The 72089-nt window shown below is 27.3% G+C and overlaps 1 protein-coding gene and 1 long non-coding RNA gene across 2 annotated transcripts in view; one reads left to right on the top strand and one right to left on the bottom strand.

Moving 5' to 3' along the window:
• Positions 1-17112: 17112 nt before the first annotated feature.
• Positions 17113-42602, bottom strand: LOC142318130 (uncharacterized). Its single transcript, XR_012754828.1, has 3 exons — positions 42466-42602; positions 18926-19128; positions 17113-17452 (listed from the first exon to the last, which is right to left on the bottom strand). It is a non-coding gene; the product is annotated as an uncharacterized LOC142318130 (long non-coding RNA).
• A 14432-nt stretch (positions 42603-57034) lies between these two features.
• LOC142319482 (uncharacterized) overlaps positions 57035-72089 on the top strand; it is a 439670-nt gene continuing 424615 nt past the window's right edge. The window contains exon 1 of the mRNA XM_075356813.1: positions 57035-57167. Coding sequence (XP_075212928.1) covers positions 57125-57167 — 43 coding nt within the window. The 5' untranslated portion in view covers positions 57035-57124. The remainder of the gene's footprint in view (positions 57168-72089) is intronic.

The following is a 72089-nucleotide window of genomic DNA, read 5'->3' as shown; positions in this document are numbered from 1 at the left end:
CACCGTAAGGTATTACTTCAGAGGATGAATTAGGAAGATATGTATGAATGTAAATGAAGTGTAGTCTTGTAGAGTCTAGTTGAGCATTTCTGAGACGTGTGGTTAATAAACCCAACCGCCAAATAACACCGGTATCTATGATTAGTATTCCAATCCGTATTAAAATATTTCCCTTTACTAGGATTTAAATCTTAGAACTCCCAACTTCGAAATCAGCTGATTTGCGATGACGAGTTTCCCAATAGACCGACCCGATGGGTTAATTGATACCACCTAAAACCTATTTTTTTAAATTCATTATAAGTAATTTATTCTAAAATGATAAATGTTTATTTTCTAACTGATGTCAAATAATTAAAAACATTTTATTAATAAAATTATTTTTTATTGATTTCAAAACAAATAAAAAATATCAATAAATTATCTAGAAAAGTTGATGAATTTGGAACATTATAGTAAGAAACCTGGTTGATATACGATATTTTTTTAAATATGTTAACTAAAATAAATTATTTCTCTAAAAAAAATTAAATACTAGAAACAAGTTGTATCTTTTAATTTTAATTAAATATAATTTTATAATGGCCTATTCTCAACGTACGTAAAAAAATAATAATCAGTATGTTGATTGATTATTTTTATTTTTCAGTTAAATAAAATTATATTTATCTTAATGTTACAAGTCCTAAGTACAAAAAAATGTAATCCAAACATACAGTCTATTTTTATGTAATTACGCTGATCTCCTTCCTGTAATACAATTTATTTTTTTTGCTATCAATATACACGCGCAGTTTTTTTGTTATCTGTTTACACGAGAAGCGAAACAAATAATGTATAATTGCGTTATCTTATCTCATTATAGAAGTCTCAATAGTGAAAGACTATATGTTATCTCATCAGGGTCGCAGGTCGCAGTCACATTAATTCTTTTTTGTGGTCGTCATATTTTGACAACTTTATATAATATAAAAATATCTTTCGTTAAATTTATTTAAATTAGTCTTGGAATTTTTAATTAATATAATTTATTTTTAATATGGGGCGTATTGAAATAAAAATAAAATAAATTGAAAAATTTTATTCTCTTTTAGTAAATTATTATTAACGTTTTGTATTATCATACGGTTTTAATTAACGGTACTGTATAATGGTTTATCGGTTTGAGAGTGATTAGGACTGGCTGCCAATATAAGAATAGTCCATAAAGGCTCTCTTTTTTGGTTTAGCCTCCGGACCACTGTAAGGTAATACTTCAGAGGATGATATGTATGAATGTATGTAAATGAAGTTCTAGTCTTGTATATTCTCAGGTCGACTTCCTGAGATGTGTGGTTAATTGAAACCCAACCACCAAGGAACCTTTGTGACGATCTAGTTCCGGTATCCATGATCTAGTATTCAAATGCGTATAAAAGTAACCGGCTTTACTAGGATTTGAACCTTAGAACTCTTGACTTCGAAATCAGCTGATTTGCGATGACAAGTTAACCACTAGACCTGCCCGGTGGGCTTATAAAAGCTACGGTAAGGAAATATTAAAAAACAATAATTTTTTTTTTACGTGAGCTGAAAGTTTACTCCTTTCCAAATGCTGTGTTTTATGTACCAGCCATTGCACTGTAGTAGTATGTCGTCTTATATTTATATACAAATATGTTAGGTTATTAGTAATTGGACGATATCATCTGGTTAGATAGTATAACAGACCCCTTTCACCCGTCCCACACTTGCCAGCCAACAGTTCGGTTGACGAAGACAGGTGCAAACTTTCAGCTCATTTAATATAATATTTAAAATTTTATTCGTGTTAACCAAATTAGTTTATAATCTTTTATTTTAATCTATAGAAACATAACAGTTAATTTAGCCTTTTGGTTTACAAAATACCTTTAAATCAGTACAAGAAATATTAAACACAAATATTAATATATGATATGAAAAATGATATTGTAAATAGAATTATAATGAAGAATACCAATAAATCCACTTAATAAAGGCAGTTATACTTTAGGATAGAGTTGATGGGTTCACTGGAGATCACTTATTTAAAATTTTTCTGTTCTTAAGCATTAACCAGATAAATGAATGAACTGGAAAGGATATTGTAGAAAATACGACTTCATTGAATTAATGTAATGGAAAAAAGCTGATATAGATGTTGCAGAAATTTTATCAGCATTTGAACACATATTTAAAGTTTATCTCTTTCATCATTAATAAATATAAAGAATTATTTTTTAAATAGAAATCTAATTATTTATTTTATCTTTATTTTTTTTCCTAGTTAAAAACAAATAATTGTAGTAATAATTTTCTTTTAAAACAGCAAAACGTTTAACGTTTTAAAAATTCGTACTAATTTAACGATATGGTAAAAACACTTTTTATTGTTACAAATAAAAAAAATGTACCAGATAATTTCTAAAATGAAAATATGTCAGGCAGCTAAAAAGAAAAAAATTATCCTCATTGTAAACGGATGATATGATAATTTCTTATTTATATATTAAAAAAAAAATCAACTCGATTTGTTTCAAAAATATACATTTATAAAATATATATTTTTAGAGGGAGAAAAAATTTAAAAAAAAAAAAAAAAAAAAATTACACTATGATTAAAATTGGTAAATTTAAGGTAAATTTATTTATCAAATAATAAGTCTTATTATTATTATTTGTTTACTGACTTATTATTTGTTTGGTAACTAAATTTAAGTTATAAGTAAAAATCTTATTCATAGTCCCTCGTAACTTTTCGAGAATTATACGTAGTAATCCCATCTCCACAACGTCAACTGATTTTTATTTAAATTGAAAGTAGTCCTATTAAATAAATTACATAATTTTATCTCCTACATTAAATTTCATGATTTTTAGATAAGATCGCAAGGTATTTATACAGAAGTACAGAATTTTATAACTAAACATTTAATGTAGTTGAACTGGATTCAAAAAATTTGAGGAAAATAAAACCTGGTGAGTTTTTTTATCATTAACAATATTTATTTTTCCATAATTCATTTAGCTGAAAGATGTAAAATAAAAAAGAATGTAATATCATTTAATGTATAAAATCCGATCAAAAAAAAAAAACGAAAGTTTAGAAGGTGAAATTTCAATCATTATCGGTATTTAAATCCGAAATCTTCCAAATGAAATCCGAAGAACTAACACAATCATCTTTGAAATTGGAAATTTGTAGTAGAATTACCCAAAAAAAATTTAAGATATACTAATAATTATTCACAATATCGCTTTGTTGTTTGATGATATTACCAGAATTGTCCATTTATAATTGTGATAAATTATTATTGAACATTTATTACGTAATTAATGAAGTTGATTGATAATTATAATTTTCTCGGTAGAATACAGGCACATTGAGGTTAGAGCTGTGTTAAAAAATCAAAACTCAAGAAATAGCTAAAAATGTTCAGGATTTTGAAGCATTTCATTGTAAGCATTTTATACTAACAACAAAAGTTTTTGTTGTTGTTAGTATGCTAAATTCATGAATGTTATTTAGTTACTATCGTTAAAGACATTTAACAAAATCATGTCTAATGAAACATAAACCATGCAACATTTTCGCGCTGTTATATACAGTATAAATTTACATTTTCTATACGGTTTCACTAATACTACCTTAAAACTTTAATTTTCTAAAAAATTATGCACTGATTTTTTTCTAAATTATAATAAAAGTATAAAGTGTTCTGATTGTATTTAGCATAAATAAGCTTTTTATTAATCAGTACACCGATTAAGTTGCGGTTCCGTTGCAGATATTTTAAATCAGATTTGTAGGTTTACAAAGGATAATATAATTCAAAATAAATATCTTGGTTGTTTTTTTAAAAGAATACAAAACACATAAATGTTGAAACAAATTATTATCATGTTTAACATGTTCTAAATAATATTGATACAAACTTCCAAATTTTTTTGTTCATTTTTATGACCTCATCAATAAGTTTCATTAATGTGAAATGCTTCTCACGAAAAAAAGAAAGAATAATTTATTCATGGTGACAACTCAATAAATAAGATTTAATCAGTGTTTATATCTTATCTAATTTTAAAATAAATTGCGGCATAAATTAGCATTAGTTCTTCATAAAAATATATAATGTATTTAATTTTATTTAAAAGAAAAAAGAAATATATACACATAATTTTTTTTTTTTAATTTATTTATTTATTTTTTTAGAAAGTGTGCGATTTAAAATCAATTTATAAGATTGTTTGAGCTGCTATAAAACTTGGTTCTGGTACTTAAATAAGCGTGATTTCCTGTTATATTACCTATTTTTTGTTATAAAAACCCATTATTAAAAGAAGCTGGTTTTTAGATTTTTGTAAGCCATAACTTTGATTTTTTAAACGAAATTTCCCTTCAACGTTATTCAAGAATGTTATATGATCTTTTTGTAGATAATTAAGCTAAACTAAAAAAAATAAATCATTAAATTTTTTCAACATTTTTATACTATTTTGTTAAACGTTGATAGAATTTTGAAAAAAAGGTAAACAAAATAGAGAAACGTTAATTTGAATAAATAAATTCGTTAATGGAATAAATTTTATTCCGCATAGTTTTATATATGCCATTTTTGTGTATATTTATTAATTAATTCGTAGATATGTAATTACGTGAGTTTATAAGAAAATATTTGTTTGATTAATACGTAAATAAAAAAAAGGTATCAAATATAATACAAATAATAGGCTTTTAAACTGGTTAGCTTAATTATTTGTTAAAATTTTATTAAGTAAACAGCGATTTAATGTTATAATTTTTAGACATATTTTACTTAATTCTCTTTCCCTCTAATTCTAGTTGTATCTGTTAGAAGATATCTGACTTTTTATGAACACATATTATAGAATTAGATATAAGAAAACATAACAAGGCTAGACACAGTTATTCGTCTTTAATCACAAACCGGATAAAATTAATTTTGTAATGATTTTTAAATTCATGTCATAATGCTTACATCGTCTTTCTGGGGATCATCTTCAGTGACTGGTGTTTTATTTTTATAATTTGCTGTCAGCTGATATTAATGAAAGTTAATAAAAAATATTTACAACAAAATATAGATTTCTTAAATACAAATTGAAGAAAAAAAACTATTTCTATTAGGATCATCAGTTACTGTAGATGACCACAAAGTAACTGAAAATTAAAAAAAAAATATTACGTTAAATAAATAAAATACGTTTGTATCTAACATTAGAAATTAAGTATTGTTTTTACTGTTGATCAACATGTTCAGAAATATTTGTAGGTTTAAAAGATTTTAGTTTATTAATAAAAAATAAACATTTTTTATTAATTATTTTTTTAAGTTTTTTTTACAATTTCTGATAAAATTGATACGTTATTACTATGGTTTTTACCTTCGAGACCATCGTTACGTATTAATTCAGAGGAAGAAATGAATGAAAATTCTTGTAGCGTGTGAAAATGCCATGCCTGACCGTGATTCGAACCCGGGACCTCTAGATGAAAGGCCGAGAGGCTAGCACTCGCGCCATGGAGGCCGGCAATATTATTTCTTATATAATAATATCGTAATTAAAAGAAAGTTCTATCAATCCAGCTGTTGGTCTAGTGGCAAAACAGTCTCGTAAATCAGCTGATTTCGAAGTCAACGTTCTCAGGTTCAAATCCTAATAAAAGTAGTTGTTTTTATTCGGCTTTGAATAATAGATCGCATGTACAGATGTATTTTGGTAGATGGGTTTCAATTAACCATACGTCTTAGGAATAGTCGGCCTGAGTTTGTTCAAGAGTACACATTTACGGGTACAGTTACATTACACTGATAAGTCGCTAATCACTTTAATTGTTGATGTAAATATAAATAAACGTTTAAAAAAAGTTCTTTACTTTCCATAATAGCAAATAAAACTTTATGTAAAAAAAAATAAAAGAAAAAATGTAAACCTTTTTTTCTTGAGAAACTTTTGGTCCTTTAAGGTGACCAGCCGCACCCTGATTTATAAGTTCACTGGTTTCCATTTCATCTGCTTAACGTTTACCTCCAGTACATTCTAGCCACTGCTTTCCTCAACCAACTTTTTCTTTTCCGTAAAATTACCCGCCCATCTTTTAAGCTGCCTACCCCTCTTCCTATAAGGCTTTTATGTTTATGCTGTTTTTTATAGGTGTCTACTCTGCAGCGATCCTTTTCCAACGGTCCTTCTTCATTCTGGCCAAATGACCAGCCCATTTCCACTTTATTCTACAACAATTACCTGCAACGTTCTGTAACTTGATAAATTGTCTAATAGTTTGAATTTGAACCCTGTCTAACTTCTTTACGTTCAAAATAGTGCTTTCCATATTTTTTTGCCAAACTTGTATTTTTCGTTTTAAGCTTTTGTTATAGACCATGTTTGACAGCCTTATGTTAAAACCGGCAAGATACATTAAACATTAGGTCTTTCCATTTAATGTCTATCTTTGCTTTCATGAACTTTTTAATGATCAGTATTTACGACCATGAAAGGGCAATTCGCTTCTGAATTTTTTTTTTTTGTAATCTAGCTTGATAAAATATTGTTTGCCCTAGATAGGTAAATTTTTCGACTACTTCAATATTTGGATGGTCTTTCTTGATATCAATTGCTAAAATCTTATTGTTTTCATAATTTAACTGCAGATTAACCCCCCTTACTAATCTTTTCTAAGTTATTTAATATATGAATAAGGCACTTTACCGATGTTGCTATTAGGACAACATCATGTGCAAACTTCAGGTTATTCAAATATTTTCCATTAATATTTATGCCTACATCATCCCATTTAAATTTTTTAAAAACCATTTCAATTACCATCACAAAGAGGGTTGGGGAGAGTAGGTTCCCAAAGTAATTGCTTATAATATCACTTTTAATAAAAGCCGTTTTTCTCTTCTACATTTTCTTGACTAAATTATTGTTTTTAATTTCCATACAGATTGAGGCCAAAGATAGAAAAATGCTACTATGAGTAAGGCAATCAAAAGCTTTGCTAAACTCTACGAATGCTAAGTAATGTTTTAATCCATACTCTTTCGATTTTTGAATTAACTGATTTATCGTGTGAAATTGGTCTATAGTCGAAAAATTTCTTCCTAAATTCTGCTTGTTCCACTGTTAAATTTACTTCCATCTTTTTCACATTATTCAGAATTCTTTTAATTCATTTACGTAACGTTGGACTGATATAGGCCGGTAATTTTCTATTTTATTTGTATTCTTTTTTTTATGTTCTCATCTTTTTTCATTTTGAATAAATAAATTTTCAAACATTTCATGAATATTAAATGCATTTCAAATTATAATTTAAAGTAATAACGGAAAAGTAAAATTTAATTAGCAAAAGTATTTTACTGGTTATTTTTTAATCGTGGAAAATAAAAGTTTTTCTTGCTAAAAAACATCAATATAAAAATTGTATTTTTGTTGGAAATATTAATTAGAACATGAATTGAAATGAAAGTACTGACAACCATGTTGGAGAACGGCTCAAGTATTCATTTTTCCCTTTTTGTTGTATTTGATATTGATAATTTGTATTTCTTAATTTCATAAGAAATTTTACATAAAAAGATGAAAATATTCAAAATTTTTCTAATTGTTTTCCCATTTTTTTTTTTAACCAGCAAGTCTGGAGAGCTGCTTCAATCCTCTACTTCAAATTATATAGATCGCATATAGCGGAAGCATATACTCAAGATACTTTATGAAACTTCAAAGGAAAAAGGCTCATGGGGGTCAGAATATCGGGTGATCTTGGACCGTAAACAAGCTCTGTCATCGGGTCTTTGCCCCATAACAGCGGTTGAGAAAAAAGTCATTCAACCGATCCCGTACAGAGTTGTGCCGGTGAGAAGATGCAGCATCTTGTTGCCGAATAAAATGTTACAGTTGAAGAAAGAGCCACGTACGCAGCATAACGAAATAAGCAACTCGTTAAGCGTTGAAAAAGAACGGCCTGTAAAATTCCTGTTGGTATATCACACAGAAAGCATTTAATTTTGGAAAGTCCCTTTTGTATTGTAAGAATTCATGGGGATTTTCTGACGTCTAGGACATTATATGTGTTAAATTTTCCACTAATGTCTATTCATCATTAAAATAACACGATTAAGAAAGTTGTCATCTTCAGGTTGCAACATTTCCATTACGAAATGTTGTTGGATTCAAACCCTGTAACAGTTGTAAACGGCAAATATTTCCTTAAAACACTCCACACTGGCATTGCTAGTTCGTGGTTGGCCCATAAAACTTTTTAGGACTACACAGGAAAGGCTCCTTAATACGTTCCAAATTTTCTTCAAATAACCTCGGTCATCCAGTACTCTTCTCTTTACACAGACATCCGGGCGTTTCAAATTGATTATGTAATCGACAAATGTTATAATCATGCGGAAGATCACAATTAAACTTTTTACAGAACGCATGTTGAACCGGTAACTACAGATTCACATTTAACAAATCGCAAAACACAGTAGACTTCTTTCTGTTTAAGAATCGCTATATTTGTTAGTGGCGATGTCAAGCGGAAAGATAAGGGAAAAATGTACGCCCATACTCACAACTAAAAATGTCCATTATTTTTTTTGTGCACTCAGTATATCGACTAATTTTAAATACCTGTCAAAAAAATTAATTTAAATTAAAAAATTATTGTTTGACATTATTTAAAAGTAAAATATAAAAATCTTTCTGTAGAAAATCTGTGTAAAAATTTAGTTTTATTTCACTCCAAAGAAATATTAATTAAATTTCTATTATATGTACCTGCAACAATAAGCTGTTATATATTTTATTACGTAATTGTGACAAACATGTAAATATAAAAATCTTCAGAATATATTCTTTTACCTAAGAGTAATCTTGAGATAACCGCGTCCTTTATTCATGTTGGACAAGTGACCAAGTATGTTATAGCTGTGCTACAGTCTATGGTTACGAAGATACGATGTCATTTTAATAAGAATACAATAAAAAAATAGTGTTGACTGTCAAAACCAGTGATCTCAAAACGTTAGCTTTAAAATATTTGACAACTTTCCATAGAAAAAGCAAGTGATAAGCAAGTTCGTTATCCTGACTTCACCTGTTCTTTATACACTTTTTTAACGGGTGGTAATTCAAATGGAGTAATTAATTTATAAAATCCCATTTTTATGTTTGGGTATTTATTGATTAATTGGAATACAGGCTGTTAGAAAGATTAATGTAAAATAAATGAACACAATATGAAAGATTCAACTTTTTTTATAATTTGGTTTATGTATAGTCTGCCTAAATTGTATTTTAGCCTCTTTTTCAAGTTTTTAGGTTTTTAGTAACAGTAATCGGCTGATAAGAGGCTAAATCGTTGAAAAAAATTCACAAAAGTTCCCAGAAATAACATGCATTCAGTTCCAGGCTCACGTGAAAAAAATGAGGAGTGAAGTGATTTCCGTTACCTTTTTCATTTAGCATTAAATACTGCAATTTATACCCACCGATATGCGTGAGACTTTTAGGCGTAAATTAAGCAAAATAATTATTCTGTTTACCGCAGGAATTGGATATGCCGATAAAATCATTACTTTTAGAAAAAATAGCTTTGACTGCTACCTCAGTTACTATATGAATCACAGTAATATAAAAAATTAGAATAGATAATAAAAAATAAATTTATGTAACCTTTCTGTTTAGAAAAATATGTGTTGTTGAATAATGTATTTACTGAATAAGAAAGTAGTGAATAGAAAATACGTTAATCTCACTTCAAAAACAATAAAAATCTGATGTGGACACTACATGATTTCCAATTACGCCTATTAAATTACATATACACATTTTTAAAAGTACATAAAATTTTGTTTACAAATTACTTCTGATTTTTTTCATATCTTTTTTTTATTGTTATTTTTGAATAATTATTTATCGTAAAAACATTTTTACAATCACGGGTTAATAATTATTAATAAACCAATATATTTAAATTAAAAAAAAACTTAAAAAAAAGAACTGGAGTTGAAGTCTGATTGGAACCGATGTGCCTTCCCTTGTAAGATCTAAATATTTCATCAGTTAGAATTTTATTTGGCTATAACTCTGGAACTAATGAAAATAAATACAAATTATGATATATAATTGAAAAGCTCTCGATGAGAGGGCTTATTACATAGTTAAGGAAAAGTCCAAAATTCATTTTTTTTTGGTTTTGGTTCAGTCGATTGGAATCAAAAGTGAAGGTGCAAAACTAGATGTTACAACATCCCTAAATGCAAAATTTCAATTTACTACGGCTAATCGTTTTTGAATTATGTGAGATACATACGTACATACGTACATACATACATCAATACATACGTACGTACAGAAGTCACGCCGAAACTAGCCAGATTGGATATTTCCGTTGAAATCTAAAAACCGAAATAATTTTCGATCTTACTACTTTCTTTACTTCGCACAAGGAAGTAAAAATGTGAATATTTTTTTCATGACGAATATTTAGTGCTATGTATATTATTAGTGCTATCTAATATTATTAGTGCTATGTATATTATTAGTGCTATCTAATATTATTAGTGCTATGTATATTATTAGTGAGTGCTATGTAATTATTTTAGACGACTTGAAATAAATCTCTGGTCACTATTGACAGTAACATAGATCTTTTTAAGAATAGCAATCATTACTAGAAAAAATGAGGAATGAAGTGGTTTTTGTTACAAATATATACGGTATTTTTGTTACAAAGACATACTTGATTACATATCATCATGGTAAGCTCATCGAAATGACAATATTATTATATTTAAGCCTTTCATTGGTGATATTAACCCTATAATTGACACTTTCATTGTGTTTATCTCAGCATATGAACATCATTATTTTTAGAGAGATTAACTTTAATCACTCAGAAAATTACAAACAGCAATGTAACAGTGACTTCTTTTATTCCTTAGTTACTTTAAAAGCGTTGAAGGGGTACCATATAATATAAAGTATAAAATTAGTGTAATCCTTTTTCCTTGGAAAAAACGCGTTATTTTCATTATATATAACATTTTCTTTACTTTATAATACTTATGTAGACCATTACTAAAGACGAAGAATTATTTTCTTCAAGAAAAAGCATAAGAATATATATGATTTGTAAAATATATAACAGGATTTAACACAGGGGTAGGATGCTGACAGGTCAACTGTTCGGGTTTATAAAAATAAAAAGAAGCCGTACTTAATTTTTTTTTTTTTTTTAAATGTCAACATGTTTATTTTATTCCTTTCACTTAAAATACTAAATGCTAAATACAAAAAATAAAGAAGAAAATTAATTGGAAGTTCCAAATAAAATTGATTTGTGTTGATGTTATACCAAGAAAAAATCTGAATTTGATTAGATTTTTAAATATGCATAACTTAGATAAATCAGTAAAAAAAAATAACCAACATACTTCTTAAATATTTATAAACTTTTTATTAAATAATTTCGTATAATACAACAAAAAAAAAAAAATCTTATAATTAATATTTCAATGATTTATTCTCTTTTTTTCTGATAATTATAAACTTTTCTAAATTCAAATCTAAACAAGTAAAGTCGTCTAAATAAAATAATTGACATAAAACTGTTAATTTAGGTCAAAATAAAAATTCAACTCTACAATGGATATGAAGAATCTATTTAAAAGTATAAAAAATGCCAACCAAATCAAAGTGACATAAATAATCAGGAATAGTATTGATTTTAGATTGAAGCTGCATCTACGCTTTTATAAATTCAATAAAATACAATAGTACGAATTGTTTCGCAGCTATTAATCAGGAATATTACATTTATATTAGATGCCATAACTTACCTGACATATATAACATAATATTTGGTACAAACTTGCCTGCAGATGACCTGACACCTACTGCGTTCCCCTATGGGTAGTCAAGATGCTCACGTTGAAAACATTTGGGGAAAGCCTGTAATAATTATTCTTTTATTTTGTTTGTGATTCGTTACTATTACTCAAAGTTAAGAGATATGAAATAGTTTGAAAAACCGTTGATATTTTTTATCCCTACATATAAAGATACCCATCTCCAGTCTAAATAAAAAAAATTGTTTGTGTTATTTATTAGCACAAGGTTATTTTTATCGCCTACCAAAATTAAATTTAATGGAACATTAAATTTCAATTTATCAGTGTTTATAGGAAATAATTTTTTGATATATTCACGGAGAATTCAAAGCTACAATATAGATTTTAAAGGACCAAATGTAAGTTTATATAATTTGAAAGATAAAAAAATCGCTATAAAATTTTTTTAGGAGTCTTTGTCGTAGTATTTTTAGGCTTTATTTTATATAATTCACTGGATAAACAATAATAAAATTATAATATTTTCAAAAAATTAGTCCAGTCTCACAAAAATATTTATTTACAATTATTGTACGAATTTTAATAAAAAAAACACAGAAAAAATCCATCCCAAAAATATAAATCACGCAGTCACATTTAAAAATTCTCATAAAGTGTACTTTTTCATTTTAAAATTTTGATAAAAATTTTGATCTTCATATTTTTTATTTAAGATAATCATCATACTTTTCCTCTGTTCTATAATTTTAAATTACCAGGACATTAAAAATGAAAGAAAAGAAAATGTTAATACTTTTGATTAAAATATTTTATCTCCTTTTCTTGTTCTCTTGGTAAAAAAAATTAAAAAAATCAATTTTGTGATTTAAAGCCTTTATAATAATACTGTTTTACGAGTTAAAATCAAAACAAAATTTCAAACATGTTTCTAATATTGCAACTAACTTTCTGTTTCATATGAATTTCATAATGATATTATATCGATATTGATGTAGTATCCCTGGCCAGTTATGTATCATTTTGATGGACAAATTGATATAAGCATATTTTATTTCTTCCTATTTAATTGGTTTGTTATAAATTTCTTCTCAACTGTTTCGTCTTACATTAAAAATACATTGTCTAGTTAAAAAATGTAATCCTATTTATTTCCAAAAGTTCCTTTTCGGGTAATCGATAAAGCTAAAAGTTATTATTATTGTATATAAAATATACGATATATATATTGTATTTTATTAAAAAATCCTGAGAAAATTTTGTGTCATCGTTTATATTTACGGGACGATTTATGTCAAATATAAATATTACAGGACGGATTTTAATGAATCACATGTTTTGGCATCCTTGTTGCTTTAATAATATTATTAAAAAAATATCTTATCCTTTATTTAAGAGGGAACAGACGAAAATTAATTACAATACAATTAATTTTTAATTATTAAGATATCTCTTTAGAAGAACTCAGGGTGTTTAATAACATATTCTATTAAGGGTAGATTAGAATTAATTAAGGGTATATGAAGGGTTAATACTCCTAACCGATATACATATCGCACTCCACTTGTTTATAAGATTGCCTATTTAGCGCCCATCCTAATGTGCCCGATTAATTCGTGGAAGTACTGTTTCTATTATTATATAAACAAAAGGATTTATTTCTAATGTTTGTTAATGTCATAGAAGTATATTTAGTTAATTAGATAACTAATTTCAAAAAAACAGTGTACTGTACACTATATTTTTGTATAAGGTTTACAAACAAAATACATGTAGTAATTAAATCTGCTTAAAGGGGAAAATAAAATTGCCACTTACAATAAAATATAAATGTAAAAAATGTGTGATAAATAAATCCGACTGTTTAAAATGTAGTGAGATCGAACAACGTGATATTTGCAAATACTTGGGCATTGTGTTAGATAGTGGTCTAACCTGGAAGAATCATATTGCGCTATTAAAGCAAAAACTTTTAAGCTATCTAGGATATTTTATTTTTTAAACAAACTACCCCCAAAAATAACCACGAGAAAACTTTATTTTGCTATTGTGCATAGTCGACTAGACTACGGCATCAGCTGTTGGGGAGGAACTTATGTTACAAATTTAGATTCCATAATCAAAATCCAAAAAAGATTCGTTAGAATGATAAGTAATAAAAGAACTACGGATCATTCTTTTCCAATATTTAGGGAATTGTCTATATTACCGCTACGTTATTTATATGTTTATAAAGAAATGAAAATTTTCTTTATCAGAAGTGGTCATAGAGATAGTATGATAACCGAGTACGAACTTAGAAGTAAAAGGAATGTAAATGTCCCCAGAGCAAATAAAACGAGTTATATGAAGTTCTTTTCAAGTACTGCTCCTTGATTGTATAACATATTTCCTAATCTCATAAAGACCAGTAGGAACCTAAACACTTTCTTAAAGCTACTAAGACGATAGCTAATTAATATTGATGACGCTGAAAATATGTTATTTGTAATTACATATATAATTAATTATAATGCTTTATACTATTGGTCTTAACATAGTAATAGATTTTTTACATATATAACTTAAAGGGTAGCACTGGATGAGAGGTTTATTAGTAAACATAAATATTTGACGACGATTGTTCTTCTCTATACTTAACTGCAGAAAAGATAAGTTTCCACCAGAGTAAATCATGAATTGAACCAAAACTAATCCTCCTATATAAGATAAAACTGTTAATTTTTTCCCTTACTCTAACTAAAAATATTAATAGAAAAGGGATGGTGCCACAAAACGGGCAAGACCCTTGTGGACACCTAATCTTTCATATTTTACAAATAATATAAATTAAGTATAATTAAGTTAAGTAATAAATATTAAATTGTATTATAAAACAATGTTAAATTAAGTATGATTAGTTAAGTAATATTATAATTAGTATTAGGATTACTCATTAATTATTATTTCTGTAAAAGTGAAAGAAATAAAAGAAATTAAAAAAAATTAAGCAATATTAAAAAAAAATAAAAAAAGTTAACTGAAAATAAATAAAAAATAATTAATTATATTAAAAAAATTTTCAAATTGGACAATTATGTCATACCTTCTTTGGCTTGATGATATTGCCACATAAGCTTGAAGCTTGTACGTTGGGTATGGAAATGAAATTTTGTAGCGTATGAAAAATGCCGTCCCTGACCGATATTCGAACCTGGGACTGAAAAACATCACTTTATTTAGATTATTTAAGAAAATCTAACTTCAAACCTATTAAAAATTAAGAGTAAACGTTTATAGTTTTAAAATGAAAATGTAGATAGATAATCATCTACGTCTGTTTTAGTTATTACCTGATTATTCTTTTTTTTTAGGTTGTATAAATTGGGCGTTTCATTCAATTCAATAAATTTAATGAGATTTTTTATCGCATTCCAATATATGAATTTTAAAGTAGTTGGTTTTTTAAGTCTTTAGCCATAGGACTAATTTGATGTTCCGAATCATTCTATTCTGTTATTTTGCGAATCTGTTAACCTTAAAGAATTTAATGCATGCTAAATTATCAGCAGCAGTTATTTCTTTCATAGATTTCAATCTTTGACTTCCGTTAAGTTTTACCCTTCATATATCGATCTATTATTAAATTAACTAAACCTGGACATCTTAACATATGACCCATGAACCTAATTCTTGTTCGTCTCTTTTACAAGATCCTTCCCCTAATTTCTATTCTCTCCTACTCATCTTACAACATCTTTGTTTTGATATATCAGACGAATTTATTTTTATAATATTCTCGTACCACCAAATTTCGAAGGTCTCTTTTGAAACGTTTTTCTACGTTTCTTGTTGTCTTTTTTTCTTTCTAATTGATATTTTATGATATTAAACTTCCTTGCCTCATAATTTTCTTGCTTGTTCCAGTCTGGTTTGGATGTGAAATTTTCTTTGTTAATCTTTTTTAACCGACTTCAAAAAAGGAGGTTATAATTCAACCTGTATATTTCTTTTTTACCCTACTTTTTTATGTTTGTTCTAGCATAAATTTTTCCTATTAATCCGATTCAAATAAATCTTGTTGCAATCGACAGTGCTGCTTTTTGGGATATTATCATGATGTTGAAAAAGATTGTTAGACAAAAAAGAAAATCGGCTAAAAATTGACAAAAAACTGTTTTTACTGTCCGGTGGGTAAGTAGGGACAGTGGGATTCCTGATATATATGTATGCTTCACAATATATGATTTTATATGGTGTTTAGGGCAGGAGTTTCTGCACAAGATATGTAGCACCGTTAATAAAATCACCAAAAATCTAGATAACTCGTCTTAAAACTTTCATACACAGTATGGATTATAAATAATATTCAGCATCGGTACGGACATTGAGAATCTTATAATTCTATATACGTCCATCACATTACGTGGTCTTGATGTCATTTTTCTTTTTTTTAAATTATTATTAGTATTAAATTCCTACGTAATAAAATTATGTTTTATCTTAAAATTCAAAATTCACTATCCTTCTTTCTAAGAGATTGCATTAACTTAATTTTATTTATTTTTAAACTGAATTTTTTTAAAATTAATATTATTCAATATATTTTTTTAAACTGATCATTGGTTTCTGCCAAAAGGAACCACGTCACCAACGGATTTTAACAATTTTCTTTTCTTTCGATAATTACCACCAATAACTGAATGTGTTCATGGTAGCCAAGAGTAAAATTACGGGATGGATATTAAAGAAGTGGATAAAAATGAAAATTCGGGAATATAAACTCACAGAATGGCTTAATAATGCAAATTAGGTGATTACGTAGCTATATAGACAACTAAAATCAACCTGAAAGATAAATCAGAAAAGATTCCTCTAGAAGCTGTAATTTTTAAATTAAAGAAAAAATTATTTATTTTTAACTACAGCAGTTAAGGTACGTACTCATATGTCGTATGCATTGATTGGCCAGTACTACTTGCATTAAGAATGAAATAGTTAAAATGTAGATTAACGGTGTTAAATCTTCTAAAATGTAAAATCTTCTGTAAAGTCTAAATTCTTCTATAAAATCTGTAAAATCTTCTTCTGCTAAAATCTTCTAAAATAACATTTTAGAAGTTTTTAACTTCTGTGTGATATATTCTAAAATAACATTTTAGAAGATTTAACACCTTTAAACAGTCTTTCAAAATATATATCACAATTTATTTTTACTAATAAAGTAGAAGAGTATCCGATATTTGGTCCATTTTTTAAATATTTCTTTTCATTGATATTCTTACCAAAACGTTTTTATTTTTTACACTTTTTTCTCAATTCATATTTATAGTTAACACTTTTGACGGATCAAATAAAGAATAATGAAGAATTTAATGTGTATAAACGTATATACACATATAGAATTTGTTTTCTCAAAACTAAACAAAATTATCAGATATTAGATTTTATGCCATTATAGAAATTTATTTGTTAGAAATGAATTTTTTAAAGAAAAATTTTAAATAAAAACTAAAGAAGATATGAATAAAAAAATAAACAATTTTCATTCTAACGTTTTTGAAATTTTGGATTAAAATCTCCTTCCATGCTTTTCCTTTCTGCAAAAAAAAATAAAAAATACTTTTTAATTTAATCATTGGGAAGTCATTTTAGTGGAGGCTTTCATAGAATAAAAAATTAAATAGATAAAACTATAATAATAAGAAAATTTCTAAGAATTTTTAATAAAAATATTTTGTGAGTAACTGAAAAAAACTGTTATCCGAAGAAAATCCTGATAATTCCTCTTTCGTAATTATAACACACACTGGTATTTAAAGAACTTTGAAGACTACTTACGAAAATATTCAGTAATTTACCAAGTCCGTTTGTAAAGAAAAAGAGAGAACGTAGTTTCCTAATTACATTACGTTCTGTACTGAAAATACATAGCAAAATCCAAGTCATTATAAAAGCGTAACATGAAAGTAATTGAAGTTTGTAGTCGTGCCATAAATAGCCGCCGTATTCATTATTATTACTTACATCGTCACAAATTACCCAAATAATAAGATTTGCTGATTGATTAATATTTAATTATCTTCTTTTTTTAAATACAGTATTTAGTTTTAATTTAAATATTATTTAAATTTGATGGATTTTTCCAATCCGACCCTTGACATCGGTAATACCTGTGATATTTTTCTATAAATATGATGATCATACACCAACATTATTAAGTTATGTAAATTTTTGTCAACAATAAATATCTTAACGGCCTAAATATAACACAATATTTGATAATCAAAATATGTAATTTGTAAGCCATGCTTTGCTGACCTAGGCATCTTAAGTTTTTTCATAGAGAGACCAAGTTACGTAATAATAATAATAGTTGAGTTCTGATTTCAGTTCATTGACTGATGTCAACACGCGCTGCTCTCCCACCACACTACTGTCAATTAATACTTCATCTCTTATCAATAGACTGGTCCATTTATTATCAGTATTATAGTGTGACATCTTGGCTTATCGCTTACTTTTTTAAATCATGTGAACTAACTAGATCTAATATTTTAGCTTATGATATAGTAAATTGTTACCAATATTAGCATAATATTACTGTTTTAAATTTAAGAAATATTTTAAGAATGTGTAATGAAATGAGAAAAAATTCTGATCTTTAGACGTTTTAAAAAGTTTTTAAATATTTTTATTTCTAATTTTCGTCAAGTTATAGAAATGATTATCTTAAAATATTGTAAAATTTTTTCGTACTTCCATACGTTAATTTTATGAACTGCTTTCGCATCAGTATTTTCTCTAACTGTTGAACTAATTTAATTTAATTTAATTTAATTTCCAGCAAAGTGCCTGACGGCGAGATTGAACTAGAGGTTTTTCATATCAATAACAGCCAAATGCTAAAATAAATCCTAATACAAAATTTTCCGTCATAGACAAGCCTAAAATTTTTGGAAAATATATTTTTGTATTTAAATTCTTGGAGAAGATAGGCGCAGTTATTCACAATAATTTTTTTAACAGTTAGTCTAATTGTACAGCCATCTGAGAGGATATAAGATCCTTACCTGGATTGTTTCACAAACCATCAGATTATACCAAAAATTCACTTAGTCTACAGGATTCGATCTCTTCAGCACGGTTCTAGTAGGAATCATCTTTAGTTTCCAAAATGGGAAAGATGAAATCAGGGATAAAGAAGACAGATAGTAAGGAATATCCTCCTTTTAGCATTGTTTTGAAAAATCGAACTGTGAATAAATCCTTTTACCTACTTGTCAAAAAAAACATAACCATAGAAGATAATTTAAAGTCTCCTCCGAACAATAAATGTCTAACCCATCAAACAGTCCGTCTGCATTACTATTCTTTTTATATGTATATTTTGTTCCGGCTACTAGTAACAAGCATATTTCTGAATTTTTTGTGAATTACTGAAGTTTTTATTTTAACTAAAAACCATGCTTGTTTCTACCAAAAGTATTTTTACTACTTTTAAAATTTTATGAATGAAGAAATTTCTCTATATACGTAAAAAATATATAATTTACTTAAAAGCCATTATATTTTGTCTGGCAAACAGATATGCATAGTGATATGCATATCACTAAAAGCAAGAAAAGTACTAAAAAAACATAATTATAAGTTAAAAGCTTTTTATATTATTTTTTTATAACAATTCTGAAAGTATTGAGTATGTATTCGTTTAATTATTATTCGAATTTCAATTTTACCATTAATAATTATTAAATATTCATTTAATGATTATTGGTTGAGTATCCTAGCTCATAGAATATTGTTCGTTGTATTAGATACTAAGTCAAGGTATAATGTATAAGTCAAGGTATTATGGTTTACAACACATTTGTTAAGGGTAATGAAATTTATGTATTTGGTACGGTTCTTATTTAAACAATTTTAGAAAAATTATTACTAAATTTAAAATTTGGATCGCTTGAAAGAAAAGTTAATTTCATGTGGATTTTATGCATTTTTAAAACACCCTTTTAGTGTGCTTTAGAAATTTTTTTTGTTATTTCAAAACCATATTGATTCCAAAAAAATCAAAGAATATCAAATATTTACATAAATACGTTTATGCAAATATATAAAACATTAATGTTTTTCTTTTTTATTGTAGACAGGACGACAAAATTTTTCAAACAAATTTATGGGCGATAACGATATTTTCTATTTGTTATTTATAAAAAAACTGTCGGAAAAAATTAAAAATAAATTCATGTAACGTGTAAGATTATGTCTGGACCTATCCCAATTAATACATACTATTTCTCATATGTCAATATTAAATATACTTTTTTCTAACGCTATTTAATCTCTTATAATACTTATTTAATAATAAATGACATATTTTTTATATAAACATCAGTTCCTTGCGTTGTGTTCAGTAATAATTTATCAATTTGTATTTAAGAAATGTAAATATTTGATAATGATAATTATTTGGTATTAAATTCCTTATAAAAAAATTAGGCCACTTTAGTAAAATGCATTCAATCAGTTTTTAATAAAAAAACATTATTATGTAATACATATTTACTTTTTATTCATTAAAATATTATAAAAAAATAAATATCAGATTAGGCTGTAGTAAATTTTATTTGAACCTTTTAAAAATTAACTAAAATTTTTGTATTTAATAATTATTTTAAAAAAAACTTTTTTCATATTAAAAAAACAAAATATAAATAAATATCTTATTTGTAAAAATCACCATTTATTAATTAATTAATTTAATAATAATGACAATGACAATAATAATAATAATAAAGTGATATTCAAAAATAGTTACTATAATGGATGATAATGAATTATGAAAAAACCATGTCTGCCCTCGGTTCTAATCTGGAACCACCGGATGAAATTATACATGACTTAATAATAATTATTTTTTTAAGACTAGAATTATAAAAACAAACTTTTCTAACAAAATTCAACGTTTCAAACAATATTGGCATTATTTTGAAGATGGTAGATGGAAAGTGGTAGAATTACTTTAATGGAAGAATTTTGGATTTTTTTAATATTTTTGTAATAATTTTTATATTCTAATATTTAATAAAAATAAGAATAGAATGCACGAAACAAAGACGAGAAGAACATTCATCCAAATTAAAAACATATACCTTAAGTTGAAACTATTTATCGTGGTCCTACCACTTCGATTAAAAAAAAATCCCTTTCGGCACGCCAGAAGGCAGAGGTAGATTTCACCTGTGCTAAGTAGGGGACAAAAAAGATTTCCACCGTAAATTTAAGAAAAACTTCAAATTTACTTAATACTACAATGGTTGCATGTGAAAACCTTTACACATGTTTAGCATACGACTAGCCCCTTCTTACAATTCCAGCAACATTTTGGTCATCCCTTGCCGTAAGAGTTGGTCATATCAAAAACTGTTTCAGATGAACGTTTTAGGTGATGGTTAGAGGACTAACGACCACTTTAAACCGATTCGATACTGTGCCTATTAAGAGAGGTATGAGTCTTTTTTTGTCTTCGAAACCCCATTTTTTCAACCCCCTTGGCCAATGGCTGATGATATAAACAAAAATTACTTATATAAACAAAATTACTTAGATAAGTTTAAGGTCTTGTAGAAAGAATAGTAGTAACTTTAAACGAATTCGATTTTTTCTTAATAAAAAAGTTAGAGCGATACTTGATTTTTTCGAAAAAGCCCCCACATTTCAACCCCCATGGTCCGATTTTTGCCGTTAACAAACTCGACCGAGATTTTCTGACAAGTTATTATTAAGGAAAAATTTGAAAGTTATTGGCGCAAAATTACTGCAGTTAAAGTGTCCACAAAAAAAAATGAAATAAACGTTTGAGCTGACGGTGGTTTTGGGGTCTGAGGGATGTGAAACGCGAAGATATGTCAAAATTTTCCGAAAGTCGAATGATGGTACCCATTAGAGTAGATAATTTTCTTATGACATCTACCTAAAAAAGCTAACGACACAGTTACAGGATTTTCCCTTCACGTTCCCTTAGTATAAAATAAAAGAAAAAATAATTAAAAAAATAAACTATCTCGTAAGAAATACTCTGAGAGATTCTATGTGTACAATCCAGCAAAGAATAAATAAAATTAGACCAACCAGCAATTATAATAAAAAAAAAACCTCAGATCGGTTTTTTCTGATGCACCGCTTATACAAACAACTTAATTAAAAATATTTATCATTTTACTTAAGTACAATATTTTTTGATTATTTAATTCAATGACTCTAATTAAAGCGTGCGCGCATATTGTATTTCATTCGCGCGGGTGTGATGGTACTAGCGGCCACTTTAAATAAATTTTTACACTTTAAATATTATTCATTTATTTATTTTTCCCGCTCACCACCTGTGACGTCACAACATAGCGGTTGACTACAGCAGTAGTCAGGCCGCTAAGAGGGATGTGGATGTGTGTAAGGATGAGTAGCGGGGTTAAGACCCCCACTTTGATGGGGAACATTTTAGATCCAACGATATGCTAATAGAAAAAACTGCAACGAAAAAAATCCACTGTACTGCCTTCTAAAACGTTTCAAAATTATTACTATTTTTTGGAGTGGGAGGGTGCAATTTAGCAAAATAATCTTTATACTAAAAATGTTTTTTACAGTTGTTCAAAAAAATATTGTGACAAATTCAACGAAAATCACTCCTTGTACTGCCTCCTATAACTCTTAAAAATTAAAACCATTTTTAGGGATGGGGGTGAAATTATTTTACAAAAGTTGTTTATTAATATTCACAAAATTATAACAAAAAATATAACCTTAATTGTGCAAAATTTGGAGATGAATTCATTTTCCCCCTTGCATTCCCACCGCCCTGACCTTTTGAATTGAAAATTTAATAGCATCAATGCCCCTACTATAGGAAAGAAATATTATAGCCAAATTTGGTGAAAATCGGTCAAATAGTTCTGTCAGATGAATATAGAAGGCGATTTTCATGCCAACATACATACGTACATACTTACGTACTTTTTGTCGGAAATTTCAATGCCATTTTTCAGTTTTCTGGGGGTCCTTAGAGGGCAATTTGTCAAGATTCAGTGAAAATCGGATATGCCCAATTTTGACCGATCACTATTCTTTCCCTTCTATATAGCTATAGCTTCGCTGTAGCTGCTATATGGACGAGAAAGTAAAAATCTACATATTAATAGCTTTTAGCTACCCTTTAAGCATTTTCCATATTAGAATGATACATAAAATACAAAGGTGCCTCACTCAGTAAAAGACTATTAACTTATGAAAGTTGAATTTTTATACTTAACGCTCGGTAATTATTTTGGCTAAATTAAAATTCTTTTACATTATTATTCTTTTTTTAAAATATTTTCTGTTATGTAGTCTTTTATCATTTTTATATATTATTAACTTGTAAAAAAATCAGAAAACTAATCTAAGTAGAAAACGAAAAATAGTGTATTAAAAAAAAACGAAAAGAGAACATGAGGCAAATATGTAAATTGTATCCTTTATTTTTATTTTTCGTACAAAAGAAACAATGAAAAGAAAGTAAAAAAAAAAAATTTTTTTTTAGTGGTTGGACTTTTTTTTAGTGGATGTTAACAGTTCAGTTCATTAACTTAGATTAACACTCCAAACACAAAATACTGATATTCAGTAACTGATACTGATATTCAGTTACGATATTATCATTTTGGTAAAGATTATGAATGAATTTGAAGACTTATAATGTAATAAGATTAATACTTAAATAAGTTATACGGAGTATAGATTTAGGAAACACAATAAAAAAATCTACAATATTTTATTTAGGTTCTAGAAATGCAAAGTATATTGGATATAAGAATGAAACAAAAACTGGTTTGTCAGCTTGATTAACAAGCCAAATATAAATTAAAATTATTAAAAATATTACACGAAAAATAAACAAAGGTAATAAATAAGAATCAGAAAAACAAAGAATTAGAGGTTTTTCATATATGTACTTGAATGTTAAAGGGAAAAATTATGTAGATTATGAAATGAAGACATTTAAAACGAGTTGAAAACAGGAAATATCTGCGTCAGCTTTTTGTAGAAAATGAATAAGATGGGTGAATATGTTAAATATATTAGTTAATTTGGCATTAAAGGAAAATACACACGGTAAAAAAAAAAAGAAGAAAATATGTTAAAGGTAATTAAGTAGACATAGAATAAAACGAAACAAAGACGTGCATTAAACCAGTCAAACGACTGAAGACAAAAAAATATCATATTGGATGTTTTTGTATATAAATTCGTGTTTTTTTTTTGTATTTTATATAAATTAATTTCAGCTTTTTTTTAAGTAGAACGTCGATCTCTTTGAAACAAAAAACGCCACAATTTCTCACCTAGTATTACTCATCGGTGTAATAATTTAAGATTGTGTTAAAACAAATATTTAAATAAATGATTCTTTATTTTCAAGTAGTAAAAAATATTAAAATTGGTAAATGTTTAATGAATCTTGGTGCAGTTAACAATTTTGGTGCAGTATGTGAAACATTTTTTAGGCTTACTTAGGTAAAAGTATACAGTTATAAAGTATTTTTTTACCAGGATAAATAAATAATAATGCCACATTTATTATTATTTATTTCTTACATCAGAGATCAAACTATTTTAATAATTAATTTATTTGTAAATTGATAAGAATAAAAATTATAACTTGTAAACTATTATTGGTATGAATAAATAATAATTATAATTTTATAAAGTAACAAACAAAAAATATCAGCGACACAACTTGCATAATTAGGTTTGCGTTTTCTGGTTTTTCTTATGTCAGATTTGTAATATTATCTCCATACAGACGCGCGTCAAAAAGAGGCCAAAGGTTAAACTACAGGGTGAGTAGAATTGGAATTACATCATTAAATAAAAATAATAATAATTATATATATATATATATATATATATATACATATATATACATTTATCTGAGAAGAGGAAAATTCAACTTAAACCTTAATTTAAAATGATGTAATCATTCGAATAACTCCAGTTTTTATACAACTCCTTACTCAATTTTTATGGGGTTAATAATAAAAAATACATATTTTTTATCAAATTAATATTTACGTATAATTAATTAGAGAAATATCAGGTAAATAAAAATAAATAATTCAGTAAAAAAAATTTTCTTAATAAATAAAATGTTTATTATAAGAAAGCACCTAACTCAATCCAGTGTCTTATTAAAAATAATAGCTTCGATCACTGTAAATAAACCAAATTTATAAGAAATACTGAAATTTTTTTTTGTAAAAAATTTATTTTGCTAATTTTCAATCCTTGTGGAAATTTGAAATCATTGAAAAGAAAAAAAGCAGTATTTAATTACGAATGATTCATTCTTATTTAAAAAAAAAAACTGGCAACAGTTATTTCTGATGCATAGCTTATACACACATACACACGCAACTTAATCTAAAATATTTATAATTTATTTAATATTATATTTTTTAGTTTATTTATTTCAATGATTCTACCTAAAGCGCACACGCATACCGTATTTAATTCGAGTGGGTGAGGCGATACTATCGGCGACGTTCGGAACTAACTAAGCTAATGTAATTTCACAACTTACATATAACAAATTTCGCTTTTTCGGTCAGCAGGTTGATGTGACCATGAGGCTTAACGCACTAGCTACCGAGACAACCGGGCGATCGAGTTGGAGACCCAGCCAGACCACCGGGTCACTTTTTTACTCTTTAAATATTATTCATTTATTTAATTCTATCGCTCACCTGTGACGTCACAACATAGCAGACGACTACAATAGCATTTTTTGGGGTAGAGGTGCGAATTTGCAAAATTGATATTTTTTTTATAAATATTGTTATTTTTTAATATTTAACAATTTATTAAAAAAATATGACTTTTAATTAGTCGAAATCTTGAGATACAGGGGAGTATCCTTGCTCTACAGTCTCACCCACTTGATCTTTAAAGTTGTATATTTAATGTCATCAATGCCCGATATACAGAAGTAATCTCATTATATTTGGTCAAAATCTGTCAGTAGTTCTGGAAAAAACGTGTGAGATGCCGAACACTCACACATACATACGAACATTAACATCTGCAAAATTTCTATACGGTTTTTGGGATTTAGGGTTCTTAGGTGTTAAAAACTCAAGATCCGGTGAAAACCGCATAATCCCATATTAGACCGATCATAATACTTTCCCTTCTATAACTATAGCTCTGCTACAGCACTTTCTAGACGGGAAAGAAATATATATATATATATATATATATATATATATATATATATATATTAACAAACAAAATGTAATTGATATTTTCTCCGTTATTTATATCCTCGAGAAGATTTCGTTTATATTTAGGCGATAGATCGGTAGTAATAAATTGTCATTTTCCGCTCTTTTTATGAAACAACAGATTTTGAGAGAAATTTTAAAAGGCTTACGGTTAATTTATATAGAAATCTTAAGCTATGTATTGCAATGCTCTTCTGTGATAAGATTTACTAAATTTTTTTTGACACTCATTTTTAGCAAACTGAGTGAGGTTACTTTTCTCTTTTTCTATTTTTTGCAGTATTTTTTCTATTCTTCACCAGTGAATTTTAGTTATAACGATTTTTCACAGCCTTACACGTTTGCTCTCTTAAATCAGCCGATTACAGAGATTACAGTTATTAAAATTTACGGTTCAACTATAATATGCATTTATACTATATAAATATTATATATGCAACTATAATATGCATCAGGTCATAAAATATTGTTTGGCCGTAAAAATAAATCTTCTACCTTCGTATGGTTGTGTTCAATAATCCATTACTGCATCGATTCAACATGTGGCATGAGATTTATTATGCGTGTGCAAAACGTATAATGGCTGAATAGAAGGGTATAAAACAACCCGGAAAGAAAAGAAAATTAAGTTGACACATAGTGAACCGTTTCAACGGATGATTTACATGTAAATCTTAGCTTTCCATGTAAATCCAACCAATAAAAATTCATCAGGTTGTTTTTGATGAGAATGTTCGTGTAATTTTTACGGTATTTAAAAAAATAATTAATTAATATGAGCATAATGTTCATTTTAAAGTAATACAAAGACCCAAAATCCATACTCGTTTAACCAGATCGACTTCAAAAGTATTAGTAACAGTTCTATACTAATTTATCCTTGCTTTTTTTTCGTATCTCCCGTTGGTATTTAATCGTTAGAATATACAGCTGAACTATTGTTTACATGCAAAATTATTTATCACTTATCAAATCCTTTGGGGAAAAAAAAGTAGTTTAGATCAATGAATTTATAAACTGTAAGATAAATGAAGTTGGACAAAGGAAAGATGGGTTAAAATAAAACAGATCATAAATACTGTAATGCTTTAAATATGACAGTAATGGTGTTCACTAAGGAGATGTGATGGCTTCTCATCGATTAAAAAAAATTTTTTTAAATACAAGCGGAAAGAAAACACAGTTTAGAAATAGAATGCTTACTTTTCATTGAAGATTTAGTCTTTGTAGCAGACGATCTAGAATCATTCCAAAAACGAACTGAAATCTGTAATAAAATCTCTATTTAACAGTTCTATTTTTAACAAAAAAAAAAATAAGTGACTTATTGTAGAACCACAAAAAACTTTTAAAAATAGAAATAGGAGAAATAGAGAAAATCAATCAATTTATAACAATTGAGACCTTCATACTGACATAACGGATAACGCTGACATTATTTTACCTTTTGACGATCAATTGTTATATTTATAATTTTTGTTTTTAAAATTAAAGTTAGTATAATTAATCATATATGAAGTAAATAATTATAATTATAACACAGGAATGTTCCTGAGGAGGGATTACTAATCCGAAAGCGCTCGAGCATACTATTAAGATGTTGGTAAGTGTAAACTATTATATAAATTAATTATATATCAGTAACAACGAGCCATGATTAATAAAAATAAAATTAAAATCAATTAATTCTAATACCTTAGTGAAATAATCGAACAAAAAATACTAGAAAAGAATGCTCTTATAATAACAATAATAAAACTAAATGTAGCCTATTTATTCATTTAAAAATTTTATAACAATAAAAAATTATCCAGAAATTAAAAATTAAGGCACAATAATACCGTCTTAGATCGAAAGGCTTACATTCTTCTGAATGATTATTTCTCAATAATTGAATATTCAGTTGAAAAAATAGAGAATTTTGTACGAAGAAAAATTCTTGCGGAAAATCTTTCCTTAAAAAAACCGAAGAAGGCCGGAAAATTCAACTCGATGAAAAACTATATTAACAGACTGAAAATTTATCTGTACCAATGAAAAGGAAAATACTCAAATTTTATTGCTACTTTTAGAGTATGAGTAATAATAATAACAATAAAAAATTAACAAAGAATAAATTCGACCACTTTGCAAATAATAAAATGGAACTATAATGATTTTCCAGAAACCCCTAACAATTTTTTCAAAATTTCACAACCGAAGAAGGTATTAAAAACAGAGAAAAATGATAAAAAATGAAAGGATTCCGTAACAAATCTCCTCCCAAAAAAGGAGGAGCAAATTGGATACAAGAAAGAAGAGAAAAACATTTAGGAAGAATGAATAAACACTGTGGAAAACATTAAGAGAAAAAAGAAACAAGATAAAAGACCGAAGATATTGTTAGGTAAGTCATTGTTACCTATATTGTACGTCATTGTTAGGTACTTATTTATAAATCAGTGTTATCTTTTTATGAAATTAAATACATAAATTAAGATTTAAGGTTTAAAGTTTAAAAGGGTTTTCAAACTCTAATTAGAAATAATTAGAAAAAAAATTATATTGCTTTACTTTTATAAGTCGTCGAGATATTTATGAACTATTCTTGTTTTAAAGCATAAATACAAAGTTATTCGTTCTTATCTTAGTAATCATAAATCATTATTCAGATAAGCAAATCCTATAATAACTTTACTCCTGTTTTCCTTCGAAAAACCACGTAGGGAATTAAAATAAATATGGTATTTTGTATTAAAAATGTTAACCCCAATATCCAGTTTATCTAGGACAGCGTAAAATGTATTCGTATTTTATTATAAACAATTTAACTAACTATCCTAATCTATTTGAATAAATTATCGTAAATTTGATCTATCCTTTTCTTACTTATGAATTAAATTATTTATGAATTTTTATTTTATAAAAATAGAATTTGCAATAAATAAATTTATTTAATCGGAAATATGTTATTATTTAATATAATTAACTATTTGTGTTTCTTTTAGATAATCATTTATTAATTAAAGTACTAAAGAAATAGATTGTGTGACAAAATGGAGGATTATAAATAATTCATAAATCTCATTAAAGCATACTTTATTAGAAGTATAAATACACCACCAGCCTTGACCGATCAAATCAAATCCTATACGTACTCGTTTGCATAATTTACACGATCACACCTTACTGTAGAACAATGACCATAATTTTCTAGAGAATTATTTTCATCATATAAACATACCAATTAGCTGTCGAAATAAATTACTATCAATTTAACTTTAAAAGAAAATTTCAATTTTAAATTTTGTTTCGGTCAAAATTATTGCCTGAAATAATGATTTTCAGTTTCATTTCCCAGTTTTATTTTAAATTATTTGGTTCCTTTTAATATGAAGAAGTGTGTGTACCACTTTTAATCAATTTCTTGAATAAAAAAACATAAGGAAGCAACAAATTTACTCCTCGATTTGTACTCCAAGAATTTTAGTATGGTTTAATTTCACAGAGAGAGCAGAAAGCAGGGCTAAATGTTTCGTGAACTGAAACTCACCAACGATCCGTATTCTGATATACGTTTATATGAACTGAACTGGTTTTCTTGTTTTTTTTTTCTATAGAATGACCTCCCAAAAGATTGCCGTGCAATTTGGAATTACTCTATATAAATATATATATTAGGTTTTAATATTTAAAAATTTTCAAAAGTATTATGCGCTTATCCCTTTTTATAATATTTTAATACTACTAATTATTGGGATCTGCTTTGATTTTTTTTTTGTTATAAATTATGCTATTTGAAAGAACATTAAGATGATTGCTACAATTATCTACTGAAATTTTAGGTACTACTAATAGTTGTCTTTAATTTCAGTCAATAAATGAATCAACTAACAAAAAAAAAATTAATTTAAAAAATGTCAGAATATAAAAAAAGTCTCTTGTTTTGTTAATTTCTAAGTGTTCTGACTATTTATTCATAAAAACCATTGCCGTTCACAATGTTTAGAACTCCTTTGTTTTCGCCATATGAATTCAAAACATTTTTTTTCTGGGTCGCTTTTTGGTTATATATAAGTAAGAGATTGAATTGTAATGTTTGATTTTAATTGTAAATTTTTAACAGTTGACAATTAATAAAATAAATATTTTTATCACATTATTATTTAGTATTATTGAACAAAGGATAAAACTGGGATCGTCAGTGCATTCAGACGACGGTTACAGTTCTCGCTTTTGATATGTCCATAACAAAGAACTTTATAAAAGAAAGAAATATTCACGAGGGACTCAGTGTTAACACGTGAGATCGATGTGGGATACATAAGCTACATTCTACCGACCGACGCCGACGCCTGCGCTGACGCCTGGCGCCGCCGACTATCTCACTACTACCAGGGTTACCTCAGGTCAAGAAAGTCCCGGCTCAGAATGTTTCTTGTTCCTTGTTTGTCAATAAAACTCTCGCCCAAACTCCTAAACTATTATACTGCAAACTTATCCATCGACTACTACAAGACTGCCCTTATTCATTCCTTGGCCCTGCGTTTCTTACAGCCTTTATCTGCAATATCCTTTTTATAGATAACGAATGGTTTGAAACATGAGCCCTGATACCAAACGAGACGGAAATTATTTATTATTATTGTTATTATATATAAACTAATATAACTATTTCGTGAAAAGAAATCGTTTCGGGTAAATTTTAAACGATAAAATCTTGTTTCCATGGTAATAGGAAGTGTATTGAACACAATCTTAACAAGAAAAAATGTACGTTTTATATCCCTACAATTTGTTTCCATCCTATCAGATTTACTCCTTTCTACATTTTTTTTTCAGGAGAGATTTGGTTTTATTGGTTAGCGATATTGAAACGATCACATTTTTAACTGTAGTAAACTTGTAACGTCTAATTAATATTAATTTAAATTTATGATTTATTATAACTATTGATCATCAGATTATTTAATGACTTACTCATATTGAGCTCTATTAAAGCTTTGTTTTTCTCATTAAGTTTTCTTGTTCCAACTTTAAACTTATTTTTCTTTCATCTGCTTAAATTGACAGACATTTTGTAAATATTTATACGTGTTTTTCATCTAATTTCTTTTAAAATATTTTAATAAAAGCTTCATTTTTTTAAATGTTAATTCTGTGTTTTTTTTTATTTTTAATAAATATATATATATATATATACATACTTTTAATTTCTAATGATTGTATAATATTCAGCTTGATTAAACTGAAAACGTGATCTTTATATGTAAGCAAGATGATTTTCCAATATTAATTTTTATTAAAAAAGAGAATTGACAACAAATTTGTAATACTTTTTGGCATTAGTTATTTATTCTTGTGTAGTAGAAAAATAGTGATGTATTGAAAAACAAAAAAGTTTTAAAAAGTTCAGAATCGTAATTTTTAAACTTTGATTGGCTTTCTTACCCGCAATATTCCCCAATATTATATTATTATTGGGGCAATATTGCCCCAAAATATTTTTTCTGAGTCACTTGCACTAGTCCTATGTCTAGGAAGACAAAAAAATTTGGTTAAAAAAAAACAAAAAGTAAAGATAGTTTTTTCGATTTTTTCACGAGGGAAGTTTGGGCACATTTTTGTTTAAAAATGGTAAGATAAGAAATGCATGCATGTACTGAGCATAATATGAACTGAGGTTATGTTTTCAAAATTTCGATAAAATTGAATCCAAAAAAATGCTTACCTCACGGTTTTTTATAAATTATAAATATTTTACATCCATGTATTATATGTGTTGTGGAAACCTTTATGAACATCAAAATAGAAATTCAGTGATTTGTAAAATTTATATAATTAAAGTACTTTTTAGATTTTAATACTTCTTAAATAAATAAATTAATAGAGGAAATATTCATTACCTTATTATAATTTATTAACGTTCAAATCCGTTTGATAAAATTTTTAAGCTTGATAAATAAATTAAAATATTATTTTAGATACGGAGTATGAATGATAAAATCTTCTTTATTAGATCTTTAATATTAAACTGTAGTTTAATCATTTTATGTTAACATTATGAGTATGATCTCCAGTAAAAAAAGAGAATAAAAAAAGCTTTTCCATATCAGACAAAAGCATAGTTTAATTTTTATTTTTTCAGAATAGCTTGGTACCAATATATTCTTTAAATTCATGTACAATTTAGAAGTATTTTTCAGTTTCAGATCAACCACACTTAACCATTAACTAATACCATTAACTGATGCAATATTTTCAAGGTATAACTTCATTAATTTTGCATATTCATTCATTCTTTTATATTAAATATTAACATATTCAGTTAAAATTAACTGACGATTATTTTTAACTGAATTTTAATGAAGAATCTGCAAAATCCCCTATAATTACCGTTGCTGATTGACGGTAACATCATCTAATCAATAAGTTACGTATGTATAAAAAATTATATCTTCTGCTCCACAAAACTGATTTATTTCAATTCGTATTCGATGACTCGGTTACGGACGGCTAAAGATATAAATTTATATTCAGTCTATGTAAAAACTATCGATAATGGTATAATGGTTAGATTATTAAATTATTTATATTTTCACAGCATTTATTTTATTTATAATATCGATTGTACGCTTAATATATGTCTCGTCACTCTTTTTGCGAAATCATTTGTAATAACAAATGACAGCAATCTCCTATCAATGATGATGCCTTTTATTTAGTAGATATTTAACAAAATTTTTTTATTAAGGTAAATAGATTAATTTCATCTAAGATTATTAAAAAAAAAAAAAAAAACATTTATAGATTTATTATTTTGGTATGCATATAAATCTATTTATTATACGTATAAATATTTCAAATAAACGTAAAATATAAATACTATTCATGTAAATTTAATTAATCCCAATTCTTTAAGTAAAAGTAAATTAAAAATTTTGTAGTCGATTATATTTTTATGATAATTTACAAACAAAATCCATATTTTAATGATTTTATTTCACTGAAAATTTAAATAGAAATTGACATATAATCTTAACTAACGTCATCTTCTGATCTTTTCCGATGAATCTGAAACTTAAAATCTCATTTCATAACAATGGTAACAAATAAATAGTGAACTCCTTACTGTCCATAAATACTTCGTTATCTATTTTTCTTAACTTAAAAAATTTCATTTCATTAGTAAAATTAACAAAAAAAAAATATATATTTATATATAAAAATAATCCCTAATAATTTTTTTTTTAATCGTTAACTTTGGACATGCTTTAATATGAACATAGCTTCAAGAAGATTCAGTTACTTATTCATCCCGGCACTTTCTCCGCCATCTTCGTACGGCTGATCTTCACCGCATATCACGCCTATTTGGTCGTTGCATATTTCCCACGATTTTATCTGAGGAAAACACACCGAATTCTCTCGGGCATTATTAAATGCATATTAATTAATCTTTTCTTACTGTTTCCATTCGATTTTGGATCAACGGTACATAGTTATTGGGCAATTTAAAAAAAGAAATAACTCTTTCTGTTAGGGGAGGTTAAAAATAAATATGTGAAAATAATAATAATAAAATCTTTGTGCAGAACTGCGCAAGAAGACCGACCTTTCATATTTTATTTTGTATAATATGTTTTGTACAATTATTTTCTATAATTTTTTTTTGTGCAAGAAATATACAAAACGTAAATTAAATTAGAAAATTAAAAGAAGTATAATTTTTTATTTGTTTAATATTAAAATAAATTTTCTGTTTATAAGAAAATTAAATTATTATAATTATAATTTGATGAAATAAATAAAAATAACGAGAAGGCCCTACACACAAGTATCAAGTTTAAATTCACTCACTACTGTGACACTGCATAAGCGCGTGTGAAAAATACACCAATATATAGTCAACATAACCTCAATTTGAGGTTATGTTATTTGTTGTTGACCTTAAATTGAGGGTAACTAAAAAAAAACTGAACCAATGTTCATAAAATTTTCACATGCACAACTTTAGATACACTATGACAGCATATCTAAATTTCAATGAAACTGATAATTAGTTCTTGAGATTTTCAAGGTACAAAACTATACGTGAATGGTATTTTGGCAATTGTCATATCTTAAAACGTAAAGAAAATCCAATTTTCCCCTCCCCTCCCAAAATCACATCGTGCGACGGAAAAATAATACCTTACGTTTCTTCGAAAATTCAATAAAAAATTGGTTTTATTACTTTGATCCCTTGATATTTTTTTAAACAAAACTACGACTAAATTCTTCATGCCAGATTGAGTAATATACACTAATTCTTACAAGTAGTAAAGTCCAGTCAATGCGGGAAAAAAGAAAATTAGAAAACAAGAAAACAATTAAGATTAAAGAAAACATTAAAACAATTTTTCTTTTCTAAACAAAGATTAGAAAAGAAAACAAGAAAATTAGTAGAGTTTAGTGAAGTACATGGAGTTGCAGATTAGGGTAAATATAACTTGTTTATATGCAACTGGGCAACATTTTCGCAAAATGGACAAAATGGCGGCTGTTCAAAGGTGGTGAAAATTGGTTTTTCAATTTTGTAGGCCAAGATGAACTTCCTAGGCGAGAAAGGTTTTAATAAAAGTTGTAAGCGTTTGCAGTACCGATAATTTCAGCTCTTAAACATTGAATTTTGTTAATTCGTTTCTGCAAAAAGTCCGAAAAATGGCCGTTTTTGCAAAGCCAATATATTTTGCAAAATAAAATTTTTACTACTTGTATTTTTATTGTTTTAAAAGTTAGAAGAGTGTGGTAAGTACATAAAAGCAGACTATATCTGAAATAATATGTAACAATCGATACCGCGATAGATAATTACTATTTTTTCGAGCTGTTTATTTGAGCCCAGCTTAAAAAAATGGTCTTGATCCGTCCAAAATTCGCAAAGAAAGAGCGATTTTTTCGCAATCCGCCGATTTGAAGTTACGAATTCAACTTTATTCGCGCGCGAGTGCCGCGAACCGCTCCCCCCAACACGACTATCGTGCAAGCCCGCTCTATTTTTTGATCATTTTTTCGATGAAAAAATCATAATTTGAAAGTACAAGTCTTGAAGAACATGTTGCACTTGAAATGGACACGAAAACTTTCTTAAAAGCCAAAATAATTTCAGTAGAATGAAGAAATTTTTATAAAAAAAAATTACAATATTTCAGTAACGAATAAACCAATTTTCTTGTGTTACCACTCATTAAATTTAAAACGTTAAATAACTAACGTTTAAAACAATAAAAATAGTAAAAAAATATTTTTTCAATAAATATTAGCTTTGCCAATAAAAAAACAATATATAGGCTTTGCTTTTTTTCCAATAAAAAACAGCCATTTTTAATGGTTTTCGGATTTTTTGCAATAACTAATTAACGAAATTTAACGGTTAAGGACTTAAATTATAGGTAATGTAAATGTCTACAACTTCTATTTAGAGCTTTTTGCCTAGGAAGTGTTACCTTAGCCTAAAAAAGTGATAAAACCGATTTTCACCATGTTTTAACGGCCGCTATTTTGTCCAGTCGCATATAAACAAATTATACTTACCCTAATCTACAACCACCTTGTAGTTCCCTGAACTCTACTAATTTTCTAACAAACAAATTTCTATTGACTGGACTAGTAGTATGACTTGCTTTACAAGGAATGATAAACAAGAGCAGTTGCAAATAAAATATTATAACATAGCAGTTGTAGTTTTCTTTACAGAAAATATTTATCGTCAGTTCACAATTTTCTTTCAGCAACAGTTATATTTAAATAATTGTTTTTTTAATTCTATTTTGTTACGTCATTTATTCTGCAAAACTAACGTTAAATATTCTAGAAAGAAAATAAGATCTTAGATATTAGTTGTTATTTAATTAAGTCGGATATGTTTAAAATCGGATTTAATTAATTATCCGGATTTTAATTTAATAATTTAGGAATCTCAATGCTAGATAAAGTTCCATGTAAAAATTTTCCGTATTAAAATTATTGTTTATTACCAGTGAATTCTTCACTTTTATGCGCTATTAATTTTATCGTTGCGAATTTAAATTAATTTTATAAATATATATCTTTGTAACTCTGGTTTTCATTAAATCGTTTGATTTAAATAAATCATTTATTTAATAAATTTTATATATAAAATAAATTACAATGATAATTAATTACTGTAAATAAATTAAATACATAATAATAAATAAGTAATAAAATAATGATTTTATAAAAGCAGAGTATTACAATACTACCGTATTTTAATATACGTAGCTTTTACTGTGGCTAAAACCGCAACTAAAATTTCAATCAACTGCTATTTGTTTTAGCAAACCATTGAACTCCGTAACAAAATTCATAACTGAATGAGTTAAATTAATTTGTATGTGCTGTATTTCGATTCTTGTCTTTTTTTTATTGCAGTTTTATTTTCCATAAAATGTTTATAGTTAGCGTCAATATTACTAAAATTATAAGCGATTAGAACATTTTTATTTTTCACCGTTACTTTTTTCCGATATTATATTGCATTTAAATTAAGGGTTATATGACCAATTAGTACGTAAGCTATGGTAAATGTTATCTGCGTAACTTTCTTTTTTTGCTTTATGATTTCGCCAGATAAACTTAAAGACTGTTTGAGTGATATTGAAATGGAATTTTTGTAGCGTATGTAAAGTGCAGTACATGATCGGGTTTCGAATCCGGATGAAAGGCCGTGACGCTACCATTCTGCCATGGAGATCTGCTAATTATACTTCATCTACTCCGATTGACCTTATTCCGATTTTCTGCTCATTCCTAAGGTCATGTCATAAGACATGACCGTTACTAATAGTAATAATTAATACCTAATTATTAAATTATATTGTTAATTTGGTTACTTAAAAATTAAAATATTCTGCTTTAGTTAAATCGATTTTAATATCATTTCACGGAACATATGTGTAACAAAAATGATAACAAAATTGATTACAGATTCCCATATTCCGTGATGGATTGTTGAAGAGCTTTGTCTTTCATTTTGGGAGGCTTCGCTTTTGGATTCCATTCAATATTTCCCAGTAATTTAAATAAAAATTAAATTTCCAAACCATACTTCTATACATTAAATAATAATTCCTAAAACCATTAAAGAAAAGAACAGTTTCTGTTAAACATTGAAATCATATACGTTCTTATGTGAAGTGTGAGTGTGTGTGTGTGTGCTTTAAATTCTGCTTTAAATTTTAAAGCAGATGTTTTGGATGTAGAATATTATGCAATTAATTATACTATTATTATAACCGTTTTAGACAACTTCATTGTATGCTTTTGTTACAAAACGAAATATCATTAAATTTGTTTTTTTTTGGAGGGGGGTTTTAATTACCATATTTCATGTTTATTAATAAATTTATTTTAACAATTCCTTTAATACTATTGTTTTTTCCGTGTAGATATGATTTTTGTGTAAAATTACATGTCCACTTTACATTTTTATCTGCATAATTAACAAGAATTAATTAATTAAATTAATTTTAGAGGACAATTAACATGAAAAAATATTAAGTTTATTTAACCGTTAAAAAAAAGGTGGAGGTTCAAAATTACTTATACAAAAAATTGTAAAAAATTTCCTTTTTTTTTCTTTTTGATAATTTACAAAAAAAAGTTTTTTTTAAATGAAAAATTATATGTTCACATTGGCAATATAAAAATATTTTTGCCTTTAATCTCGTGGGTTTCATTTATAATATTTAAATTTTATAAAATAGTTGACTGACATGGTGATATTCTGAAAATTTAAAGAAAATTAATTGAAAAAATTGATTTAAAAGAGAATAGATATTTCAGCATTCCAAGAAATCTTAACTTATATTCGGGATAGTTATTGAACATAGTTTATTATTTGCATAATTATGCAAAACATGCAGAAAAAAGTAATTATGTTATTTTTTGTATCATTTTTAATAATTATGTTAATTTACAAAAAAACTAGAAACAAAAAAAAAGGAAACAAGTATTTATAATAAATTATTTTATTATATTGTATATTATACTGTTCTTCTCCCGCACATCTCATTATATACCGATTAATAACATCTCAAGAAAGTAACAAATAAAGGGTTTCTAGTGGTAATTTGTGTCTAATTGGACAAGAGCGAGTATTTAATAAAATAATTATAGTTGCATAATTTTCTAATTTTTAATATTTTTTTCTTAATTTGGGTATTATCTATTAAATTTTAAACTAAAAATGTTTTTTAGTTAATTATAATCAGAAAAATCTTAGGATTATCATTAATTAGCTAATTATCATAAGCTGGTGCGTTTGAACGTTTCATCTGGAATTTACCAGATGTCAAGCTTTACATTTTTTATACATAATCAAAGCATATTCTTATGAACAAACCATTTAGCGTACGCATTAAATTAATAAATAAATAAAAAAATTGCAACTAATGCGGTAGTTTAGGGATCATTTAAATCTGTCTTAAACCAGTCGAGTAACAAAAAGATACTCATCGTCAAAAAAAACTTATTTGTCTAAATAAGATCTTTTACACATGTTAACATATGCATTTGCATTATTGTTCCTTTCTAAACCTTATGATTTTGCAAATCATTTTAAAATAAGATTTTTATGAATTCTTTGAAATCTTATTATATGGTATTTCATTTATATACATATATATATATGTATATATATATATGAATATATATATATATATATATATATATATATATATATATATATATATATATATATATATATACATAATTTGTATTTTATTATAATATTTTCTGATAAAATTTATCTTACGTAAGGTCATTTACCAAAGTCTTCTGACGTCATTGGGTGTAATAATTTTTATTAAATCATATGTTCATTCATCAATAGGCCTATAATAACACGTCCGTGGTTTGCTAATAATAAATCATTTTTATCTTTTGTTGACTTGTTCACTTTATACTCATATTAAAATTGATAATAAAATTTTTTATTAAAATTATTTTTCTTAGAATGAGTAAACTTTATATAAATTATGCAAACATACAATCGTTCATACACATACATATAATAAGATACAATATTTATTTTGCATGTTTACATAAAAAAAAAAAAAACGCGTAAAATAAAAAAAAATATATATATTAAAAGCAAAGGTATTTATAGATAATTATATCATTATTTATATCTGTACCTATAAACCAACTTGTCCTGACTGACTGACTGATTCAAGGCCTAGCAAAAACTACTGAAAATAAATTGATGAAAATTTGTATACATGTTCTTCTTACTGTGTAAGTGTACACGGAGAAAGGATTTTTTGAAATCCCGAGTTTAAATGGTTAAAGTGGATTTTTTATTTTCTTTGAAACCCGGCTATTTTTTTTAATTTCTCGGTAATAAATGAAGATATCACCTTGATTTTAGGTGTGTGTAATCTTCATAAAAATATTTAAAAACGAATTTATAGATTTTTTTTGAAATTCGTTCTTAAAAGGGGTGAAGAAAGATAAGGGGTGAGTAATGTTTGCAAATTTTTCCATTTACGACTGTATTACAAATTTAATAGATTAAGAGTAGCAAATACTCTTTAAATAAATAAGTAAAAACCATTTTCATGTTTTTTGAATTTCGAATCGTGTACGGAGCGGCGGCTGAAGCAACACAACCACTGTTACTGTATGTGCGACACGACTGGCTGCACCCGTCTCCGGTTACTTGAGTAAAAAACATAAAATAAAAGTAATTTAAAAATTTTTTTAAATGAGAAACAAAGTAAGGTCACCTCCAAGTGGTGTTTGTCGGGTAACGGTCACCACCAGGCAAAGTACATTTTACCTACTTCGTACTGGAAACCAAAACTAATATTTTTAACTTGAAAGCCGACTATTTGGTGTAATACCCAGATGAGATCTACGACGAGTAATACCCATAAAAGTGATCTAAGAATGTTCTGAAGAGATTAAAATACACCGATATTTTTTGTAAATTGGACTGCTTTAATTTTTGTTTATCGTTATTATTCTCACAAGCATGAGTTTAACGAACACAGCGAGGTCTAAGGGGCTGGACAGATGCAGTAAAACATAAAAGAGAAAAAAATTGACCGCGACTGGAAATGCAAGTAACCATACTTCGTTTGGCGGGGGAAGCTAGGACGCGAGGGGTTCTGGTATATATATATATATATATATATATATATATATATACACACACACACATGAGTATATATGTAAACATTAAATTACGTATAAAAATGTGATAGAAATGAGTAGTCAAACCCTTAATATCCACTTAATTTTATAACCCAATTTTGATAATTCTCTTTTTTTGATCAGAAGGAGGTGGCTTATTATTCTCGTGTGAAAAGTCAAATTATATCTGTAATACAATTTAAGCTTACTTTCTTATCTAAGTATTACCTTCGGTTTCATATCATAAAAATTCAACAGTTCTGAAAATAGTTAAAAATAGTAACATCTACATCTTCGATTATATTTAAAATCAAACTAAAAATGTTTTATCGGCTGGTATTTATTTAACAAATGTTTTTTTTATTTTGCTTTAAAAATACAGAATAAACTTTTAATTAAGTCAATATATTTTTTTTAATAATTTTTTTTAATCATATTTATAGTAAAATTTATTCTTAAGATATCTCTAGTTCTGTTAAATAAATTCGACCATAAGAGTGTACTTTTATAATTTCTTCGGGTGATAATATTTTCATTACATTTTAGAAAATAGAAAGTTAAAAATCTGTCTATAAACGTGTATTTATCATTTATTGTAAATAGTTGATGATTGCAAACAATTTTTATAATTTTTCTTTGGTAATTTTAGTATTTTTCTATGATTAAGTCACTATGAATGTATTCTAATAAGGTAAGTTAATAGAGAAGATAAAAATAAAACACAATTCGAAACAACTTTATTTGGAAATATTTAATTTAATAAATTTCAAATGGGGAACTACTTTAGTGAAATTGCTTTTCCGTTTACTTCATGAGGATATAAAAATTATTCTTAATAAGAATTTACAAAAGACTTCATAAGAAATAATTTTTAAACTTTGAATAAAGCACTGCCCCTCCAAAATGTCAAATGTTTATTTTTTTTCGCCGGTCGTTATAGTATGAGAAATCCGAAACTAATAAAAGAGTGATGTCTCAAATTTTTCCCAACCAAAAATATTATTTTTGACAAATTAAATAAATTGACAAATAAATTTTGTAAAAATTTATTTGTCAATTTTTCTTTCTGTGAACTACTATTTTGTATTTCCGGAAAAAAGATTTTCAGAGAAATATTTACAGGGACTTGTGTTTATGTTTTTGTCTATGAGGCGATGATTCTATTAAAGGTCTTACAAAATCGGAGAAACAATTTGGGAGATATAAAGGGAAGGTAGGTACATCTAAATAGGATTAGACTTTTAAAATTTATGTGTGTGAGTTCTTTAGGTTTATAAAATATAAAACCACATAATAAATACAATTATTAGATATTACTCATTTTAAAAAAAATTATGAAACAACCCACCATTACAGATTTAATTTTATACACTTTTCCTAACTTTCAAATGATTATAAAAAATAAAACATTTTTAAAATGTTTCTCAAAATCCTGCATTATCAGGATATAGTAGTTCACTAATCAATTTTTATGAGTAGAGGTTTAGAGGTTAATGAACTAGGCCTCTAAAAATAGAAGTGAATTTTTAAAAACCTTTTGTCATTTCAGTCTATATAATTAAAACTTTTATTCAATTTTTTTTTCTAAATAAATTGTTATCAAGATAACAAATTTCTTCAATTACCCGAAAATACATATTTCCTTAGATGTTTAAAAAATATTCTATGGTACGTTGAATAAAGTTATTTTATACAGATTTGAATCTGTATTATTTTTTTATAAAGTTTTACTAATTTAATAAAACATATTTTATTCTGGAGTTGCGTATGAACTAATCAATAAATAGAAAATTAATAACGTCATCATTTTTAACATTATTATTAGAGAAAAATTAAATTTTTTATTATAAAGAAGAATTAAATTTTATACTAAAAATAAATAAGATTACTCTATCAACGTCAAAGCAATCAAAATTAAGGACAATTATTTTTTGAAATACCGTAGTTTAATTTTTAAACCGATATTTTCATTTGATAATATATGAAAATGAAAATTGTTTGACCGGTAACTCAGTGGTATTATTTTCATTATTATTTGTGTATTATTTTTAAAGATATATGGATATAATTAAACAAAAAATGACAAGTTTTGAAAATAATTTAAAAACTTTACTTACCTATATATAAAAGAAAATCATGATAACGATTAATAAGTTATTTATTTTTAAACGTTCATTAACATTAATGAAAGATAGTATTAATAGTAATAGTACTTATTAGAAAACACCGCTAATAATCACCAATCTATAATGTACTGGGCATAACATTAATAAAATATGTTATTTGTGAAAATAGCATAAAAAGTAACTAATAATATAACATAAAAACAAAGATAACCTTTTGGTCTATTTTATATATATACTAGTAATTTTTTAAACCATAAAACCGTCCGGTTTTTTTATGTTTCTGTTATTGTAATATTTTATGAAAAGATTAATTTAATCCTCTCTTCCGTATCTAAAAATAGAAGAAAAAAAAACAAGAAATAATTATATAATTTTCTACTGGAAATACATTGCTATTTGACCTTATAACAATAAATTAACAAAACATTTTATCTTAACCCTTTTTTTCCGTATAAAGAAAATAAATTTTCTTCATTCATTTGAATTTACAAATCATATCCGCTGATAAAAAATAGTAACTTACATTCATAAAATACATTCGATATATATCGTCTGTTTATTTATATTTTCAGCCTTTTTCTAATATTCTCGATAAGATAAAGTGCTAAGATTTTTCTAGGACCCCTTAATTACGTATACGTTCCATTATAGTAAAAAACCTTTAATATTCATCTTTATTTCCTTTATAGTTTGAAATATTATTTTCTATTTTGTAATAAAACATTCAAGGTTAAAAAATGAATTAAAGATTTATTTAGAAAATGCAAAAAAATATTGATATGATTTCATGTACTTACCCCTACTAATATTCTATTATACTATAAAATTGATTTTAAATTGTCCATTGCATTTTTACACCTAATTTCCGATTTATGAAAACTTGGAATGCAAGATTCATCTCTCAACCCTTAAACGGATGAGAATTCCATTTGCTTCCTGATAGACTTTAGATGACCAAAAAGGGGAGAAGGAAAAATAAATAAAATTTTATTATATATATTTTAGTAGATAAAAATACTAAATTTAATCTGTAAAGTATTACTGAGAAAATGTTTTACAAACATTGATTGTATTGTGTAATAAGAAGAATAAGGAAGTATGATGTTACGCCATGAGCATCCGAATTGTTAGATTTGACTCTTTATACAGTTATCAAATAGGAGACTGAGTCCTTTGACAGTTCTAAATATAGAGCCCCCTCTATCAAATCACGATTTTACCAATTAATGACAAATAGTTTTCCATATTCTTAATATTAATGTGAATGGTTTAAAAAAAAAATCGACATTAAACCCATCAAGAAGGAAATAATTCACGAAAGGAAAAGGTCTGGATGCAGATAAAAGAGCAATGGACCGATAGAGGAACCTCAAAATCTGGGAAAAAATCGACAATAAGGAATACTTTTAGGCTCTTTCCAGATGAATTCCTGGGAGACTGATGTATATTTATCCAAAAAATGGAGTAGACATTACTAACAAAGATTTTGACGTAGACGGTTTTAATATATGTTGTAACAAATAAAGTTTCCTCTACATAATAAAAAAAAGGATGTAAAATAAGACTTAATTTACCTCAAAATCTTGAGCCGTTTATTGCAACCATTTTTGCAAACGACATAATTGTACCTATATCTGACGATAATTATTTAAAAGAAATTGGAAATTTCACGTCAAAAAATTATTCACTGCATGGATAGTGACCATCTAACTCTAAACTTGGAAAAAACCGTTTCATTGTGCTTCTTAGGTAGACGTAACATGGGTGATTCCGTGGATAGAATTCCCATTAATGATAGTATTTTGTAGAAAGCAACATTTCTCGAAGTTTTGTCAGATTACAAGTTCTAGTGGGAAGATTAAATTTATTTCGTTTGTAATAAAATCGTCTTACTGTTTTGCTTTGAAGCGCCTTAATATAACGCTACGCATTTCATCATTATTAAATAATTATTACGCTTATGTGTATTCCCCTCTAACGTAGAATGTTGTCTCTTAGAGCTTTCTCAAAAAAATCAAACGAGTTTTTAAGATACAAAAATGATCACCCAAAAACCGGATGGAAATTTTCCGGCTGTTCGTACGTACGTGTATGTGTTTGTTGTCGCTGTCTAAATACCTTATATCTCCAAAACTATAGAACCGATTTTAATCAAATTTGGTCAGATTACTTTTACATATAAAGCATTGACGCCATTAAATTATCAACTTAAAAGGTCAAAGGTGTGAGGCTGTAGAGCAAGGCCACTCTCAGTTTCTCGAGATTTTGTCTAATTAACGTCTTATTTTCCTTAATCATATTTGATAACAATTAAAAACTAATAATAATTACAAAAAACTATTTTTGCAAAATCGCACCTCCAACTTAAAAAATGCTCTAAATAAACTAGCTAAGCGGGTATACTGCCCCAATAGTACCCTCTCACACCACAAGAAGCGCTAGTGTAACACTGATGTACAGTTGTAGTCAACTCCTATGTTTTGACGTTTCAGGTGAGCTGTAGAATTAAATAAATGAATAATATTTAGTGTAAAAAAGTGGTGATAATGCGGCCGCTAGTACCGCCATACCCGCGCAAATGAAATACGGTATGCGCTCGCTTCAGTTAGAATCATTGAATTAAATAAATAAAAAAGGATTAAATGTAAGTAAAATTATAAATATTTTAAATTAAGTTGTTTGTGTAAGCTTACATTAGAAAAGAGGGCGTGACGGGAATGTCCTACTACTGTTATCAGCTTTTTTTTTTTCTCACCACAGTACTTACAAGAAAGTTCCTCACTATGTTTCTATTGCCAATTTCAATAAATTACCAAACCATTTGAAACTTTTTCTCACCAGTTTGTTTAAAATATAATTAAAGTTTTTATTTGACGGAAAAAATATTATTCTGTTGACGAATTTTTAAATAATGTGAATTAAAGCAAACTGATTTATCTGGATCTCCTTTAGTATGTACATAAATATATACTCAAAGTAATTTTCAATAGTGGTTTTTGAGTTGTGAAATTATTTATGTTTAATGTGTATACCTTAAAATTATTTCATATTTAGTATTTAAGTAATCAATATGGATTTTAAATAAATCTATTTTTTTATCTTAATTCCATTATTTGTTTTACATTTATTTGATCTACAGAGTGTATAAAGTTTATTCCCATCAAAATAAAGATTAATTTATTAAAATCAAGATTTTCTTAAGAAAAACGGTCTCTCATTCCTTGAATTGCGTGGTTGAAAGTTACGGAAATTTTTATGTTATAGATTTTTTGTTCTTTAACAGTAACAGTAAAGAGAAAAAATTCAATGATAATATTTCATTGCTAATGTCCACATCACATTCATCTCTGTAGTAATTCCTGAATATAACTTTTTAATATGGAACACTCAGTATATTTATATAAGGATTATCGGAGATAAACATAAAAGTAATTGTTTTTATCTATATAAACAAAAGACAGTATTCGTTTTGTGTGTGCCATAATAACTCATAAACTTGTTAACCAATTTCCCTGAAAATTTCATAATTTATTATTATTTGTTTCGGGAGTGATTATGCCTTATTAGCATCATACGTTGAAGAAAATTTAAAAGAGATACATTGATAATTAAAAAAAGCACAAACTATTATTTTCAATCAAGTTCAATATAAACTGACAAGTCGGTATTGTCATAAACATCGATCGATATAGACAGTGAAAACCTCTCGAAATATAGGAAATTAAATTAACATTAAATTAAATTAAAAAATAAGTTTTAGGTTATTTTTTATGCATTTTTTTAATGATTTATATGGTAGTGAGATTTGAACTGCGGTAAACATTCTGACAATAACGGAACATTGCCAGATCCACTAGTAATGTGTATAAACGGAAAAGGTGTTATGAGTTATGTACAAATTTGGATTAAATAAAGATTTCATATTCCAGTTTTAATCCTTTGTTACAAAAACCAGAATAAAACAAAAATAAAATTTATATAAGAAATACTATTTCTCTTTTTAGGTAAAATATTCAAACTATCGTATTTCTGAATTTTTCCAGCATTTCAATAGCATTAAAAATTTAGTCCATCCGTAATCTTTTTTTTTCTGTTTATCCTACGGGAATTACCGTTCAGATAATACTTCAGAGGATAAATGAGGATATGTATGAGTGTATATGAAATGTAGTATTGTACAGTCTCCGTTTGACCATTACTGAGATTTGTGGTTAATTGAAAACCCAACCACTAAAGAACACCGGTATCCACGATCTAGTATTCAAATCCGTGTAAAAATAATTGACTTTACTAGGACTTGAACGCTGGAACTCTCGACTTTCAAATCAGCTGATTTGGGAAGACGCGTTCACTTTTAGACCAACCGGTGGGTCAATTTATCCGTAATTAATATTTCATTAATATATACGGGTAAAGATAATTAATATTTATTAATTACGGATTAATATTTATTAATTTTTATGCATAACTTTAACCTTTACAATAATAATTTTTTTTTTTTTGTGAAAGATAGATAAAATTATTTGCTTAGATTAATTTAATAATTCCATGTAATATAATAAAAATTGGCAAAATTTCATTTCTGTTTATACTGTATTTTCTATTTACTGTATGTTTACTTTCTCATTTAGATAGCTCTACAGCAGGGTTATAGCTCTAGAAGGAAAGTATTGTAATCGGTTCAGTTTAAGCATATGCTGTTTTCTCCGGATCTTGACGTTTTGACACCTAAGGAACTCAAAAAAAAAAAAAAAAAATGGATGGAAATTTTCCGGATGTTCGGATGTTCGTATGTACGTCTGTGTGTTCGGTGTCTCACACGTTATATCTCCAGAACTACAAAACCGATTTTGACCAAACATGGTCAGATTACTTTTATGTATGGGGCATTGTATTTTACATTAAATTTATATCTTAAAAGGAAAAGGGTGAGCCTGTAGAGCTAAGTCACCCTCAGTATCTCAAACCTTCATCTAATTAAGGTCGTATTTTTCTTAGGCATATTTTTCAAAAATTAAAAAATAACAATTTTGGCAAAAATAGAATTTTACAAAATCACATTCCCCCAAAAAAATACTGTTGTCATCCGCTATATTATGACAACACAGGTGAGTGGTAGAATTAAATAAATTAATTAAATTAACTCGGTCTGGCTGGGTCTCGAACTCGATCGCCCGTTTAACTCGGTACCTGGTGCGTTAAGCCTCGTGGCTACATCAGTCTACCGACCGTACAAGCCAAATTTATTCTACGTAAGTTGTGAAATTAAATAGCTTATTTAGTGGTGACCGTCGACGCTAGTACCCCGCGAATTAAATACGGTACGCGCGTGAGATTTAGTTAGAATCATTGGATTAAATAAACGAAAAAATATTATATTTAAAAAAATATTTTAAGTAAAATAAATAAATATTTTTAATTAAGTTGTATGTGTAAGCCGTGCATCAGAAACAACCCATAGTTGTAGGACTTTCCCAGAACGCGGCTTAGAAAGTCTTGCAACTGTGTTGTCACTTTTTCATGTACGATAAAATTACTAAACTCGTTATGTAGTTTTCTGTGTTATTCTATCCGATATTTACTAACATCTTAAGTTATATAAATTACATTTGAAAATATCTAATACAGAAGTGTTTCGAATTACTTGAACAAAAATATACATTTTTTCTTTTATTGAATAACAACCTAATTTCACAATGATCAAGACCTCAATTTCATTCCGGATAGATTGATTCTAAATTCCGATAGCTTTTCCAAAAAGGACATTCTTTTGCCTGTCATAATAAACCAGCCAATTAGATTTTCTATTCTGATTTATGAGATTAAGAAACTATTTTCGTTTTTCTATCCATTTAATCTTCTACATGCCGCCCACATTTCATAAATCTTCAACTTTTTATTTCCCTTTTTCTTAGTACCAAAGTTTCACGACCGTACATAAGTACACTTCACGAGATAGCTTCTTTAGCTATAACCACATCACACTATACAATAACTGTTTCTTTCTTTTAAATCCTTTTACTGCTACTATTGTTTGTATTTCATTTTTACTTTTAAAATCTTATGATAACATTGTATCTAAGTATTTATACTTTTTTCCTTAATCATTTCTTCTTTCTTTTATGCAGACATTTATTGGTTTATTGTCTAAACCTTCATTATTTTCTTATCATTCATTAAAACATATATATATATATATAATTTTTTTTTAATTGTTTGTTTTAATTTATGAATAAAATTTTCATAAAATCCATCCTCCATTGACTTGTACTCCTCATCCAAGTAATAAAAAATACTCCTAATATAAAACAGCATCAAATTTCATGATTTTCAATTTATTTCATTTTCATTTCATCATTTAGTTATAATATGAATGGTAACTTGTATGAAAATATACCCATAAACGTACAATTTTATAAGAAAAATTTATTATCTTTACAATAAAGATTCGTAAAACCTGCATAAAAAAACTGACAACCAAGTTAGGAAATTCTGTCACGCGGCTTTTTTCTGATGTACGGCTTACACACACATAACTTAATTAAAAATATTTATCACTTTATTTAAATATAATATTTTTTTATTTATTTAATTCAACGATTCTAACTAAAGCGTGCGCGCATACCGAATTTAATTTCCGCGGGTGTGGCGGTTCTAGGATGCATATTAAACACTGTTTCACACGTTTAGTATTATTCGTTTATTTAATTTTACCGCTCACCTGTGACGTTACAACATAACAGACGAATGCAGCAGGCCCACCGGGCTGATGTAGTGGTTAACTCGTCATTTTAAATCAGCTGACTTCAAAGTCGAGAATTCTAAGGTTCAAATCCTAGTCAAGGCAGTCCCTTTTATACGGATTTGAATGCTAGATCGTGGATACCGATGTTCTTTGGTGGTTAGGTTTTAATTAACCATACATATCAGGAATGGTCGACCTGACACTTCATTTACGTTCATACATGTAAACCTCATTCATCCTGTGCAGTAATACGTCACGGTGGTTCCGGAGGCTAAACAGAAAAAAGAGAGAGAGCGAAAGAGTGAGACGACTACAGTACTGATACGTCATGCTACACTAGCGCTCCTTTTGGTGACAAAGGGTACTAATGACGCACTACTCCCACTTAACCACTAGTTTATTAAGAGCATTTTTTTGAGGCGGGGGTGTGATTTTGCAAAAAATTTTTGTTGGAAATATTATTTTATAATTTTTAACAAAATTACGTAAGAAAAATAAGGCCTTAAGAAGGTAAAATCTCTAGATACTGATGGTGACCTTGCTCTACATCCTCACTCCCTTGACCTTTTTAGTTGAAAATTTAAAGGCATCAATGCCCCATATATAGATGTAATCTGGCCATGTTTGGTCAAAATCGATCGAGTACTTCCGGAGATATACGGTATGAAACACGGAATACCCATCGTGAACATTTCCATCCGGCTTTTGTGTTGCTTAGGTCTGGTCTTAAGATCTGGTGAAACCTGCACATGCCGAAATTAGACCGATAACAAAACTTTTCCTTTTATAGCTATTGCTTTGCTATAGCGCTAGACGGGAAAGTAAAAATATGGAAGTGGTTATAGGTTTTATCGATTTTTATTTATTGAGTGTCGTATCTGAACAGTTTTAAACGATCTGAGAAAGATTTAAATCTACTGCAAGAACTGCAAGTAGTACAGTCATACTTATGAACCTAACTCCAACCTTATGGATTGGAGTGATTTCTCATTGCTAAAAAGAAAAGCTTAATTTATATAAGGAACAGTTTAACAAATACCTTCTTTCAAATAAAAATATATTATGCTTTATGGTTTACACTGGTCTCTTTTTAGTAATGTAAAAAAAAAAAAAATAAAAGTTAATGGGAATATTTTATTTATTTTTAAGTCGTATTTTCTATGTTATATTACATATGGAATATGAAAGATAGTAAAAATCTGTTTTTTATGGTCTCTCCTTTAAAAATTAAATTAATTCTTAAGTTTTTTGAAAAATATTTAAATAATTTGTGAACGTAAACATGTATAACTAGATAAGTATAAGTGGTTTAACGTATTTAACAGTGCAAGTAATTAATAAAAAGTTTCATTTCCACTTTTCCAAAAACAATGAAACCACATGTTTATTTATTAAAAAATACTTCCTGAAATTTCAGAAAGCTGAAATTTGATGATATTAACTTTTTTTTTCTATTAGTTTGCTGTTTGATGAAAGAACAAAATTATTTTGCTAATTATGATCAAATATATACATATTTATGTACATAAACGGTTTAGATTTTTCTGGAATTATTAAAAAATATAACCAAATTCCAATTCATTTTAATCATACCATTAACCACCCATTTTTCATGTTTAAATTGAATCTAAGTTAATATTCTCTCGTAATATTTTTAACATTATTACTGCTGTAATTACATAACAAATAATATTCATTTGGCTATGATATTGCAATTATTGTTATGTTTATCATAAGTACTGTTTTAAAAAATAAATAAATTTTTGTTTATTGACTTTTTTTAGTATAATGAAATAAATTATTCTAATTAAAAATTTAAATCTAAAAATAAAAATTAATGAAAAGAAAATACTAATGATAAAAACTAATTTCTGTAGAGAACATTCCAATATAGCAAGATTTTTAAGAAAACAATCCAAAAGTACGAAGGTTTACAATCAGGAATAAAATGAACCACGAATTAAAATCAAGTGGTCGGAAGAATAAGAGAATTGGTACACTAAAATCCTAAGAAATATTGAAAAATATAAAATTAAAAAATAAAGCGAAATAAAATTAACTAAGTTAACAGTTAATAAATTAAATAAATAAATAAAATACAATACCTGTAGTGTTTTCGACTGTTATCCTGAGGAAAATCATATATTTCTTAAGTTATATGATTTTAATTTTTATTTTTGAATAAGTGGTTGATTGTAACTATTAATAACTGTTTATATTAAAATTACAGATTGAATTTTTAAGGCACATTTTGATAAAATATTTATTAAAATCAAAAATGGATAATTTAATTAACAAAATGTCAAATTTGATTAAAATTTAAAAATGAATCTGAAAACTATGCTTTATACACGAAATGTTAGTTATAGTTAATAAATTTGGCTTGAAAGAACCAATTATTTATCAGCTTTTCTATTTGTACACTATTGTCCTAAAGGGATTGAAATGTATTTAGGGTGTATGTAGTATTTGTTATACCGTATTAGTTCATTGACTGAACCGATTTAGATGTATCACCCTGCGTTGGAATCCTTAAGTCACCGAGAGTGTCATAGGCTACATAAATATATACGTGTTTAAATAACTTTAACAAATTAGAAAAAAAATTTACTATATACAAAATTGTCACCCGCACGCTCCTTAATTACCTTTTATTAAAAAGCAATATTTTTTTGGGCAGTCGTGTTTTTTAATTTATAACATTTGTCTCTAGTTAATAAAATACCTAACGGTTTAAAAGATCTTCCAAAGATTTTTAAAATTTTAAATGAGAATTTTTTTTTTATTGAAACAATGTAACTCTGTTGATTTAAATTTAAATTATTATAGTAACTAGCCGGTTTAGCTAGGGGGCTCCCACCATGGACTCTCGACGCTTTCATGTTTGTAAGAATATTAACAAGCATTTTATAGATATTCATTAAAGAAAAAAAGATTAGTAATTTTACTTAATTTTATTTCTGTTGCCATGGTGACAGAAAATGAAAATGGAAGCATACAAACAAACCAACGCACCATGCTTTACTGGTTCATTTTGATCTTGATGATTGACTTGATGAATTTGGAATTTTTGGATACTTCATTAACGTGTTTTTAAATAAATAATCAAATAAATCAGTTATCAATTAACTCTTTCAAAACTTTTATTATATTTTGTACCGATTTTATTTATTTATTATCTTCAAAAAGTTACAATTATCTTTATTTGTTAATGTGAATATAATCAATTTTATTTTTGTCAAATAATTTATCATTTTTTAGTAGTGATTAATTATGTCTACAATTTTTCTTTATTCTTCCAACTAAATGCTTAAGTAATTACTTTTTTCTGCTTGAAATATTTCATCTACCTTTCTTGATGTGATATATATATAAATGTTTATTTATGTGGTTGGAGATAGGAGTAAATGATTCCAAAAAATTTTCACATCTTTACGTCTAATAGAATGTGAAGTCAACGACATTTTTTTTAATTCAAAAATTCTATGAATTCATTCTCTCTTGCTACAGTGTTAGAATTAGCTGTATTTTTGTATAATAAAAAGTGATTGAAAGTGGGTAAAAAACTGTGAAACTAGCTATCATTATGAATATTTTATTTTGAAGACATATTGTCTATCGTTCATTCTTTTTTAAATTAAGAAACCATTTTTTTTACAAGAAAAGTATGTAACCAATTTTTTACGAAGAAAAATTATTAATATTTTTTTTTTTTTTTTACGAAAAGTAATTTGGTATAGTTATGGTAAGTACATTATCTCGTAAACAAATTTTGAAAAAAATATTTCCGAAGGTACTAATATTACAGCCAAAGCTGTTGATAGAAAATATCAGAAAAAATAAAATAAATAATGAAAATGTTTTTAAAGTTTAAGAAAATTGTTTTTCATTACAGAAATTTTTCTTTGGATAGGTACTTTAATCTAATTTATTTATTTAGCAAAAAAGAAACAATTGTAAGAAATAAAAAAATTATAAATTTTCGGCAAAAAATTAATTACAATTTGCTAGTCAAAATCTTATTTTTCGATTAGGTTTGAAATAAGTTTGTCCTGTAAATTATAACAATTGTTGAATGGTTATATGATTCATAAAAAACCATATGCAAGTCGGGACAATTGGTAAAGATAATGAAAACAGCATGTTCTGAGTAGCATTCCAAACTATTTTAATTTTCCTTATAACAGATTGGAGGAATACTGAATTAACTAAATTCCGATTACCTAATTAATATTACAGTAAGAACTGTATAAGTACTTTTTTCTCTTTTTTTTTGTTCTGCCTCCGAAACCACCAAGTTATTTATTCAGAGGATGATACATATGAATGTAAATGAAGTGTAGTCTTTTACAGTCTCAGGTCGACCATTCCTGAAATGTGTGGTTAGTTGAAAACCAACTAATACTACTTTTTTCTGAATAATTTTTACTGTACAATTGTATATATACATATATACTTCTGCGTATGATTTTCTTATAAATAAAAAAAATAAAAAATTACATATTCATTCAGTACTTTTGAATTACAGTTTGGTTTGAAAGAGGAATTATATAAAATTATTTTTCCTTTTCTCATTTTCGGTAAGTAACCTGTGGAAAAAGAATTTATTAGTTGGTAAAACTATTTTAATAATTTTCTAAACAATATCACATCATAGATACAATAAAAATATTTAGTTTAATAATAAAAAATTTATTGTACAAAAAATTTTTTTCTATTTTTTCTTTTATATTTGATCTGTAAGGATCATTTTTACATAGCCAGACTTCTTTCTTTTCCAAAAACTCTTCATACTTTCACTCAGCTTTCCTTTAGTTTCATCATTTTATTTATGATATTACTTTGTCTTCCTCTCTTCTGGAAATTTAGATTCATCTATCCTTTTTCTAAAGGTTTGCCTTGGCAGAATTCTGTTTTTTATATACTGAGTATTTTCACATCCTTTTCTGCTTCTCTAAACTGGCTTATTTTTCTTTAAAAAAAAAAAATTAAAATATTTAGTTAATCGGCTCTCAATAATTATATACAGCGGTTCGTAATATTTTTATATTTTTTCCTTAATGTACGTTCTATTTTTTTTAAATTTTGATAAATTTCTCGATTTCTTAATTTATAAATACTGTTTTTATATTTTGGACCGTGTATTTTTCTTAATTTTTTTTCCAACTTTGCTGATTTCTTTTTTGAAAACTTTTGTAACTTCTCTGCCTCGTAAAGAGGTTCTGGAAATATTACTATCTTGTAACGTCTCAGTTTTATATTTTTGGTATGGGATTTATTTTTATATTTCCTTTGGTAAATGATTCGTTATTTCCAGATTTTCAGTTTCTGTACGCTACCTTTCAACGTTGTTTTTATTCAGACATTTCTGTTATAATTTTCTATAGATATTTAAATTTTAAACTATTTTTATTGTTTGTTTTTTTTGCTCATTCTGTTTTTCGTAAGAAATTTGAAGCCCGATTCTATTTGCCCATTGTCTGTTTGTTTAATTTCATTTTCGCTTCATCTGTATATTTCGGCCAATGTATTTGGTCTGTATTTCAGTTAATCCTGAGGTTGACTGTTTTCTTTTCCGTTTTTTAAGAGATTGGCCATAAATGTTTTTCCGTTTTAATAATAATACTAAAGATTTTTTTTTAGATAAATGAAATTTTGCATACAGTTTTTGTAAAACGCAAAATAAATAAATTAATAGTTTTGTAAAATACGATTATTATAAAGTTAAAAAATAACAGATATTTGGGATTATTTCTGATTTTTAGAAAAACAAAAACTGCATTTAAAAAAATTGGTTACATTTATCTTTTTAAATATGAACAATTAAAAACAACTTCATTTTAAAAAATTAAAATTTTTGCGCAAAATTAAAAAAACAATTACAAACTTACTAACTCAGAATTTTAAGCCGATTTTTAGAAATCGTTATTTAAACAATTGAAATAGTATTCTTTTATTTATTGTATTATTATAAGTTTATTTTATTTATATATAAAAATTTATAAATTTTATATTTATTTAAAATATGGGACAAGTCTATAAGAAATTCTAACTTTATAAAGAAACATTTCTTGGCTTAATAAAAATAAGAAAACAGGAAACAATTAGCAAGGAAAACACGTAAAACCATCCTTTCTAATCGTTAGTTAAGGTACCTGGAGTGTAATTTGAACTATTTATCCTTAGTTGAATATTACAACTAATTTTTCTTAAATTTTTGCCGACGAAATTGGTTAATAATTGCAATCCATTAAAAAAATTGAATATCTTTACATCGTCAACTAGGCAATGAAAATTTTCATTTAACAGATTTTATATTTAGTTATAAAAGTTTTTATATTTAGTTATTTATATTTAGTAGAAAAAACATAAATTGAGATCAGAAGAAGAGATTACTTTAAAGAATAAAATACCGAAATTGGTGTGTTTAAAAGCAGGCTTCAAAATACATAAAAATAATGAATAAATACATAACTATCCAATTACAAACATCCTATTATTAAGATCGATGTTAAATTACGTAAAAATTATATAAATACGAATTGAATAGTTAATTTGTTCGTAACGTGTGCGTAGCATTTATTCTTACAAATAACTTGAATGCCGAATGGGTAATTAACAAACATTACTGTGCATTCTGAATCAATCTGATTGAAAATTATCTTATCATAAATTATTTTGTTTCCACATCGATTATGTAGCAATTAAAATTGAATTACGTTTTATTTTGTCGATTTAGTTTCGTAACGTATTACATAAGTTAATAATCAACATTTAATTTTCATTGCTCTTATAAATATATAAAATTCTATTTGGTGTTCAACAATCAGGCAATTTGGTGTGACTTGCCTGCCGAAGACCCAGTATGGTCTGGAAAGACCATACTGGGTCAACCCTAACACGTAGCCGCTAATAATATTTAAAAATTGAAAATTTAAAATCCAGTTAATGGTAGTTTCTTTTAATTGTAACTTATATTTTTATGGTATTTCGATCGTTAAGGATTAATTAACAGTAACATTTGTTCTAAAATACTTCTGGACAAGATCATTTGATTAACTACAGTTGAGTTTCCAGCTCGTCATAAGAAAATACAAATGGATAAAAAGTTTCCTCGGGCGATATTCGAATACTAATAATTTTATACTCCTTATACGAATAAATTGGTGGTTTAAAGTATAACATTATGTAAATTAAATATTCGTTTATTGAAAGACTGTTTCTTATATAAATAAACTGTATTTACTGGTTTTGAATTTATTTTTAATATGGAAAATCATTTTAAATATCATGAGAATAAATTTTATTTGTAAATGACAGATCGAAATATGACTTCCTTTGTTGTATTCTTTTTTCAATCTCTGTCGTCAGACGAAAGAATACGACGACATTATTACGTTTTAAATGTTAAAGACAAGTATTGAGCGTATTTTAAAAAATCCGAATTGTAAAATATTTAAAAGGGGGGATGAAATAGTATTACTCCGGAATAAAAGAGTAGGAAGAAGAAACGTCCCGCGGGAGCGTGCAGTCCAAGTCCGGGGTCCCTACTGCGGGAAGTGTCAACAAACCGGGATCGTTGGAGGGGTGGAGGGGTTCGAGAAGGGGGAACCGTGTGGAGGGGAAATGAAGCATCAGCTTTATAAAAAACAGCGCAGGAATTTTTTTATCGATCTATTTTTTCGTCGACCCGCGGAACACAGTTCGCCAAGTAGTGGCGGCATCTGGCGAGCGACTCGCGAACCCGGTCTCTGTCTGTGGAAATGAGAAAAAACTGCTTATTTTTTTACAAGTTTTTACTGTAGTGTAAGTGGAGGCTGTCGTTGAAGTGAGGTAGTCCCATCGTGGCAGTGAATACATTAGCTTTGATCGGATGAGGTGTGCGACCGCTATGCGAGGTGGGATATGAACCCGAGTCTTCGCCTGTGCGGCTGTGTGACCTCACGAGGTGAGTAGTCTTGCTTGTTTATTCGCCTCCCCTCCTGCGACGCCACCACCGACTTCCCCCTCCCTCCGCAGCGTCTTACGTGTGCTATGAATGGGCTCACCCTCCTTACACGCCGCTGCCAATAGTAAAAATTTTCTTCGCCTCAGAACCCTCTCCTCGCCTACGTCAGACACCCCCTATCAGACGTTCTCCTGTTCTTCGTCTCCGTTTTAGCTTTATTCTTCGAAATTGCAGAAAGAGGGTAGCTGGCTTCGTTCGCGAAAAAAAAACAATATAAGAAAAAAAACAAAACAAATTTTCAATCATAATGCAATTTTTTATTATATTATTTACGGTTTTCTCAAACTTTTTTTAAATTATTAAAAGTCCTTTAACTCAATATAATTATTAAATTTAGATGAATAATTTTAACGATTTTAATTAAATAAACAATATTAACATGTTCAAAAACGATCAAAATTATTAAAATGAGAAACTAACTCGTAATTTTGAAATGAAAATATCAAGTTATCATAGTTACGTGTTTTAATTGTACATTTGATTATAAAATGTATTTAAAAATAAGTTAGAACAGCAGATATATTTTTATGTTTTTATTAAAATTAGGGATAGTGAAACAAATTTCATTTTTAAAATTAATTGAAAATGATTTACTAATGAGAATATCCGATTAAATTATTAACATTTATTAGTTAGAAATCTAAATAACCTCTCTGATAAAATTATAAATTTACAAAATTAATATATAAATAAATTCAAAATAACAAATAAGTGTAAATATTAATAAAATTTAGTTTAAAAAAGAGGGAAATAAATATTTTAAAATTTGTTTACGATTAAATAGAATTTCCTTAGCATTTTCAAATCAAATATTTGTTTGTAAAATGTGTAATTTTTATAATTATTAATTTTTCAATTTGATTTATTTAAATTAATTACATCTAGTTTAGTTATATTCCTTTATAAATTTCCTATAAATGAAATATATATTAATAACAATACTAACTGTATTTACATTAGTAATTTACTTAATGTTTCGGTCTAACATTTTATTTAATCTATTCTTACAAAAATATTAGATTTGAAAAATAAATAATTTTACTTATAAAATAACATTAACTAGAGTTAATACGTTGAACACAATGTTGAGTGAATTTTAGAACAATTAAACATATTTAAATTTAGTGAATTAATGCAAAAAATATGACTTAACAGTACGTATAACATGTTTTAAATTAATTTTATTTGAGTTTTTTTTTAATGAAACCGCGGGCATCAATAGCTATTGTCATTAGCTCAATGGAAGGTGATAGCGTATGAAAAGATGCCATGCCTGATATAGATTTAATATTTTTTTAAATAGTAATAATACACACCAGAAATTTAGTGGTTGCTTAAGAAATAAATCTTTCTTTAAAATTAATCATTAGCAATAAAGTTTGAACAACCTAAAATACAGTTTTTAAAACGAATAAAAGTTTGAATCACTTTTAAATTATTCATTTTGGTTTTGGAAATGTTAAAAATTAATTGTATAAAAAATAGAAGTTAATTAGGTTTTATTGCACAAAAAAATTAACCATAATATATCAAGTTTTTTAATAAATTTATGGATGCAAAAAGTATTTTGAAAATTCTATTTTTCAGATAAAATAATATTGTTTTTCTATTTATATAAGAAAAAAATTAAAAACATATTTAGATTATAAATTTAATAGTTTCGAATACAAAATATTTTCTTTTTAACCACTTGCAAAAATGATGTTATTTAGCTTTGTCTAAATAACACAAAGGTAGCAACCACAATGAACTCCTAAAATAACAGCTGAGAATAGTCAAAACATAACTAGAAACGAATATAAAATTCTACTACTACCAGTATTTATTGACAGGGAGCCATTTTGTTTGAAAATAATAAAATTACTGATAAAAATAACAGTACTTTAACTTTTTTTAATGCAGACATTATAGAGTGTTAAAATTATTAGAACCTCCAAAATCAGCCACACATTTATAATATTTTTAAATGTACTAAAGTATTAGAAAACAGTAGTTTTAAAAACAGTCCACTCTAAAAACATAACATATTGCATAAATGATAAAGAATGATTGTAGTCATAATTGTTTTATATAAAGTGATTTTTATCACTGATAAAAAACTTTTACGCACATAACAAAAAATTTTTTCTTGTTATGATTGAATTACAAAATTGTAAACTCCCATTACGTAAGTGGTTCTTTATTATTTACGCTAAACGTTGAAGTTAAAGTATTTTGTGTTTTCTTCTTATGTCAAGAAATTGATTAGTTTATTTAATTTGTATCACCAATTGTTAATTAAATAAATAATATTGAATTAATTTCAAAGGCAACAGGATTTGTTTCTTATGTAAAATTAAAAAAGTTTTTTGCAACAAAACTTAAAATGACAAGGGAAATATTTTTCGGTTATTATATATATATATATATATATATATATATATACATACATTTACAATATATATATATGTACATTCAATTAACTTGTGAATCTAATTTGGAAAATTATTGATTAAAAAATAAATTCAACATTGGTTCGGTATGTACAATAAAAATTATGTTTATGAGAAAAATATGTTTACTTTGAAATAAGAATTGAAGCTTGTTAAAAAACTGTTACTTATTTTTTTCAACTTTTATTTTTAAAAACCCATTATTTATAGTAGTCTATATACTAATTGAATTTTTTTCTTTTTATTATTTTCAGATTTACTTATTTTATTTTAAATAAAAAATATAAACTCAAATAAATACAAAAAGATGTTACATTTAATATAATTGTTAACTATTTGTTTCAAATAATATTGTTTTTAAGTATGTAAACATAAAAATATACCTGAGTATAAAACAATTGTTGTCGAGGTGAAATTTTAAAAACAGAAAAATTTCCGTTGAGATAAATTAAATTATTGTAAAATATAGGCTATATAACGAATAACAAGTTGATCTGTACAAATATTTGTCGTTTTTAACAATCAATTATCAATTCACAGAATATGTAGTAAGAATTGGAATGATAGTCTGTCACGGAGTTCGATTGTTCCCGCCACAGAGTACCAGGCGGCAATCACACGAGAGATATTGACAAAGTATTTTTTATCAGTTTAATACTGACTGGTGGAATTAACCGTATAAGAATAGACAAACAAATTTTTTACTAATTAATATTTATTTGGACATATAATCCACTTTTTCTAAGCTACTACTGTTCGCTTACAAAGCATTGCAAAATTATTTATTTTATTAAATAACATTTAACAAATTTTCTTAATATTATCAAAGTTAAACTTTTTTAAATTTTAACGAATAAAAATATTTATTACATCTTTTGAAATATTCTCTACATAATATTTATTTTTATAGGTCAATGTATGATACAGTTTTTAAAAACCAGTTCTTTTAAGATTATCGAAGTTAAATAATTTAGGGTATGAGTAATAATAAACAAATGAAAGTAATTATTCTAAGGAGAAAATTTAACTGAACCTCTAAATATTGACATCTTTCCTTTATAATAAAAAAATTCTTTTAATAACCAATGAAATTACAGATTGTATCATTTAATACTAGGCTATGTTGGATTTTTAAAGACAGAACTAATTAATAAATAGAACTGTTAATGTATTGATTTACTGTAAATGTATTGTATTGAACTGTTACTATATTAATTTATAGAAATGTTAATGTGTATGTATGTGTATACACACACACACGCGCGCGCGTGCGTGTGCGCGCGCACGCAGGTAAATATATACACACGCACAGACAAAAAAGTAATTTTTAAAAGCCATGTTTTTAAATTATGTGAATTGTAATTTTGCTAATAAACAAAACTGTGCTTTAATAAATACAATTATATGTAAAGAAAATATTTTGGTACTTTGTTATCTCACTCCCACTTTTTCGATGCAACTTCTTCAGATATTATGAGAAAATGATAAGTAGCAACATTTATTTAAGGTGGAAAAAGCACATTTTTTAATGAAAAATAAAAATTACAAAACACCAATAAACACCTCATAAATTCAGTGTAAATTCATAAAAACCATAATATAAGCACTTTCGGAGGATAAAATTCGCAAACACTATTGAGAATACAGTTAAAAGATATTTTAATTGTATTCTCTCACAGTTTCCAATATTTTTACGCCACGTAAATTCAACAAAATAACTCATCAAATGATGACGAACAATGCAACGATTTTTCTATTCCTCCATTTGCAAGAACCCCACAATCTTTCTATATTTTCAGTGTGGACTTCTGTCTATGGATCTACAAAATTATATTTGTGATTCATTTTTGCATGATGAAAGCCTTTATTTAAGAGTGGAATTTTGATATGCTCTTCAGCTATTACAATATATACTAGTATTATCTTTAATTCCTCTTTTGACATTCAACAGTGTAAGAGCTGATCCATCAGGCACTATTTGTATAAAACACTCCTTTACCTCACGTCAAATACCACCAAAAGGCACTGTTGCGGTAATACTCCAGCATCGTTTTCCATTTTTATAAATAAACTTTCATCATTCCTCGTCCTCCGATTTTTGACACATCTCTCTTTTGAATAATATAAATTTCTCTCACATCATTATTCTAGTCGACTGTAGCGTTTTGTCTCATTTCTAACTCACGTTCATTCCATTATACACTTGTTAATAAATAGCAACAACAGTATACAAATCTAACGTTTTTTACAATTGGTAACCGAATACCTTATAACCAATTATCTTTGCGTAAATATATATCTTTTCAACAATATCTTTTCATGCAGCGATTACGTTGATGTTTAAAATTTAAAGTGTGCTTTTTACTTCCTTGTGTGAAATAAAGGAAGTATCGTGATCGCGAAAAATTTCGGTTTCCAGATTGAACAGAAATATCCATTTTGACCATCCCTGAATTCATTTTGACTAATTTCGGCTTGACGTCTGTACGTACGTATTTATCTCTGTTGCATAACTCAAAAAACGATTAGTCGTAGGAAGTTGGAATTTTGGATTTAGGCCTGTTGTAACATCTAGTTGTGCACCTCTCCTCTTGATTGCAATCGACAGAACCAAAGCGTCCAAAAAATTCAAAAATCAAAAACAATTTGACTTTTGGACTTTTGCTTAACTTCAGTAATAAGCCCTCATTGAGAGCTTTTCAACGATATACATAAGTGGTACTTATTTTCATTAGCTCCACACTTATAGCCGAATAAAATTTTAATTAATGAAATATTTGGCTCTTATAAGGGGAAAGCAAATCCGTTCGAATCAGACTTCATACCCTTTTTTTTAATTTAAGTTTATTGATTTATTAATAATTATGTATTAACTTCTCAAAAAATATTTTTTTTTTTTTGTAAAAAAATTTTTACAATGAATAATTATTCAGCAATAATAAAAAAAAAAAATATATATATATATAACATTTAAAAAAAAAAAAAATTTTATGTACTTTTCATTTTAAAGCATGTATAAATTAATTTAATAGGCGTTCATGTATTGTCCACATAAGATTTCTTTCATTTACGGATATCGGCAGATGACTTTTTCTTGTAACAATGAAATTGAATTTTCTTCGGCATTTGGAAATTCCAATATTTTCTTGTCTACAATGTGTATAACTCTAATCTCAACGATAACGATTCATCCAATATTCTAACAAATTTTCAAAATTGAAGGTTTACATTTCTGGTGTACATGTGTTATAATAATATTTCTTGGATGGGGAAAATACGAAAATCATGTAATTCCGAGGTAATTTTATTTGAAAAACATATCTTTATTGATTTTACAAAATTTTTCACCAAAAAAAAGAAAAGAGTAGCGATGCGATAACAATATGTAACGTTATTAATAAATTTCTTATAGGTATATTTAACGTTAATTAGACGAGGTAGAGCGTGAGGCGAGCGTAGGTTACGTTTGGTTATGTCATGTTAATACTCACCGGATTGGTCTAGTGGGAAACGCGTCTTCGCAAATCAGGTGATTTGGAAGTCGAGAGTTCCAACGTTCAAAACCTAGTAAAGGCATATACGGATTTGAATAGATCGTAGATACCGGTGTTCTTTGGTGGTTGGGTTTCAATTAACCACACGTCTCAAAAATGGTCGACCTCAGACTGTAAACTTCACTTGCATTCATACATATTATCTTCATTCATCCTCTGAAGTAATACTTGACGGTGATTCCCGGAGGCTAAACAGGAAAAAGGTTATGTTGAATTATGTACGATTTGTCAGTAGTTGGAGTCAAACATAATTTGAACAAACATAAGCTACGCTCGCTTCGCTCACTAATAAACATATTTTTTGTTTAATATATCCTATAAATGTTATTTTTTGACAAAGAAGTTGCATCAAAAAAGTGAAAAAAGTGTTGGTGCGGTAACAAACAAGTACCGATATTTTCTTTAAAAAAAAGATTTTATAAAATAAAAAGTTTGAATTAATAATACGGACATGATTACGAGTAAAATAAATAATTGGTTGTGTCTCTTCCTTTCATCTGAAAGGTTCTGTGTTTGAATTCCAGTTAATCTTTTCTTTTTTAATTGTGTTACTCTATAGAAAATTTTGTTTTATTATTTTTCAGTTTAGAATTTTGTTACATGGCATAACAAAACTGACGACTGCTTTGAGTGATTTTAATTTATCGTTGATGTTGGTGCTAATGATAATGTTTCTGTACGGGTTAGCCAAAACTGTGATCTCAAAACAAAAAAAAAAACAGAAAATATATACTTCTACAAACCTACATATAATAAATTTAAAATTGATTTGATGAAATGCATATTTAAGTAAAGAATTTAAATTAAATAGAATTAATACGTGAAAAAGGAAATAATTAGTTTAAAAATTCTTCATTTCAGTAATCTTTAAAGAAAATACATTACTCTAACTTTTTATTATTCTTTTATTGCTGAAATAATGTTTATTGTAGCATTTTACTAGACATTAACATTTTAAAAATTATATACTTAGATACATGATTTTAAACTTTACTTGTATTTTTCTGAAAAAATGTACAGTAGAATGTGTATACATAAGAGGAAGTAAAAAAAAAATGAAGAAAATGTTTTAAAGGTTATTTCTCTTAATATTTTATAAACCAGTAAAATCAAAAGATGTTAAAAAAAATTGAAGAAACTTTTAAGTAACCATTATTTTTAACGTAACTTACTAAAACTTTTAATAAGTTTATTAAAAATATAAAATAGATTATAATGATCATAAAATTAAAATAAGTATTAAGTGGAGGACTATTGGACTCAAGTTGAAGAGATTATTCTCTGCGGGTATTCCCAGTATAATTAAACACGTCGATTGCCCTCTGGTCAGAGCAGGTATCCATTCGGACAAACGACAGTTGCCAAGGCCGGTCCCTCTCCAGCTAAACTAAACGAGGGCTAGATTCTGAAAAAAAGAAGAAAATATTTTCCACTTTTAATATCAGTTAATAATTTATAAAGAATATTTGTAATTAATATGGATTATTAAATGAGATAAAATCCCATAAAAAAAATCCTTACAAATTTCTTTCAAGTAATCTAATTTTTCTTCTACCAGTCAGTTGATTGTCGAATTTTACTTTCCCGTCTAGCGCAATAGCAGAGCTATAGCTTTAGAAGGGAAAGCATTGTAATCGATCCAATTTGGGCATAATCGGTCACTGAATTGGGTATGGGGTTCACTGGATCTTGACGTTTTGATAGCTAAGGAACACAAAAAACCCAAAAACCGATTGAAACTTTCCGTATGTATGTGTGTATTTTCATTGTTTTCTTCTAAATCACCTTATATCTCCAGAACTACTGGACCGATTTTGACCAAACGTGGTTAGATTACTTCTATTATATATGGGGCATTGATTTCATTAAATTTTCAATTTAAAAGGTCATTCATTGGGTGAGGCTTGAACAAGGTTACCCTCAGTATCTCGAGATTTCGCCTAATTAACGTCTTATTTTTCTTAGGCACATTTGGTAATAGTTAAAAGATAATAATATTTGTGAAAAAAAATTACAAAATCGCACCCGCATCTCAAAAAAAAATTCTAAATATACTAGTGACTTAAGTGCTTATACTGCGTCAATATTAACCCCTATCATAACCAGGAGCGCTAGTGTAGCACTGACGCACAGCTGTTGTAGCCGTCTACTATGTTGTGACGTTACAGGTGAGCAGTAGAATTAAATAAATGAATAAAATATTTAAATTGTAAAAAGTATTTAAAGTAGTCGCTAGTACCGCCACACTTGCGCGAATAAAATACGGTAATTCGCGCGCTCTTTAGTTTGAATCATTGAATTAAATAAACAAAATAATATTACATATAAATAAAATTATAAATGTTTTAAATTAAGTCGTGTGTGTAAACCGTGGATCAGAAAAAACCACGTGACAGTAAAGTCTAACAACTGATATGTCAGCTTTTTTTTCTATATTTTAATTTTCGAGATTCTATGGTAATGAACGTCTAATTTTAGAAGTTATCTCCCTAATGTCGGTCCCGACTTTTCTCCTAGTACTTTCATTATGATCTTGAACCGGATTTCTTTGATCTGTAAACATAGATTATTTTGTATCCCTTCTTTTATTCACATTGTTTCCCGTACTTTCCATTTAACTCATAAATATATTCTGCTTTTTCTACCAATTTATTACATTTTCATTTAAGTTGGTCATGTGTTTCTTGGTCTATATAAGCGAAATATTACCTGTAACGTATCATTCATATTTTACTCTCCATCTTCAGTCGTAAACTGCATATAGGTTGATAAAAATTACAGATGGTGTTAGTTTTGAATTTTTTCACAAAATGTGTTGTCACATTAAATAAGATAAGCACAAAAATTTCAATAAATAAATTACTATTAGTAAATTGATAGAGATATCAATTAATTGAGATGCTTTATTCTTATTTACTAAAAAATAATAATAATAATATTATATAATAAATGCTGCTGCAGGTGTTTTCTTATTATAATTACAAATAACTTGTTATTGTAGTGAAAGTACCCGTAGTTAGTAATTAATAATTATTAATGTATTTCATAATTATCTTTAATTATATACAATTTTTAATTTTATTTAAATTTTATAAAATTCTATTTAAGTGAATAACAGGCGAGTGCATTCGTCTTATGTCAGATATTGAGTCTGCTTAAAACCTAAGTACAAACATCCTGTCTAATTAGTGAAATTTATAATTCTGAGCACAAACTTAAAATACTTTTAATAATATTACTTTTCAGTAATAAGCAGTATTAATTATAGAATGACAATAATAAAAAAATAAAATCCTAATAATATATTTTATTCAAGTAAATGTATTTTAAAAATACGATATTAAATTAAAAATTTTAAAATCGTTTCATCTTTGAATATTGTTAGATAACCTGCAATTAAAGTTGAACAACTTTAAATTACCTGATTGGATGTCAATAATAATATCAGTAAACTTAAATAAACTTAAATCAGTAAAATTAAAATAACTGTAAAAGGTTATTAGAATACTTTCATTAATTTTACAAAACTGTTAATTTTGCTTAACTATAGTAATAAGCAATTTAACCAAATTTACGGAAAATATTTTTTGTTACAATAAATTTTAGACATACCTCAAAATTTAAGTCAGTAATTCTTGTCTAAAATTAGCTTTATATTATTATTATTATTATATATATATATATATATATATATATATACATATGGGAAGTCATTAAGACAATAATAACATTAGATACATTTTTTCATTAAAAATTATTTATATTATTATCAGAAATTCTTAATATCCTCCAGAAATTTATTAATTAAAATTTTATTGGTTAATTGTTGATTTTTCATTTTTTAAATTTTTTAACATTTCACAAAATACAGAAATTAGTTTTTCTAGTAATATGCCGAATTCTTGGTGGATTGGTTGGATCTCTACCTTTCATCCGAAAGATTCTTAGTTCGAATCCCGCTAGGCTTGGCATTTTTCATACGCTATATCTATCCATAAGAAACTGAAATTTGAAAAATCTAGTTTTTGAATAAGTAAGTAGATATGTTTTTAAATTAATTAAAATAATCTATTGAAATTATTTTTAATTTTTTTTTTATAAGAAATTTATACCTAACATATTATTGTATGTTTAAATACGTATAACATTTACATACATTTTTTACATTTAAACATATTGTATGTTAAAATTTAAAAAAAAATATCTTACCTTAAAATTTAATAGTCTACAAACTCACTTTTGTAAAATAGTCTGAATTAACTTTAAAACCTTGTCCTAGACAGTTCGATTTTGTAAATTAATGGGACAATTTAGTAGACAGTAAATATATATTTTTTTAATATTTCTATATTAATTTTTTAAACCGAATCAAACGGAGATCTTATTTCGATAGGTATATTTTTTTATAATTTTTTCTGAATGGAAATTCCTTCTTAATAAAAAGAAACATTTACGAAGACAATCAAAACTATTTTGTTCTTTATTTTAGTTATTACCACTACTAAGTTCTGGATTGTGATAATGTATATCTTTGATAACATTATGAGATACTTAACTATAAAATCTTACTTTATTCTACTAATTATAAAATTTAATACTTAAAATTAAACTATTAAGGTTGTTAAAATTATTTTAGTAAAGATTAAAAACTAGTTAAAAACTAGTATTTTCATTATATTTACATTAATTTAAAGCTTAGTTAATTGAAATATTAAATTATGTAATATTTAAGAAGTATTTTCGGTAAAAGTTTTTCAAATTCACCTTAATATTATAGTTTCAAACGAATTTTTGTTCTTTCTTTCTTTCTTTTCGATTTATTATATGTATTTTAACAATTTGTCAATTTGTCATTTTAAACCATTATATTTTTTTCTTTCCGATTAAGCTGTAAAAACAAATTTAAATAGATGAACCGCATTTTGACATATTTAATTTCATTCCCAAATTAATGTACTAAAATTGTAGTTTATTTTGTATGTAATAATATAGACTAAAGCCAGGTAAAAATTTAAACCCATAAACCTACAGATTCTTTTTAACATATTAGATTCATTATGGGTGTCGCAGGTTCTCTATTACAATAATATTTTTATATGACAAATAAAATGTAAAGTTTAGATGTGGATTAGGTGAGGGTTATTTAAATATTAATGTGTTTTTCTTTATAATTTTCTTCTTATTTAAATATTTGCTTTACACTTTAGTTCTAAAACCTCTGAGCTTCATTATCCGGTCCTGACCAGGACCATGCAATTACTAAACTTTACGTTAAGTTTACAAGATCACTACTTTTGCTTTTAATGCATGATTAATTCAATCATATTATAAATAAATAACGTATAGTTTTTTTTTTATTTTAAGTTTATTACAGATTTCTACTTTCTAATATATCAGAAGTATCGAGAGAAACTTGATATATAATAAATGAGTAGCAGTTTATGTTGATGAAAAATTCTACGGAAAAAGTAGTATGAAACTGAAAGAAAAAACTTAAAGCTTTTTCAAACGAATTAATTTCCTCAAGATTAAAGTAAAAACTAAGAAATAGTAATATTTAAAATAAAAAAAAAAAAAGAAGAGAAGATTTTCATATTAAAGCAGACTTTTCAAAATTTAACTCGTTTTTTATTTAAAATATTTAATCATTTTATTTCTAATAGATTAAGTATAAATTTTATAGTTTTTTATATCATCAATAAAATAGGATTTATTTCAACGAATGAAAAATAATTCTATTCATTGAACGTTTTACTGAATAAAGACACTAAATATAATTTTTTGCCAAAAAAAAGTGTTTAAATTGCATTGCTTTATGACATTGTCCCTTTCTATATTATGATTATGACATTTATAAAGTATTTGAGGTACAGCAGACGCTGTACTATACATCCGCTGATATTTGCTATACATCCAGTCTGTTGTATTTGGGATGAAGGTGCCATTTGTGTAGGACAGAATATCAAATATGTCTTGATGAGTTTGGCATGTTGATGTTTAGCGGTATTTTCGGTCGGTAAACAAGATAATCGGTATTCCTTAATTTCTTAGAAATTTGTATATATGATCCTTGTTATTCTTGGATGTAGCTATGCACTTTAACTAATTGTTTTTTTTTTCTTATATTTCAAGATTAGATTGGTTGCAACCTAAAGTTTATACGACCTAACAAGCAAATTCAGCCATTTAAAATTTTAAGTGTAACCGCTTTCAAAATACTAAATAAAATATAGAAAAATGTGAATGAATTTATTTACTCACATATATGAATTTTTAACAATTTAACGCTGTTTGTTTTCCAATACCCTATTTTTAAATTATCAGAAAGTATAATTTAAAATATATATCAACCCACTGAGTTGGTCTAGTGGTAAACTCGTCGTTGTAAAGCTGATTTCGAAGTCGAAGTTGTCAGGTTCAAATCATAATAAAGGTAGTTTAGCTTTTATTCAGATTTGAATACTGGATCGTGGATACCGGTGTTCTTTGGTAGTTTTTTCTTTGTATTTCTCCCCCTCTGCAGTCGAACCCTTAATTAAGCATAAACCCTGCTCCAGGGGGTGCCAGTACGACAAACTGCTTCGGCAACGCCACTAGCCGAGGCTAAGCCGCTCCTAGGGCATCAACCAGTTAGCCGGGACTCGGTCTTTTGATTCCTTGCCTCTAAAGAGGAACCCCAGAAGGAATCTGGCACCGGGACTACCGTCTTACTTTCCCCCCAAGTGTCCCTGCAATGGAGTCCCCATCCAATCATTGATAGTAAGACGCGGGAGTCTCCAACTCCTCTCGGATGGGGCTGTTCATCATAGGACATCTTCTCCGCCGACATTGTTGTTGTTGATCAGCGCCCCAACATAGTTGCATTCTTCAGGACCAGAATACATCGCAGCACCAGTATAAAACCAAAAGCCTCATACATGATGAGGAAATGCTTCCAGTCGATGGCCGTCCTTCCCGCAGTCCACACACTTTCTCGGATTACTACACCGGGCCCGAAGGTGCCCCGCCTGTCCTAGTTGAAACATAAACCAGTCCGATCTTTGGTAGATTTTTTTTTTGTTTAATCTCCCGGACCACCGTTAGGTATTGCTTCGGAGGACGAAATGAATGATTTATAGCATGTGTAAAAATTCCATGGCTGGCCGGGATGCGAACCCGGGACCTTCGTATAAAAGGCCGAGACGCTACCACTCGCGCCACGGGGCCGGCATCTTTGGTAGTTTTTTTTTTTTTTTGTGACTGCTCCCCTAAGCCGGTCCGACTGGTTGGTATTACGCCACCCAGGGGAGTGCCTGTTATACTCTAATGGGCCTCCCCACCTACCGGCTGTATGTCCGGCAAGGCAGGTCGGCCCACCGGTCAGGTCTTTTAAGTCTCATTTGCCCTTCTGTATCGCTACGCCATACCTTGGAAAGTCGTGACGCATCGATGGGTCTTTTACACTTGTATAGACCTATTCTCCCTCGGGGTCCCCAGTGGATCATTGGAACTGACACACCTAAGCATGCCAGACCTCACCACTGGGGCTATCCACCCTACCCTAATCTATTCACTCAGAAGCCCAGTTTCCTCTCGTCTTCGTTTTTTACTGTTAAGATATTCCTGATAGTTCCTTCAATTCTTTTCCAATTGCCCTCACTATGTAGCATGTTACTCGTAATCTCCTCAGATCTCATCGTTGATAAATTTGTGTCCCGTCTATTTCGTATCCATCTGATGCATTCCTTGAAGGTATGGTCTGCATCGTCCTCAATGCCGCAGTACATACAGGCCCAACTTCTGTCTTCTCCCAACTCTGTGAAGGTAAAAATTAAAATTACCGTGGCCCGTAAAGTACTGCGACAAAAAGAAGTCCACCTCCCCGTGTTTCCTATTGATCCAACTCTCAAGGTCAGGGATTAGCTGTTTTGTCCTGCTAGCAGGTCCTACCTCTCTCCACCTTTCTTTGCACCTAGTTATCAGCCTATGCTTAGCCTCCTGAGTTTCCAGTCCTTGCGATATCTCTACCCTGTAATGGGCCATTAAGTCGATTGGAGGTACTTCTGCCAAAATGCAAAGTGCCTCATAGGAGACTGTTCTGTAAGCGGAAACCACTCCCAGTAACAGCCTCCTATGCGTTCTCACAAGTCTATTTTTGTTTTTCTTGATTCGTAATGAAGTCCACCATGCAGGCACTGCATACAATAAAGATTATACAACTGCCGATGCTGTCACCTTTCTTTTGGACGCTCTAGAAGCCTTCTTTGTTGACATGATCATATTTAACCCTTTTATCATGTTGTCCGCTTTATTGCATATACTATTAATATGTTCAGAAAAAGGAAAATTTCTCTGAAAGAGAATTCCCAGATATTTCAGGCAGCTTGTCTCCATTATTTCCTGTCCATTCAACAATGTTCAGACGTTCTATAACTCTTCTACCAGTAAACGTGATGAATTTACATTTATTTGTTGATAACATAAGTCCCTTTTCTTGCAACCATTCATGTATCTTTGCAAGCGCCATATTGGCCTTCTCCTGCACCTCCAATCCCGTCTTGCCCTGTACAAGGACTGCCAAATCATCCGCATAGGCTATTGTTTCCACACCAGGCGGATAGTCCAATTGTAGAACATCATCAAAGGTGAGGACCCACAAAAGAGGACCCAAAACCGAGCCTTGGGGAACTCCACCGTATATATTGAATATCAATTCTCCTTCTTGTGAATTCACTGTACAAGTCCTTTCTGAAAGGTATTTCGCCACCTGTCTCCTCAAGTACGGGCTGATGTTTTTTGCCTGTAATGCCCTATGAATCTGACTCCACTTTATTGTGCCGAAAGCATTTCTCACATCTAAGGAGACAAGAAGCGGAATTCTTCTAGTTCTCCATGTA

Source organism: Lycorma delicatula, chromosome 1 (genome assembly GCF_047948215.1).
Source record: "Lycorma delicatula isolate Av1 chromosome 1, ASM4794821v1, whole genome shotgun sequence".
NCBI classification, from domain to species: Eukaryota; Metazoa; Arthropoda; class Insecta; order Hemiptera; family Fulgoridae; genus Lycorma; species Lycorma delicatula.
The sequence above is the reverse complement of the archived record's forward strand: the minus strand, read 5'-3'. Positions and strand labels throughout refer to the sequence as shown.